Source organism: Rhodamnia argentea, chromosome 9, assembly GCF_020921035.1.
Source record: "Rhodamnia argentea isolate NSW1041297 chromosome 9, ASM2092103v1, whole genome shotgun sequence".
NCBI lineage: Eukaryota > Viridiplantae > Streptophyta > Magnoliopsida > Myrtales > Myrtaceae > Rhodamnia > Rhodamnia argentea.
The window spans coordinates 17,225,874-17,297,135 of record NC_063158.1 but is presented as its reverse complement, the minus strand read 5'-3'; the positions used below and the strand labels follow the sequence as shown (position 1 = coordinate 17,297,135).

General features: G+C 39.1%; 4 protein-coding genes across 8 annotated transcripts; 1 reads left to right on the top strand and 3 right to left on the bottom strand.

Moving 5' to 3' along the window:
• Positions 1-11,165: 11,165 nt before the first annotated feature.
• On the bottom strand, positions 11,166-48,136 carry LOC115755568 (MLO-like protein 1). Of its 4 annotated transcripts, XM_048285397.1 has the most exons (16): positions 48,110-48,136; positions 29,427-29,433; positions 18,624-18,827; positions 18,142-18,389; positions 17,357-17,473; positions 17,223-17,283; positions 16,440-16,531; positions 14,994-15,068; positions 14,795-14,883; positions 14,637-14,686; positions 14,205-14,245; positions 13,580-13,639; positions 12,102-12,311; positions 11,936-12,003; positions 11,770-11,830; positions 11,166-11,680 (listed from the first exon to the last, which is right to left on the bottom strand). In XM_048285397.1, exons 3-16 carry the CDS (start codon positions 18,805-18,807, stop codon positions 11,447-11,449), a joined length of 1,590 nt encoding a protein of 529 aa, XP_048141354.1. In that variant the 5' UTR covers positions 18,808-18,827; positions 29,427-29,433; positions 48,110-48,136; the 3' UTR covers positions 11,166-11,446. The 4 variants fall into 4 exon arrangements, with proteins under 4 accessions (XP_048141354.1, XP_048141353.1, XP_048141352.1 ...); XM_048285396.1 differs by lacking the exons at positions 29,427-29,433; positions 48,110-48,136 and adding an exon at positions 18,953-19,234 and having other exon boundaries at positions 18,624-18,901; XM_048285395.1 differs by lacking the exons at positions 29,427-29,433; positions 48,110-48,136 and having other exon boundaries at positions 18,624-19,234.
• Positions 25,549-47,778, bottom strand: LOC115755567 (TATA-binding protein-associated factor BTAF1). Of its 2 annotated transcripts, XM_030695022.2 has the most exons (28): positions 47,596-47,778; positions 47,403-47,497; positions 46,575-46,789; positions 46,362-46,416; positions 42,816-42,897; positions 41,349-41,680; positions 40,439-40,538; positions 39,746-40,361; positions 38,987-39,119; positions 38,804-38,872; positions 38,301-38,512; positions 36,739-36,979; positions 36,112-36,285; positions 34,505-34,927; positions 33,901-34,344; positions 33,234-33,353; positions 32,680-33,147; positions 31,950-32,488; positions 29,579-30,071; positions 29,424-29,492; positions 28,512-28,616; positions 28,202-28,432; positions 27,850-28,113; positions 27,721-27,770; positions 27,493-27,602; positions 27,259-27,341; positions 26,504-26,716; positions 25,549-26,090 (listed from the first exon to the last, which is right to left on the bottom strand). In XM_030695022.2, the coding sequence occupies exons 1-28, from the start codon at positions 47,642-47,644 to the stop codon at positions 25,920-25,922; spliced, it is 6,156 nt and encodes a 2,051-aa protein (XP_030550882.1). In that variant the 5' UTR covers positions 47,645-47,778; the 3' UTR covers positions 25,549-25,919. The 2 variants fall into 2 exon arrangements, with proteins under 2 accessions (XP_030550882.1, XP_030550883.1); XM_030695023.2 differs by lacking the exons at positions 42,816-42,897; positions 46,362-46,416; positions 46,575-46,789; positions 47,403-47,497; positions 47,596-47,778 and having other exon boundaries at positions 40,439-40,534; positions 41,349-41,486.
• Positions 48,137-55,836: 7,700 nt separating the features above from the next.
• On the top strand, positions 55,837-67,295 carry LOC115755561 (protein transport protein SEC23). The gene is made up of 12 exons (XM_030695016.2): positions 55,837-56,634; positions 56,743-56,916; positions 60,339-60,500; positions 60,923-61,065; positions 62,432-62,507; positions 62,581-62,756; positions 62,834-62,915; positions 63,403-63,480; positions 64,809-64,970; positions 65,066-65,329; positions 66,068-66,172; positions 66,955-67,295. The coding sequence occupies exons 1-12, from the start codon at positions 55,909-55,911 to the stop codon at positions 67,093-67,095; spliced, it is 2,289 nt and encodes a 762-aa protein (XP_030550876.1). The 5' UTR covers positions 55,837-55,908; the 3' UTR covers positions 67,096-67,295.
• A 1,008-nt stretch (positions 67,296-68,303) lies between these two features.
• LOC115755572 lies at positions 68,304-70,724 on the bottom strand. The gene is made up of 3 exons (XM_030695027.2): positions 69,878-70,724; positions 68,996-69,060; positions 68,304-68,360 (listed from the first exon to the last, which is right to left on the bottom strand). The coding sequence occupies exons 1-3, from the start codon at positions 70,719-70,721 to the stop codon at positions 68,304-68,306; spliced, it is 966 nt and encodes a 321-aa protein (XP_030550887.2). The 5' UTR covers positions 70,722-70,724.
• Between the last annotated feature and the right edge of the window lie 538 nt (positions 70,725-71,262).

Sequence of the window (71,262 nt, the reverse complement as noted above, 5' to 3'; positions counted from 1 at the left end):
ATTCTCATTACAATTTGTATTTGATAATTCATTATTTTCTTTTATTTCATAATTTATTATTTGATAATTTGATTACAATTTTATTACAAATTCATTACAATTTAATTTGTAAACTCAAAATCGTAACAGGAACCGGAGGTTCCATGTTCGATTTTGAACCGAAACAGGGCCCGAAATCGGCTCGTAACCGTCGGGTCAAAACCGAAACCGAAACCCGCCACTTAAGGGCTCGATTTCGGTCCCCCCTAAATTGGAACCGGAATCGCCGATTCATGAACCGGAACCGGAGGTTCCCGGCCCGTGGCCATGACTATCTACAATTGCGAGGAACGGAGACCATGTAATTACTTCCAAAGGACAACAATATCGTTTTTTAGAGAAATTATCCTTAGAAAATCTAAATTCAGCCATAAGGTTCTGTTCGTTTCACGAAAAACGAATGCTTTAGAAAGCATTTTCTTGAAAACTATTGCTTTTTGTGAATTAAAATAACTAGTCAATGAATAATATTGTCATTATTGAAAATAATTTATATTTAAACATCTTTGTGGACGATAAAAATTATTTATACTCTATTCATTTTTGTAGAAGATATAAGCTATCCTTTTTAGAAAAATGCTTTCTAAAATATTCATTCTCAATGAAACAAATGGAGCCTAATTTCCTCAAATTTCCCTTCCCTCCCCCTTCCTTTGTGACCACCACGTTTGCTTGCCCTCTTGTCATGGTTCGACGCCACTTGCCCCTGCCTCCACACCTCTCTCTCTCTCTCTCTCTCTCTCTCTCTCTCTCCCTAAATATCGATAAAGGGAGCTCGTGCCCGTGTCGTGACCACCATGATTATAGCCGCTCGGCCTCACGCAACCCCAAATCTATGGTTGCCTGAAGCTAGGAACCTTGAATAAATACAAGGTTGTGACCACCGCGGCCTAGGGGGCACAGGACGAAGGGGTTTACGAGGCCCGGCGACATCCGGTGGGTGAAGGACTCGAATGAAGGTCGAGATTGGTGGGCAAAAACAATTTAAACCATTTAAAATGCATTTGTGTTGATCATGCCCTTGGGGTGAATTTACCCTAAATTTGAACTGTTCCATTCCTTGAATTGTAAACCAATCCCAAATGAGATTTTTAAAGATAAACTAAATCGACATAGAGCCCACTAAAAATAGCGCAACTTGGGCGTGGTGAGGGTTTGGTTAACACATGAGGAAGAAAGACAATGGCGGTTGGCCACAAAGCAAAGTCGCCTTTATTGAGGAACGAGCCACCTGACATTGACCGCAAATGGCGGGTCTCGAATACCTCCCCTCCACGTGCCACCAATACCAACTAATATTGATGAAGATGTTGCATTTTTTTAGAAAAAAAACACTTGAAATGTCAATATTTATGTACGGCACTCACTTTAATATTAATTTTTTTCTTGGATCACTTGACTACCAAATCGGAAAAAAGACAATTACTTAAAGGCCAATTCCGATAAAAAAAAAATTACTTAAGTGACAATTCCGGTGAAACAAGACATGTGGCTTTTTTTTATTAATTTCTTAATATCATGTGAATTTTTTTTTAAAAGTCTGTCCACGTGGCAATTTTTCCTTTTAAATTCAATTCACGTGGACTTTTAAACTAAATATTAAGTTAATTTTTTTAAAAAATTAAAAGTAAATCGAAAAATAACTTAAAAAAATAAAAATAAAAATTAAAAAGAAGAAGAAGCAAACTTGCGGTTGCAACAGCGAGGGTTGTGAGCCCTCGCTGCCATCGCCCACCATCGCCGACTAGTAATGGGTGGAGGAGTGCCCAGGGGGTCACCGAGCCCCAACGACACCCATCAAGGCCTCGCCAAGGGTCGACGGGGCACGGCCATGGCTGGCCGAGGCCTCGCAGATCCCACGGGTGAGGCTCGACCTCGTCTAGATCCGGGCGAGGTCGGGGCCCCGCCATGGTCGTGGCTTGGCGATTCCGGCCTTGTCATGGGATCTGTGAGGCCTCGGCCCGCCACAATTAGGCCTCTCCGACCCCTAGCGAGGCCTCCGTGGCGGTCGCCAAGGCTCGGCGACCGGGCACTCCCCCACCCATCGTCGATCGGCGATGGTCGGGCGACTGCCCTCGCTACCGCAATTGCACTTTTTTTATTTTTTTACTTTTAGCTTATTTTTAGTTTTTTAATATTACGTGGATTTTTATTGGCTTCTCTTTTATTTTTTTATGATTAGGATGCTTCGATGGGCCATGTAGGCGCCAAGTATGATTTCCAACGAAATTCACCGGAGTTGGTACTGAAACACCCATTTTTTTAAAAAAAATTAACACTTAAGTGATAAAAAATATATATTTGTATTAAAGTGAGCGTCGTACACAAATATTGACATTCCTAATATCCTTTTGCCCATTTTTTCATTATTAGTCAAGAATAATAAACTTAAAATAGCGATCGGCAGTGTCGATCCTCCTTTGACTTTATTATCAGATTTTCAAACTCATTAGAGAATGTTCGATTTAATTGGTGCAGAGTCATCGTCCTGCATGCATTGCCTAAATGACAAGCCCAGCATTGCAACCCCATTTGCGGTAACAATGTATACGAAATCATAATCTCATTAGGTGTGAGCAAACTAGACCGGTCGAGTAGGTCCAGTCTTTGAGGGAAGCGATTCGGTCCCCGATCCCAATAAATAGGACAGTTGATCGGGAGATCCGGTCCGATTCCATGGTGGATGGGACCAAACCAGACGGCCCATAATAGACACACACACAATTAGAAAAAAAAATTAGAAAATTTTGAAGAATTAGTTAACATAATTTCCTCATCTTCTTGCTCGACACTTATTCCTCTCCTCTCGCTCGACACTCGCATCTCACCTTCGCAACGCAGCTCTGTTTGGGGCTTGCCTTCGCGTATTCACTCTCTCCTATCGCCTTCCCCATCTTTGTCGATATGCGGTCTACGATCGTATTTTGTATTGACTCAATCTGTGTTTTCTCTTAACTATATTATGTAAACCCATTGTTTTGTTGGTATTTGAATTCAGTGAAATACAAGTATAATCTCACTTTGAGCTTGATTCTTTCCAACTCAAAGAGAATGATGCAGGAGCATAATTCTGTTTTAGTTGTTTTAAGTGTTTTTCTTTCTAATTTAATCTTTTCTCATTATTTTAGGATTATAAGTATTCATATGATGGCTGTACAATGGGCATGTGTATATTTTACTATGTTGGATGATTGATATTGGAAGTTGTTAATTTAGATTCAAATGTTAGATTTCTATAAGCAAATGGTGTTAGCAAACCGGACCGGGACCAAATCGGACCATCGGTCTTGGTCCAAGACGATCCTGAGTCTCGAAATTTTGAGGATCGGGACTATTGATCCGATCCCTGGTTCCATATCGGGATCGGACTGGCCCGGACCATATATGCTCCTAATTCTCATCCAAGCATAAGCATTCCACGGCTGAGTCGAGATTTTCGGAGATCAAGGGGCAACTAGCATTCGAACTCTTCAACATCACTTGGGAATAAATCTCGAATCCGTAGGCTAACCACTGATGATGATTTTCATTTATTTTTTTGGTCGAAAACCACAGGTGATGTTGAAGTTGTAAAAATGAGAAGTCACTATTTATAAGCATTTGTTTCATTCCTAAATTGGAGAAAAAAATTGAAGAAAAATGGTGACGTTTACTTTTCTTTTCAGATGTGAGTAAGACTCAAGAAAAAAAAAATGAGAATAAGACAAACTATAGTCAAGTCAATCCACAAAACTAACTCCTCCTTGAAAATGTATCCAAACCCACGAGAGGGATTTGGATTTACTCTCTCTTTAGTTACGTTAATTTCGCAAAAAATAAATAATTCGAAAAATATTTTTTTAAAAACGATCGCTTGTACCACTTATAAAAATTAACGAATAAAAAATGTTGTTATTGTCCATAAAAATATTAGTCATAAGTTATCAATCATAATAAAAATATTTTTCATCGACTAATTATTTTAAGCGGGTGAGCGTTTTTAGAAAAATATATTTTTTAAATCATTCATGTTTCATGAAATAAACGCACTTAACCGACAATATTTTGCTTGGTAGTTCACGGAATTCCATGGATGAATTTCATCCGCAATGACCGTTAAGTATTTCTTCGTCTTGATCCTATGTTTACTTGCAAATACTCATAATCTACCTAATTGGATGAGCGTCAATAACTTGCATTTCACGCCTTGATGAATTCTTGCGCCACTCAATCTAAGTCAATAGTTATCCACCCAAGAAGTCTATGCTCATTCGTTTAAGATTCATTTTCCAACTACTAATGAGGAATTTTCATTGCCCGATGCCCATCCTATGTCTCGAAATCCCTAAAGTTTATTATTCCATTCGGCCCACATTTTTTTTTTATCTTGACTCAATTTCTTATTAATCAAAATTTCGCAATGTTCGTTAAAATTCAATGTCGATTTAATATTAATTTTTTCACATTTTTCCAGCCTTTAATAAACTACAACTGCTTGTGGACAATTTTTGTTGTGGATTGCAGTGGAAAATGACGGAACTTAATCTTTATAATCCGAAATACGATATTAATTTTTTTTATATAAAGAAACATATATTCCTAATTTTCCTAAATGTGCCAAAAAAATCTCAACCCTCCACACAATCCAATGTTTTTCTCAAATTGCAAGTGCTACGGTGGTCCCAATCGACCTACGCAGGGCACGCTCATCGTTCCAAAAGAATTTATTCAAATAATGCAACGAAAATTGCTTGCTTTTTTGTTATTGTTTTTTATGGTTATCTTAAAGAAGACAAAAGTCATAATCATCCAATCAGGAAGTGATTAAGGACACGAGAAAAAGTGGTTAAACCTAATTAATCGTCTAATCAAATCCGAGGTCCCCACCCACGTTGTGTCTGCACAAATTACCTTGCATGTCAAAGATAATATAATGCTGTGGAATGTAGTGCTGCCAGGATAAGGACAGCCACGTTCCCAAAAAAAAAAAAAAAAAAAAATAAGGACAACCCAATTTAAATAACAGATTTCATCAATCTCATGAATTCTTTTATTATTATTATTATTTTTGTCAGAATGTTGACATGCGAGATCTATGAATCCAATCGAAGAACAATTATGTACATTTCTTGAATTTAAAATTTCAAGTGCATATCGGTTTGGTAGGCGGACATGGTACTGGATAGGTGATATTGATCAAGTTTGAAACTTAACCGGAGTTTTTTAGTATATGTTTGGGACTTAATTGAAGTAATTGAATGGTTCTAAAAGTCGATTGTACTTCTCGGTAAACATTCGAGACTTGATAAGATTCAATTGCAAAATTTAAGATCGGATGTATGCTGTTAATTTTTTTTAATTACTTTTTGAACTGAGATGGTTGTGTTTCAGCTCTGTGTAACATTAAACTTTGTGAGCAATATATTTTTTTATTTTGTCTAGTAATACTTATTATTATTTTGTAAGTGTTTACAATCATATATGGGTATTCATTAGGGGTAACCGGTACTTGGGTCGATTCTCGGCCCAGAATTGGAAATCGACCATGTGACTTTTGATTACAAAAGATTGGATCTAGATATCTAAGCCGTCAAAACTGGAACAACCGATTTGGTTCGGTTCTGGATCCGGGTAGATTGCGAGCCAACCAATTTTATGGTTTGGATAGGAAACCAAAAAGTTGCACTACTTCACTATAAAAACATTTATTTGTCAAATGATTTATGTTGTTGTCTACTCATGTTGAAGGTCACAAGTTCAATTCTTGGTGCAAAAGTATTCTCTTTCCGAGATGACTTAAAACGGTTTAGATCTAGTTCTACTTGGGTAGAATCGGCGATTTTGGCCTCCTTGAAATTTAAAACCCAAACGGTTCTCCCTTGAACCAGCTAATCCCGATCAATTCAATTCGATTCTCAATTGAATTGGACCCAGTCCTCATCCCTACTTTTCATCTTGTGTTCTACGTTTTATCATTATCCGCTGAGTAAAAAATTGACATAATTATTTAGGGAGAAAGAAAAATCTCTGAGGACAATACAAAACCTTTTAGAGAAATATTCTGGAGAAAAAGTCCAATCATGGGCCACGCGAAGAACATCCCAGGTCGAGACGGGCTGCTCTCATCCCAATAAGTTGACCTGAAATGGTTTTCTTGGCGTCCCTACCCACATTAGAAACGCTAAGGCAACGTTTGGCAATCATGATAAAAGTCGGGATATGATAAATTTTATCATAGCATCTGTTTGGTTCTTGCTTGGGATAGGATACAATAGGGTATAAAGGGGATGTAGCCTGTATATAATTATCTCATGGGAGAGGTGGGATAAAGGTGGACAGAATTTCTTTTGTTCATGATACAAAACTATTTTTATGAATAACAAATTTCTTATATAATAAAATTAAAATAATAATTATATTTAAATATATTTGAATTCCAACGTTAAAAAGAAAACTCAAAATAAAAAAAAATCATTTTTATTTCTCACACACATACACACATATATCCTAGTATCTATATCATTACATATTTTAAGTATAATAGTATAGTTTATTATTTAATAAAAAAATTATTAAGAAATGATGGAAGGGAATCAAAATAATGATAAAAAGATATTTATAATTAAAAAAATAAGTAAAAATGAAGTAGAAGAACCCAGATGTTAAGTGAATATATTCAAACTTGAAAATGATTTTTCTAATTCTCGAAGAACGAGGCGCAATGAAATTTCTAAAAAAAAAACTAGCATCTCCATCTCCTTCTCCTCTATATCTTTAGTTCATGTGGAAATTTTATGACTGCTTTGTAAGTTTTAGTTCACGATCAAACTCTATGTAAACAACGAGAGAGCCGAAACTTCTTCTCCTTGTTAGCTTTCCAATTCACATCAAAAGTCCAATAAAAGCAAAAAAAGAGTCAAACCTCCTTCTCCTCCGTAACTTTGTATTCATGTTGAAGTTTAACGAATATAGCGAGAGAGGCAAAACTTTTTATAGTCACAAAGATGAATGGTTAAATTTTCTTTCTCTTACTAGATTTGGCAGTGAATTATGAAATATTCTTACGGTTTTCGTTTGTATATTTTTAGATTCATTTACATAGATGTGTTGTAAATATCAAACAATGAACATGATATGATATGAATATATTTGGCTCTATTGCTGCGATTAACTAAACACTGGATAGGATATGGTAAAATATTTCATATCTAATCCTATCATGATTAGAAATCCGGACGACTAAACGTAGTCTAAGTGAATGAACGTCCAAGTATTCGGGCAATAGCAGCTGCAGCTAAACCATGTTGAAGTTTGTTTATAAAACAAACAAAAAGTTGCATTTTCCAATCTCACATTGAATGGAAAGAAAAGTGCAAATCTCTTTATTAGTTAGAAGGCTAATATGGTCTTTCAAAATAAAGAAATGGGCAAGTGGGCAAGAACCCACTATACCCGTATGCGGGTGCGCGATTATTAGGTGCACTTGGCACGCTTGCGCGGTCGCAAATAGTAATCGGCATTAATCAACAATCATATTCTAAATTTTTATTTTATTTTCAAAATTAAATTCAATAAAATTTAATTGTAATGCCCTGGTGAAATAGTGTGACTATTCACTTAGGAGTTGCGATTATTTTTAATATTAATTTTGAATTTTAATTGCTTAATTATGTCCAATAGTTTTAACTCATCAAACTTCACAGTTTAGACATGAAGAATTGCATCCATTTGAGTTAGAAGTTTTAAACCTTCAAAAAGTTGCAATCTTTCATAGAAAAAATGCTTTCAAAAAATGAAAAGGTGTAATTGAATAAACTGTTTTGGACACGAAGAGTTGCATGGGAATTAAGTACTTTTCTGACGCGAAAAAGTGTGTTAATTTTTTGTTATATATTCAAGTGTTTTGTTCATTTTCATCATTATTCTTCTTCAATTTTCATTCTTTCCCAACAAGAAAAGTACAGTCTTCGTTTTCGCTTGTTTCCTAGAGAGTGTTCATTTCTCTTTCTATATTCAAGTTTTCTATTCATTTTCATCATTATTCTTCTTCAATTTTCGTTATTTCCAAACAAAAGAAGTACAACCTTCATTTTCGCTTGTTTCCTAGAGAGTTCTTCAAGGAATATTAGAATTGCTATCTAATATTATCGCTTGAGACTCTATTGTATCCTAGAGGATTTCTGCCGCTAACCATTAGTAACATTGTGGAGCAAATAATTTCTTAAAGAGAGTGCTATCACGCCTCAAAGTCTGATTCATTTATTTATCCATTCTCGACGAAATTTTCCAACAAACCCCTCTCTCTTCAATTTATGAAACTCTAAGCACAATTATGTCAATCTAATGTGATGCAACTACACATTTGCTATGTATTGTTGGTCTCGTTGTGCAAATGTGTTGCACCATCATAATTGTTTTGAGAACATGTCTTGAATTTAAAGCTGGTTCAAGCAGAGTTCGCAATTTGAGTAGGTTTCCCATTTATGATGGGTGTTAGGTTTTTCCCTCAAAGAGAGCAGTAGAGCTTTCTAATATAACAATCAACTACACGGCGTGCTCGCAAATCACGTCATGAAGAAATTACTAGTGTTTTGAAGCCAATAAATCTTACTACATTATATTATTGGGTCTAGTTGGGGGTAGGAATATGTTGAGAATGTTTGAGTGCCTCTAGTATAGTTATAATCTTCATTTTATTGCTTGTATGGGTGTTACTTTTTGCCCGGCAAAGAAAGCAGCATAATTGCAAGTGTTTTTAATCTAATAAATCTCATTGAAAGATTTTATTGGGTGTAGTTAGGGTAGGAATACAATGAGAGTTTTTAAGCGACTCAAGTATGGTTATAGTTTTCATTATATCATTTGAATTTATATTAGAGTCCTATATTGTTCTTCTCATAGAGTAGGTCATGTCGACCGAACCACTTAAATCTTGTGCGATTTAGTTCCTTGTTCTACTCAGTTTATTTTTGGTATCAAAGACATGGTTGACTGAGTTGAAGCGAATCAATGGCAACAAAAGAAGGAAAAGTGGAAATCGACAGATTTGATAGGAATGAATTTGATTTTTGGAAGGTGCCGCTTGAGGATTGCCATTATAAATGGAACCTATACTTACCATTATATTGGGAGAAGTTAAAGTCAATGAAGCAAGCTTATTGGGATTTGCTGGATATAGATAGGTGTTGGGTGTTATTCGGCCAACATTGACTTGTAATGTCATGTTTAATATCGTAAAGAAAGATAACTAAAGGATTGATGAATGCTTGTCAAACATATATGAGGAGCCTACTGCTGTCACGGGGTCTGCTAGATGCAATGTCTATTTCACTTAAAGATGGGCAAAATGTACGCCAATTGCTGCGTGTATCAAATATGGCTGTTAGTAAATTGAGTTTGGTTGAGATTGACCTTGATGATGGGGTACGTGCTTTAATACTATTATCCTCGTTGCCTAATAATTGGAATGCTAGTGTTGCTTCTAGTAATAATTCTTTCGGGTCAGAAACTTGACGTTTGATGAGATTCACGATTTGATTTTGAGTGAACACATTTGTAGAAGAAAATATGGTTAATTTTGTGAATGTTGCTTTAGTAGTTGAAGGTAGAGGAACCAGTACACGTGCATGAGTAGTGCAAATCGAAACAAAATAGTTAGCACAGAACTGAAGGTGTTGTGTTGGAAAAGGATCACCTTAAGATAAAAGATAAGAGAGGTAAGAGGATTAAAGTCCAATCTATTAATAATGATGTTGCAATAGCTTATAGTAACTCGGATAGAGCTAATTTTATTTTTTCTATCACTAAGGATAGCCGTTTGACGGATGTGTTATAAATTCAGGTGGTTTGTTTCATGCTAAACCAAACAAGAATCGATTTCTCTATTAATCAGTGCACGAATAGTGAGGAATAACACTAAGTGCTATTTTATGGTTTTGATTTCCTTGTGCTGGATGTCAATGTATGGCAGGAGGTGCTATCTCGTCCATTCGACATTCGCGTGATTTTTGTGTCTCGAGACGCTCGTGTCGACAGCATTCCAATAACCACAAATCCGATCATGCATCGAGGGCTAAACTCGGGTCAATGAATGAACCATGCGTCATTTCGTTGACTTACCATTGTCAATAGTGATCGTTTATGTAGCTCAGGGATATGGAAAGTCTAGCTCAACTCCGAGACCACTAGGTAGGTTTTGGGCTCCGAGACCTTTTTCGGGTATTAGTTTGTTTGACCATAGTTTGACGGGCGATTACTTTTCTCATACGACGCCTAATCGACACAAATTTATTGTCTCGCGATCCCTGATTTCTGCACGTGCGATCGAAATCGGGGAAACGGCAAAACTACTCGGATACTTCGAAAATCGAGATGCCAGTGCCGAAAAGTCAAAACCCGACCACAAGATTTGGGTGGTAATATGGGTGTCAAAAAGACCTTTTTGAACAATGGTCCCGATCGCCAATAGGCATGCGACCTTGGACCACCGGTCCTTTTTAAAGGATTAAAAAAAAAAAAACCAAACCTAACGTTTTCTTGTTGTTTATGTTTAGGTCATTTACGGTTCAACTCCGGCACTTGAAGAGCCTTGACTCACTCGTGGACACAACCCTTTTTTCTCGACCTCACGTCTTCTATCAAAGTGTGCATCCACTTTCGAACCGCGGATCGAAACCCTTAGAACAACAGACAAAGCAAAAGTCAAAGAGATTTTTAAGAGTTGAAGATAAGACCTTATAAAGGAAAAAGGGGGCAGTATCGAAATATGACTCGACTCTCCCAAAAGACAAAATAAAAGAAAAAAAAACAAAAAAAAAAATGTCTTTTTGCGGGTCTATTTTGTAGTCAAATTCTTTTCCTCCATCAATCTTCATATTATTTTTTTTACAAAAAATGGGCGTAAAGTTTTAGGTCTCAACAACTTGTGCTCGTCCATCTGGTGGTTGAGATTGGGAGATTCGAATGAATTTCAAGTTCTGTTGAGAGTGGGTGTCTTTTTCCCATCCGCCTCCGATCTATACGTCAGTTGGCTTCCCAAAGGGTCAATAGAGCCTCAAGGGTTCGGACAGCGGTTGAGCCCAAAATTCCAAAGCCCGGGAAATTGTGGGCCCAGAAGAGGAAAGCGGGCCGGGCCAGTCCGGCACATATCTATAACCCGAACCATGTAATTTTCATCCTGTATATCACTATCCGATAGCGAGATAATAAGAATTCCTTCTTCGGGGTACGTACTTTACATCGACATACATTTTAAGGTATACATGACTTAACTGGACCTGAATCTCAAGCAAAAACTATTCCGGAGCAACCCCAACAGCCGCTGAGAAAGCTCGGGCAACATACGACTTGGTATGATCTTCTGAAAGTGCAACTACTCTACAAAATGATAATCCAGTAACTTAACATCTGCAGTATATAGCCAGAGAACTCATGTAGACCCTTCAGGGCCGGGCTGGGTTTGGATGTCCTCGGGCACAGATGCCTTGCGGAACACTCTTCCCAGCTGAACTCCGATGGTAGAACTGCCTTGAGAGCTTGCTTGGCCAGAGCCAGAGCCATCGCCAGCTGCTGCTCTCGTCTTTTTCTTCGCTTTCTGTGCCCAATTGACAAGGTCTACCTGCAAGTGCTCGTTGAATATGGCCGGCTTGAATGAACTTCCCATCTTCATTCCATCAGAGAAAGAAGGTAAGACAGCATTATGTTTGGAGAAAGAACGATAGTAGATCAAGCATTAGCAGCAGGAGGACCCACCTGAGTGACTATGGCATATAGGGGCAGAGTGCTGTAACTGCAGAGTACCTGAACGAACACGCTGAATACGCCCACGAAAAAGTGAGAAAGTGGATAAACATTTTTCTTCTGCAATACCATATAATTACTTGAAGATATAGAAATCAAATCGGATCACGGGTTATACCCAATAATAAGCCTCGGAACAATGTAGAGGACTTGTCCCATTATGCAGGAGTCAAAGCCATATTGAACCTGCAGACACAAGGGACCATGATTTCCCGTAAATCCGCTGGCTAAATTCCTACTTTGCTGCCATCAGCTGCTGACGCAATACCAGTAAAACAGCTTACCCAGATCCAGAAGAAGAATGCAATCTCAAAAGCATTCTGGAAAAGGATAAAATGGATCAAGAAAAGGACTATTCGGGGTTGTCGAAACCAAAAGTGTTTGTCTGATGGCTCAACAACCAGGTCCCCTTCTATTGCAACATGCTTTTCAGCAACTTCATGAGCCAATTGTGTGATAACATGCTCCAGCTTGGTTCCCACAGCCAGCAGAAGCTGGAGATATTATCAAAAGGTGGAAATGCACATGATTTAGTGATTCACAAAAGTCTGATCAATCATGTTTTCAAGATTGCATGCGCTTTCAACCATGACTGAACTTTTGGAAACATGAAACAGCAGGTGCATCCCGACATTTTACCAGCAGATAAGAAACACTAAGGTAGGACATATCGCGAATAGATAGCAAACAGAGCACAGTTAACTTAACAATCAGCAAGCATTCACAAGTGATAGAAGAACACATATAAAGACTCACAAAGACTGAAAATAATGCAAATGAAGTAAACCATCCTAAAAAGGACCTAACATGACCATAGGAGCGCCCTGATCACTTCAGAAAATAGGATGCCGAGGAGCAATTTCCCTATAAGTACTAATGACACAGTCGATTGCATCGCATTCAGGGTGAACTTTTGTCCATGCGTGATCGTTGTTCCAATATTATTAGGTATTTGAAACTTGACCTTTATTGTAATATTCATGCCGCATGGAGAATGTTCTTTCAGCAAAACAAATGGGAAGACTACTATAACGTTCTACAGATTGGAGCTCTTGACTTCTTGGAAATTACAGTCACAAGAGGACTGCCAGCCACTGGCCTACCACAGCCATGAGGGAGATACTAGAATATTGAAACATCACATCTGTGTGCTCTTACAGCCTTTCACTATTACCCAAAAGACTGGCGAAGTACAGGCTTGAAAATGTAAATCTGTCATTCTTAAAAAACTTCCCTCTTGAAGTCAATGAGATCGAGTGATCCACAAAAACTAAACCTTATCATAAGCACAGTGTCCTAGTTGTTCCATGGTTTCAAGCCATGATCCATCATGATTAGTAGCAGCAGATCATTCAACAGCTAAATTGGCTTCTCTTCACCTTGCCAAACACCCATTACTCATTTCTCTGTTGAAAATCCATTGAATCCAAACATATATTTCTGCATCATATTGCTAACCTAAGTCTTGCTTCCTCTTAAACTCATCTATCTTGCAAGTCGGGTGCTGTTTGGAGGAATGATGCACAGAAATGACCAGCTCAAATTACACGGAAATATTCTCAGTTCACACCAATCGTATGTATACAATAGACCCAAAAAGATCCCTAAAAGAGGAGCAAAGCAAGCTAATTTTAGGTCCATAATGCTATTTAAGCACATCCTGTCTATGCCATCAGATTGAAAAGAAAAAAAGTTGGCCACAGGACAGAGGTGAAAATTAAAGATCCAGTCAACGAAAACAAACCAGTCAAGGAAAACAAACTTCAATATTATGCTCAGGATTTATCACAAGATATGAAAAGGATGTAGCAAATCCAGCAGCCTACATGACACACACATCCTTATCAACAAAGAGTAAAAACAGTATCCTTAAAGGCTAAAGCAAAGTTACCACTAAAACCATGCACCTCTCTCAATATTAGTCCAACAATACTCTTCAGGGAAAGTCTCTCACTTTCGTCCAAATGTTTTTTTTTTTTTTGGTCAAACTTTCATCCAAATTAAAAGGCATTTACAGCAGCTGTTGTTATGGGCAAAACCAATAAAACCACTTTCTTAAATACCAACCAAATCTTTGAATATTAAAACATTAAAAACACTGAACATTCCCAACGTGCCTATCATTTTATCCTCACATGAGTTAATCCTAACTATAAGACCTTTAAGTGACAAACTCAGTTAGATCCTCCATCAAATTTCTGTTTAAAATTTTCACCCATACTTGCAGAAAGCACAATTTAGAAAGAGCTTTCAAGCACCTGCTTCATTTTTTCCATTTTCAGTTCATTAACCACTGCCATATGCTCACTTTTACTGAAAATCTTAAATGGCTGCTATAAAGATGGGCATCCACAATAAATTTAAGGGGAACAGAACAGGTAACTCACAATGAATGGAATGAATGCTATCCAGAAGTATGTATGCCAGCCTGCACAGAGAAAAGTAAAAAGCAGAGGTCATGTGATAACAATCACAGCATCGGGCCAAACTCAAATACAGAAACTGCGCAGAAGGCACTGGTGAGAAAATAATGTGCATGTAAAATAATAGATTGGACCCGGCAAGTCTATGGTTTTCGGACATGGCATTTTTTATATACTCAAAGCAGATATACCTCAAAAGCATCACTGAAAGATTGAATAGTGGCATGCAGATCAATAAAGATGGGCATGGAGATAAATAAACAGTATCATTAATGTAGATTGTTATAAAAGGACACAAAGCAGGAACAGGACTTGATGATGCAGAGCATAGTGAAGGCGAAAAGACCGCTTAAAACAGTAAAATCATCAAAGGCATCTGCTAGATGACTGACATACCGTTGACATTCAGCAGCAAGAACACAATCACAAATATCCACAGATACCAACTGCAACCAAGGCAGGCAAACTATTAGCATCGGCAATGCAGTTGGCCATTCCCCGCCCAACACAGCAGTGAGTGATTTACCATCGAAAAATTGTAAGAAATCACATACCTTATCCCCACGACTCTCTTGAAATCATCCTCCAGGGCACGTATCATGTATTTGTGAAAATTAAACTTCGGGTTACTCTTGCAATGCGCCTGTCATATAGAAGAAGAACAAGTAAAGATGCATATCCATGCTCAGTCAAAGTTGGTGATGCGAGACTAGTTATTTCGAGCAGAGAATCAATCTCAAATTTGTAACCTACCGTGATAAAACCCAGGCGCAGTGTGGTGTAATCAGCCTTAGTAACAGCACCATAAAATTGCTTGAAAAATGAATGCTGGAAGAGAGAGTATATAAGCAAATAAAGATAATTATCGCTAAAAAAGACTTTTGCATCAATAATTAAAGGATTATTCCTCATCTCAACATCCATTTGCATATGATACACTAGCAAAAAGCAGTGGCTCCCATCACAAAAAGCGTGATTGCTCCCTAGAGACTTTCGAGGTAAAGGGCCAGATTCCTTCTAGTAAACACATTGCAAACAGTACATTGTCTGTAGATTGATCATTTCCCAACTTTTAACATTCTCATCACCAGCTAAATTACATGTCTAAATTATCTAACCGCTATTTGTTCAAAGATCAAAGAATTATTTTCGTCTGTTTGATCTCCATCACAAACCATAAAGCAGCAAGAAATCCAAATTATCACTGTATTTATGTCCTAACATGAGGAGATGCCATAAAAGGACAGGACAAGGGTGTAGAGAGAGAGAGAGAGAGAGAGGAAAGCGTCATGAACAGAAAAGATGATATTTTTGTTTCCATAGAATGAACAACAGATGACCCAGGACGCAGAAGTGATGACAGTGACGTCTACAATGAAGATATATAGATTGATCATTTCCCAACTTTAACATTCTCATCACTTGCTAAATTACATGTCTAAATTATCTAACCACTATTTGTTCAAAGATTAAAGAATTATTTTCGTCTGTTTGATCTCCATCACAAACCATAAAGAAGCAAGAAATCCAAATTATCACTGTACTTATGTCCAAACATGAGGACATGCCATAAAAGGGCAGGACAAGGGTGTAGAGAGAGAGAGAGAGGGGAGGAAAGCATCATGAACAGAAAAGATGATATTTTTGTTTCCATAGAATGAACAACAGATGACCCAGGACGCAGAAGTGATGACAGTGACGTCTACAATGAAGATATATAGATTGATCATTTCCCAACTTTAACATTCTCATCACTTGCTAAATTACATGTCTAAATTATCTAACCGCTATTTGTTCAAAGATTAAAGAATTATTTTCGTCTGTTTGATCTCCATCACAAACCATAAAGAAGCAAGAAATCCAAATTATCACTGTACTTATGTCCAAACATGAGGACATGCCATAAAAGGGCAGGACAAGGGTGTAGAGAGAGAGAGAGAGAAGGAAAGCGTCATGAACAGAAAAGATGATATTTTTGTTTCCATAGAATGAACAACAGATGACCCAGGACGCAGAAGTGATGACAGTGACGTCTACAATGAAGATTTATAGATGAATTAACAACCCTGATGTAGATCATCAAAGTATGACACTGACAGTCTCATACTATCGACATTGTAGCAATATCAAAAGTAATAGATCCAGTTCATCAAACAAACTATACATTCAGACTATACCACAATGGAGATAGCAACTCACCAACCAACCAAGAAGAGCCAAGTCTTTACCAATACCCAGAAAATGCTCCTTGATAAAGGCATGTTGATGGACATGTGTGACTTTGTTTAAAGCTGCATTATTAAAAGTTTATTATTATCAAGCAAAAAAGACAAAATACCAAGCAGATCATCCGAAACCAGAGGACCTATCGCGTTATTAAAAAGCCTCTTGAACAAAGTACACTGACGTGTGTTTTTCCTTTTCTATAATTTAAATGTATTCCCTCCTTCTCCTTAACAAAACTTTCCAACAACAGAGAGAAATGCATCCCTAACATTCAGGGTTTATAAGTAAATGCACAGAAAAGGAAAAGCAAGACAAAATTTGCAGTAAAACACAAGCTCCGGCATACCAACTTAGACATCCGGCATACCGATGCAGTGTAACTCAAGTGTCCTAACCTAAAGAATTAAAGCCCAAACTGAAAGTGAAGGACCACGGATACTCTACCCAGCATCCATGTCATCACAACATCATATTAGAACTCTAACTGCAGATGCAATAACTGCTGGATGTAAAATAAGTGTCAACAGAAACCATAACATCCCAATATGAATAACAATGCCGAGGGCATCTAGACTGCATCAGAGTGCGAAGATGCTACTAAAAAATAGACTAACATCGTTTTCTTGGCATATTAGCAGATACAGCAACTTTTAGGTTTTAGACGAGCACAAACTGCCAGAGAAGTCTTCTTGTCTGTTTCCCCTTTCTCAGCCTGAGAGACACGTGATACGTGCTTCTCTCGATCTAATAGATTACCTTGCCTACTATCATAATTATCTCTGGCAATAGAATCCTCCCAGTGTTTCCATTGACGTATCTGCATCAAAATAGGCATACAATGTCAGGAAAGTTAATGTAGAATAGAAACAAAAACTCATTAGTGTCTTTACCCTTGCGCCTCCAAACAGAACGGTGAGAGCACAGAAAGTCACATGGACTATTGCTAGGACAAAGATAAAGATGTGAAGATGGTGCAATGCCTCAGTAGACAACAATGGCACCTTATTCTGAAGGAAAGAAAAGGGATATTGTTAGAGAACCATCCAAATGTGAAAAGCGCATCTATGTGAATACGATTGAACTAGAAGTTTGACATGAAATTGTTAAAATGCAATAAAAGCACTCTCATGTTTGACCTTTTAAGTCACTGTAAGCATCATAATGTTGACATCTTTCATGGTAACATCATTCCCAATGACATACACAGGTCCCGCTGCATCATCATATAAACCCACTAGTGATAATTCAGTTCTTCGCAGAATAGTTCAGTTGACTTTTTATTTGGTGGCATCAGGAGTTGCATGATAAGAGCCACTAGTTATTCCGCTAGAGCAGAGACAAAACAAATTTGGTGACAACACACAGAGTCCATTAGTTTAATTAAATTGTGTCGCATTTTATAATACTAGGAGAAAGGCAACATGATCTTAGAAAAGACGTAGACACCGCCAGCAAATTAGAATAGACACTCAGAACAACCTCCGCAGCCAATATAATTAAACACTGAAAGAAGCTCGCAACATGATCTTAGGAGAATATGCACATGGTGAAGAATCCTTCACCGTGTGCATAAGACCAAAGCACATGCCCGAACCAACAACAACAAAACCACTACAATCAGCCAAAAATAATGGCAATAACTAATAATCCATTATATCAAGATCGCAAATCCGACCTTTGCAGCGCAAGTCCCGGTCTCAGATGAAACCGTTGACGTCTCAGCAAGGAGCCTCCTGATTCTCCCCGGAGCAATGGAGAAGGAAAGCTGAAAGTGCGAGGTCGTGGCAGTGTCTCCTTCGGTCGGGGCTTCCCTGAGGCTGCAAGGGAGCATGTGCTTTGTGATGTCCACGGGCACGCACACATGGGATATCGCGTTTTGGAACACCGTCAACAGCAGCGATATGAACCCCAACAACATAAGCTCTGTAAACCCAAAATTTTTGCAGCAAAACCTCAATCATTTGCATAGAAAATGAGACCCATTTCACCCAAAAAGGAAAAGAAAACTTGACAGAAAATGCATAGAAAATGAGACCCATTTCACCAAAAAAACGAAAACTTGATAAAAACATGGATAGAAAGTGAGACCCATTTCACCAAAAACGGGGAAACTTGATAGCCCGCGCGCACAGAGAGAGAGAGAGAGAGAGAGAGGACCTTCTTTAACTTTCTGGAGGGCTTCATAGAGAGGCTTCTGGTCGTTTCTCTTGAGGTACTTGCCAGTGTAGTGCAGGAACCGCTCGACCCCAAGGGAGATGGCGACGATCACCGTGCAGACAAGGGCGACCACCCACGTCGGAGTGTACTCCAACGTCGTCCCTTCTTCTCCTCCTCCGCTCATCTTCTCTCTCTCTCTCTCTCAAAAGTCGAACGATTCGAGAACAAGAAACGAAAAGGCCAGTAAACTGTTAAAGCAAAGGGGGGTTATTTAAAAAGGACAGAGTGACAGACCCAAAGGCCGATTCTTTTCCTGGGTGGGCATTAAATTAACCGTAATGATAAATGGTGAAGGTGAAGGAGGAGGAGGAGGAGGAGGAGGAGTCGAGCTAGATCTCCCAACTTATGCAGTCATAATAGGGAAGAGGGTCGAACACCCACATTACAGATGCACTGAGAGGTGCGTGAAAGCCGAAGGAAAAGAAAGGAAAGGCATGGAATCGGCGTGTTCCGTAAAATGGAAGCCAGCGGCCACCACCGGTTTCAGATGATGAACGAAAAAAGACGACGCAAAAAGGAACAAACTTTGGCCAACAGGCAAAAGGAAAAACAAACGATAGAGAGTGTGGGAGGGGATACACCAGTCCGCAAGCGACGAAGAAAAAGGCAAAATGGGATTATGTGTGCCGTGTGGTGGGGTTGGGGGATGACCGTCATAAACGAAAAGGGGAGGAAAAAGAGCTTTCGTTGGGTCCAGTGAGGAGGCTCTCGTATATACATCGTCAACGTGTCGTGTACTTTATTCGATTTCGAAGCAATTAAATGAAGTCGGGGTCTACTTTCTGGAGAATATTTTGGGCTCTTTTTCTTGAAAACGAGCAGGAAAAAGAGTTTCCTTTTCACTCGATTTGAAGGCGTTGATAGTGGGTTAGAGAGAGAGAGAGAGAAAGTGGGTGGTGATGTTGTTCATGACAGTTGGACAAAAGAAACAAAGGGGAGAGAGAGAGAGAGAGAGAGGAGCAGAGCCGGGTGATGCGACGCGGCCGAGTTGTGATTTCACGTTCCGACCGACTTGCCAACCTCTTTCGGGTTGAATCGATTCTCTGGAGCATCAGCCCGGTTTTTAAAATTGGATTTTCGGTCCGGTTCTCAATTTCAAAAGAAACCAGACCGCCCGAATCAGATCGATTATTTATTTATTTACTTTTACTATTTAAATATAAACATGACAACCCACTGATTATTATTTTCATTTCTTTAATGTAGGCCTAATAATTCACCGATTCTACTAAGCGACTCGAAAATCGAACCGGCCATTGATCCGATCGCTCTTTACTCAAATCACATGCATTTACAAGACTGTAGTATTATGACTTGCGAGGTTTGATGATCTTCCACGAGTCATTGTCGTTGTAAACTTGCAATGTGGTCGTCCTTGCTAAGAAACTAGTGAAAACAGTTGTCCCACTGTCGGTGTTGACGTGGAATTTTATTTGAATTTTCTATTAAATTCTTTCTGTCTTTTTTTTTCTTGTCTTTTTTTATTATTAAAGGCCAGCGGAGGCCAATGACCAATAGGTGAGGGGTTGCGAGCCAATACAGCCTTAATTTTTTTCTTTTTGCAAATTGAGTTCTAAAGCGTTTTAATTTTTTTCAATTGAGTCCATCCCGCTAATTTTATCTAAAAATTGATGAGATGGACGTCGGCCGCACCGCCATCGATGACGAGAATATTTTGAAATTTTTATTATTTCTTTCTAGCTTTTTCTTTTTTTTTATTGTTAGCATCGGCACAGCCACGAACGATGGCCAACGAACGGGCAACGTCCAGTGTCATCAATTTCCGGCCAAAATTAGCCGAATAGACTCATTAAAAAAAATCGAAAAATATTTAGAACTCAAATTGCAAAAAAAAAAAATTAAGATTGAATTGGTATAATTATAACAAAATTAAAACTTTTTTTTGGGTGATTTTCTCGCGAAATCACCAGTCCTTTGTTGGCAGGGGCGAGTTGAAGTTCCTTTCTTTTCATGAAAACATTGACTGAGGCAATTAAGGACCAATTATTTAACCCCACTTCGTCACTTTTTTTTGTTGGGTTTTCCACCGAAAGAACTGACCACAAACATTAATTCAAAGATCCGAAAGCACTGACAAAAAGAAATTCAACAAGCATATGTTAGGAAAAAGCTTAAGACCAGTTAGAGCTTCAAAAGCTAGAGATTGAGCATGGTTTTAGACCCTCTAGCTATCGATGTTTCCTGCGACTTGGTACGAGGTTCGAATGCTCTGACAAATTCCTTCTGCATTTATCTAATTAATACTCCCCTAAACTAGTAAGTAAGACATTTTCATGCTTGTTTCTGGAGATTCATTGACCCGACACTTTTCCGGCGGTCCGCCCATCGACTCTTTAGCTTGTCATTTTTGGAAAACGATCTCGAACAGACTTTAAGAACGACGTTGGATATCATTTCTATCATCAATAACTAATATAGGCTTAAGCCCTAGACGTAAATCCAAAAAAAAGAAGAGTGATTTCGCAGAAGGAAGGCAACAAAAAAAAAAAAAAAAAAGCCCTCCTTTTTTAAGGCACTTTTCAACTGAAGCTGGTCTTTTAAAGTCAAATCTTTCCCTCATGCTCTTAGCCACTCAGCTATCAGCGAGAGTATAAATTAAGGATGATCGGTTTCCGGTTCGGTTCAGTTCCTCTCAAGAACCGGGAACTGGACCGGTGGTCCCGGTTCCCAATTTTGGAACCGGGGACCGGACTAACGATCTCGGGAACCAGACCGACCGATCCGGTCCGATCCGGCTCCCGGACGGTCCAATGGAACCGGTAACATTGTGCTTTGCGTTCCTAGTTGATGCTTCGCTTTCTTAAAACTGTTTTCGGTAATTCCCCTGAATTCCTATTTGGCTTGAACCCCAAATTGACAGCTAAGCGTTAACCTTTCTCCATATGGTTCATTATTTCTTATCAACTTGAATCATCAAGAAACCAATGTCACTGTGCTTTTGATGATGTATAGTTTTCACAACTTGCTTCCTCCCATCACATGAACAAGAAATTAGATTTCCCAACCTCTCCACTGATAATAACGACTTGGTGCCCTGGGTGAATAGCATGTTCAGTTGATGTTTGATTTGTAGACTAAAAGTGAGAAACCGCACGGGCCCAATCCTCGGTCAGAATAGTAACGACTTGGTGCTACCAAAACACCAGCAAAATCCAAGCATGCCTTTTCTGCCAAATAAGATCGATTATACTGCATGGAAGACAAGTCAACAATCTCATACGCTCCGAGACATGTCAAAAACATTTGACCGGTCCGGTCCGGTCCGGGCGGTTCGATCTTATGCCCCTGGAACTAGGAACCAGACCGCCAGGCCATCGGTCTCAATTTTAAGAATCGGAAACCGGACCGCCACTCTCTAGAACCGGGAACCGAACCATTAGACGGGGTGGTTCTCGGTCCAGTCGGTTCAATTTGCTCACTCATAGTATATACCCTTCTTACTCAACTCATCTATTAGAATATTTAAAGATTAGATGACACCTTCACTTTACATAACTTAAGCTTTTCAAAAGGTTAAAGTGATCCCACAAAATCTTACATGATATCAAGATCCTAAATTTACGTCTTTTCGGACTCTTTATTTGCCTCCCCATTATATGTTTTCACGCTTTAGTCCTAGGCCAAAATTCAACATACTTGTGAGAGGGAGTGTTAAACATTGAACCAAGCTTTCATCAATAAGTTTTAGTTTTTTGAAAAACTGGCAGTGTGTCTTACAAAATTTTACATCATTAGTTTGCTTTATTTATAGTGCCCTCGAAAAGCACTCATTGTTAAATGAGGCCACATATGAAGAAGCACTTGATCGTTGTTCATCGGGAAAATTACCCAAAAAGTCTTTATTCTATTATACATATATCCATTAAGTCTTGAATTTTTCATTTTTGTCAATATAATCCTTTCAACCAATTTTGGTTAGAAATTGTTGACGTAGAAACTAACTTGGCACAATTGACTTTAATGTGGACTATTTTTGCATTCACTTAAATTTTATCTCTTGAAAATAAGGAATGGAAAAAAATTATAAAAATTTCCAAATCGGTGCCAGCCAATCGTGCCACGTAGGACGACTAGCATCTAGATCAGTGATTTCCCGCCAAAATTGATTGGCATAGGGATGCCAAAACATAGCAATATACCCGAGCCCACCTGAATTTTGGGTATTTTCGATTCGGGGTGTTTGGGAATAATATTTTGGGTCAAGTCTTGTTTCGGGTTGGGTCTCGTTTCTGGTCAAGTATATTATCTGCTTTGATTAACTCGCTAGTCGATCACGGCCACACCAACTTCGCATGTAAACGCCGGTTTACACAGGAGGATGAGTGTTAATAAGTATGTTATAAGCACATTATTGGTTATTCTCCGATTGCGGTGACACGCTTAGTAATTGAATTAGAGAAAATTTCCTTCTTTATCGGTTGTATGTCAATTGCAATTCCGATATAGAGTCACTGCTATTATCAATACCTTCTCTGACCTATCCACCCCAATTGCATCGTTTTGTCTTCATGGGATTGAAGCATATGTTGCGTAGACCATTTGCATGTGACATCTCACCCACTTTTGTCTACCTTAATCGGACCCAACTCTGGAGTTCGATTCCCTACCTTCTCAAGAGGTTGGGGATGGAGATAAGTGAATGAGGAAGTAAGGTTTCGCAACCTGCACATGAAGTGACTTATATAATAGAATAGGATATGATAGAACTAGATAAAAAAAAAAAATAGAACTCAACTCTAGCAATATATATATATATATATTACAACAATATTAGGGCCACTCTCTAATTCGCGAACAGGAGCAGGCATGATAAATTACTTGTTTAAGAAGCATTTTATGCTAGTAGTGTATCTTACAGAACCCTTTATTTTAAGCGTATGTGTCAGGCGATAGGAGCAGAATTATACAAGAAAAGGCAATTGGCATTGGTAAAACACTCGATAGGTCAAGTGAGTTGGACGCGAATGAAGAGAAGCTCTCGGTCGAAGAATTGATGATTGGGTACCTAAAAGAACAATGACCCGAATCGAAACACAATCCGACCCGACTGCTTCGGGTTATTTTATAATGTTTCGGATCGGGTCAGGCCAAGCACATTCCTCTAGTGTTTCGGTTACTTTGGAAGCCCAACACAACCCGACCCGTTATTTTATAATGTTTCGGATCAGGTCAGGCCAAGCACATTCCTCTAGTGTTTCGATTACTTTGGAAGCCCAACGCGACCCGACCCACTAACACCTCTCGTTGAAAGGATTATTGAAAAATCTTCAAAAGATTCTGGCCAAATTAAAAAATTTGATTCACTCCATTGACACTCGTATAATCGATTTGATATTTTTTTTTTTTTGGTAATTATCCCATTGTATATGCTATTGCTATTTCTTTTCTAAATAATTGCCCTTCGTGAACCTACTTATTTCCCCGGTTGGTATATTGACCAACAAATGGAAGACATTTTTTCCAGTTATTGAATTCGAATTGCCATTGTTACTGCATTCATTTAACGCAAGATAGCATACTGCTTCATGCGTCAAGAATGTGGATTGTACGCATCATTTGGAAAACACATTCGGTCAACCAACACGTAAAAGTCATTTGAAAATGTTTAGTGGTCAACGAATAGTCAAATGTAGTTTTGCCTACAAAAAATGATAAAGAAGCATAGCGTTCAACAAGTGCCGCTCCCGACCAAAAAAAAAAAAAAACAAGTGCCGCTCAAGTTCAGAAAAAAAAAAAAAAAAACCTAGTGCCACCGATTGATTTATTGTTTAAAGGTCAATGAGGAGCTAAATTACATATTGACATCTGAATCAAGGGGTGAATGTTCATTTTAGTTCCAAATGACATTTCAATGCAGCAGTCGAAGACCGAACCTCCAAGGCCATAATGAGATTCAACCGACAGTAACCACTAGCCGCTAGACCGGCCACTCTAGACAGTTAGATATCATTTTGTCTTTAGTTGGGAATAAAATGGGTACCAAGACACCTGTCCATAGATTTATGTATACCATCCGCCTGATATAATTAGATATCAAACTCCAGTATCTAGTGAGATCGTGATACACCATAAGTTGCCTAACTTATTGGAGACGATACATGCACCAGAACCACCATATGCGATCTCACCTCCTGTATAATATACTCTCCATAACATGTTAATGAAGAACTAGTAAATGACAAACAATTGACATGATTGTGTTAGCACTGTCGCAAAGACTGACATTGACCTGTTCAACCAACATGATTTCATTAAATAAGCTTATTTACAGCAAAGACCAAGGAGGACCTGTTCATCCAGCAAGCATCGGAAGAAGAGAGCTCTGGTTGAAGATCCATTCTGCAGTTAAGCCATCAGGGCATCAACCGGCATCTTGAGCGAGCTGCAAATGCCTACAAGTACATCTAAAGATGTCAGTATGCTCTCGCACTTGCCAGAGTTTTTCCACTGAAAAATCTCTGCTGGAATGGAACCTGTAAACTTTTAAGTATGCTTGTTCTAGTGGCAAGATAATGGCAAGTTCTCTACTGAAAAATAAGATAACTATATGTAAAGCAGAAGATCAAACATGCTTTTCGTAAATGTAGCGGGCATACCTGGACGAAGAGCAAACAAATCAAAAATGCCTCTGTTTACCAAGTAACAGTAAACCTCAACCCAAAAGCAACTTGGCATAAGCAAGTGTCACGGTCCAGAGGGAGCTCGGTCCGGGACACAAGGCTATAAGATATCATGTCTCAGCACTGTTAAATTGTTTGAAGTACATTATCAAGATTAAGTATAAAGTAAGAGCACGTTATCAAGATATCATTAAGGGTGTATTCTTGTGTCCAAAATATCCTCATTGGACCAAAAGTAATAACTCTTATTAAGTCAATGAAGCCGAATGTCTATACATCTGTCTACAATTTACACTTCTGTCCCCTTCCAACACCAACTCACTCAATATTCTTAACTTTTCCACATGCCGGACTCCTGCACTAACGACCCCAATCCATCTTCTCTGCACAACCCCCCACAGAAGACAAAAAAGCACATATGGGAGGAAAAAGAAATGGAGGAAGCAAACATGGCAGGACTCATTAGAAAGGAGGGCCATTTAAAAAAGGTAATAAAAAAGTAAAGATGGAAAAAAGAACCTACAACTATAACGCCAAAATTTTGATCCTATTTCATCCTGAGATATATAACCTGTACATCGCTTCAAGCTTGGACTCAGCCATTCAGCCTTGCCAAAAACTGGTTCAAGTTATATTCTTCAGCATATTGGGATTGATCCCACAGCTCACCCAATCCACCAAGGATGGCTTTCAAACCTTTCCCAGCACCCATCAACTTAGGGTCAACATCAAAGTTGCCATCTGCACGTCTTGATACAATAGCTCCCTGAAAAATAAATTTTTAATAATATTTAACCACATCGATAAGAAGTATTAAGGTGAAGGATGCCGAAATCACACTAACCATTCAATCCTAACCCCTTTCCCTATCCTCGAAAAAGGATGAAATTATAAGAAATAACAGAAGTAATTTGAAATAAAAAGAAACTTGCAAAGCTCGATTTGACTAAATACTTATAAAATATTAAGGATGGCAGATAAGGAGGGAAAAAAATTCTACATGCATATCAAATATTCTCTAATTACAAGCAAGCACTAGAAGTCCAGACTCCAACACCCTCAACAGTCGACAGAGACTCGTCGGTAGCACGAGCAGTAAAGTATCACTAATAATAAGACTGCCACCAAAGAACTTGACACACCAAATGATAAGAATTGAAAAGGAACAGATATCACTACCTTTCTGCCAGATTCTGCTGAGGAAAATAGATCAAGCAGTTGATCAGTATTCATTGTTTTCAGACTAGCATTATCCGCATTGATAACAGCATTTGCAACCGACACTTTGAATCTCTGGAGGCTCATGACTTTCTCCTCCAAGGTGCCTCGCATAATGAGGCGGTGCACATTGACAACTTTCCGCTGGCCTAGTCTGTGTGCTCGATCCATAGCCTGAAAACAATTTGTGCACAAACATAATGAGAGCTTGCTGGAAGAGGCAAAAGCTTTTAGTTGTCGTTTATGCCTTTGTATTTAACAAGAACTTTTGACTTTTGAAGTAACTGGAGTTTTTTGTTAGATTTAGTGTTTGAAGAGCAATTTCTCACATAGTTATGCGGATTCAATTGAAATATGATTTGCATATAGACCAGAGTATCCTATAAATCTACAATGTGAAATACTCTTTCTTCCTAATAAATTTCCACTTAAAAGACAGACCATAAGCTAGGAGATGGGGGAGAACGATTTCTTCTTCCAACATCTGCTACTCGCTTTTTTATAGGTTGATTTTGAATAAATGATGCCCAGTTAATAAGCTTAACTTAAAAGCTAGAAGTGAATTGTAAAGGCTGGGAGGAACAATTATCATGAACGGTTTCTTCTTCCAACATCTGCTACTGGCCTTTATAGGTTGATTTTGAATAAATGATGCCCAATTAATAAGTTTAACTAAAAGCCAGAAGCGAATCATAAAAGCTGGGAGGAACAATTACCTGATGATCTCGCATAGGATTCCAGTCATGCTCCATAAAAATGAGTGTATCGGCGGAGGTCAGATTCAAGCCAAGCCCACCAACTGCAACACGAACTCTGGAGTTAGCATATGTGAAGCATTTTTTAAAACAAATAGTTTCAGGTTTAAAGGAAAGCCCACAGCTTTCCCCCATGAGCTACAAATCTATTATTATTCATTGGTAAAATCAAGTAAAGAGGGACAAATGACGTACCATGTGTTGTGAGTAACAGGGCATCTATAGTAGGGTCTGAATTGAAAGCCTTCACAATGTCAAAACGTTTCTCAGGTTCTACTGATCCATCCAGCCTCAAGTATGTAACACTGTTTTACCACAAGATATCATACAATATAGGATGTAAGAGCATAGATCTAGAGGAAGATAAAATGAGTGCACACTTCACACATGCACGCGCGCTCATGCGCACACACAGAGACTCACTTCTTCATGTGGTTCTGGAACAGATCTCTTTCAATGATGTCCAATAAGGCCTACACAAGGTACCTCTGTCAAACAGACATAACAGAAAAAGGTGAGATTTTTAGAATAACCAGTTGAACAGGAGATTACCTTATGTTGAGCAAATATTAGAACCCTATGTTGCCCAACAGGAAGAGAACCCTCAGAAGATGAAGTGTCCAGGCCTATTCCACACTCTTCAAGAATCTCCTGAAGAGCAACTAATTTGGGAGAATGATGCAAGTTATGAAGTTCTGAAATAATGTTTGAGATTCCGGGAAACAGTTCTGACAAACAGCATTCGAGCGAGGCAGGAATCTTTTCCCCAATGACAAGCAATGGATGACTACAGAGTTTAAGCAAGTATTGAAGTGCCTGAGATAGAAAAAATAGGGGAAATATGAGGTTATAGAAGCTTATTGAAAGAAGTAGTGAGGATCAAACGAGAATTTCACTTTGTCACCTGGAAAACATGTGTGGATGTTTTAGACGAAGAAGTTTTTACATCTTTCGCATCTTCAGCGTCATTTACTTTCACCATGCTTGAAATTTCTTGTCTAACATGAGAACCAGAAAACTGCTCGTAGAGTTTTAACTGAACTAGGCTAAGGTCACAATATCTGTCCTGAATAATTTTCTCTGGTAAGTCAGACAATACTTCATCCTTGGTCCGACGAAGCAGAAAAGGCATGACCTATGAGAAAGAACTTCAAACTTGAGAATGGAATATTGATTTAAAAGGAATCACCTAGAAAGAACAGAAGAATAGTGACCTGCTTGTGCAAGGCTTCCATAGCAAGTACTCCAGCTTCAGCATCCTTTGCTGAGCATTTTGAATCTCTAGCCACCAACAATGGTTTGCCATAGGTAGATTGAAACTGTTCAAGTCACAGTACACTATTATATTGGCGGTAGAAATGGAAGCAAAAAACATCTTTACTCATCAAACCACATCCAAGGTTAGTTTCAGCCAAGAGAAAGCATGGCAGACAAAGAAATTTACTATGCACCAAAATATCTTGATTATACTCATACAATATATAGAAAAGAGACTTGTCCTCTTATACAGGAAAATCTTTAGGGTGACCATCGTGCTGCTCATTTCGACCATACAAAAAAGAAAAAGCAGGTCCTCATTGTCTCCTCACAAACAGATAAAAGTCTACAACAAGGAGCAGCACCAGCTAGCAGCAAAACTGAACCGCAAGACAAAGTTATTACGCATAGCTTCCCAAAACATAACAACTTTTATCTCTTCACAAACAGATAAAAGTCTACAACAAGGAGCAGCACCAGCTAGTAGCAAAACTGAACCGCAAGACAAAGTAAATCATGGTAACAACAATATTTCAGCAATTTTTAGCACACTCATGCTTGTTATCCACATCCAGAATCAATAAGCTTTTGAGCGTGTTTGATGGGGCTTAAATCTGCTCATTTGAGATGGAGGTGAATATTGGTTGGGGCTGTTCTGCCAAAAATTGAGTGTTCCTATGATTTGTCAAATTGAGTATTCATATAATTTCTTATTCATTTTTGTCTTCACTACTTACAGCTCCAAGCAGACAGCATAATGATTTTGGATAAGCAAGCCAGAAAAGCATGATGCTAACAAAAAAATTCCATTTAAGAACTGAGCCGATGAGGTATAATGCGTAACAGTTCAGCATAACTAGTATACATACTTGTCTCTCTGTTCCGAGAAACCCTGGCATCAAGAAGTCAAAAAGGGACCAAAGATCCATTATGTTATTCTGCATGAAAAGAAATAAAACCAAATATTTGTCAGGATACAAGAAGTTCAAATTCTTCTTTCAGGAACATTGCAATAATAATCTACCTGAATTGGTGTTCCACTAAGAATAAGCCGATGCTGGGCTTTCAACTGTTTCACTGCAGTTGTAATTTTAGACTTTGAGTTCTTGATAATGTGTCCTTCATCTAATATGCAATAGTTCCACATTAATTGTCCAAGGAAATCAATATCTTTGCGGACAACATCATAGGATGTTATGACGACATTGTGTTTATTGAAATCTTCACGCAGGGAAATGCGATCTGGAGCAGAGCCCACATATTGGAGAGTTGATACTAAAGATGGATCGATATACTTTTCTATTTCAAAAGCCCAGTGTCCTACAAGAGTTGACGGGCAAATTATTAATGACGAAGGAAGACCCTCGCCATGGCTAATAGCATGGTGCTCAGCTATGTCTGAGGCCACAATAGCTGATGCTTGAAGCGTCTTGCCAAGACCCATATCATCACACAATATCCCATGAAGCTTGAACCTTTTCAGAAATCCAAGCCAGTTTATACCCTCTTGTTGATACCTATAAGTAAAGACATGGTTTGAACTTTAGAATGTCAAAGCGCATATTATACTTTGAACCTATCCTTTGCTGCAAATCCTTTTAGTGAAATTAAGATCAAAAGAATAAAAGGAACATAAATCCGCGAGAAAGATCACAAATTTAGACAAAATACAACAGATCCATACTTTACATGGTATTTAACAATTAATTAATCTGCATCCAGAGTGTTGACCAAGTTCCAGGGGATTCAGAGTTTCAAGGAGTAGCAAAAGAGATCTCCTGTCACACTATAGTATCATCAGGAAAGAACTGTAGAAAGGACAAAACCTAAGTAAAGCCAGCAACAGGATTTTGATAAATCTGTTAGCCGGCAGATGATTAGATTGGGTGGAGACAAATGTTGCTAATCGATCTATTCATCCATCAAACTCCTAATTCACAATTTGGAATTTTATCAAGAAGCATAAGTTGATTACCGCAGATGAATATGATATGTAATGCAAAAAGCATTAGAAAATTTGCCAAGAATAATAACAAGGTAATGTAGAAACTAAGAAGACAAAGCAACAGGTATTGATCCATCCAAAACTAATGGGTTTTAACTGTGCTTCTTCTTTTTTTTTTGGTTGGGTTTGGTTTTTTTTAGGGAGGGGTGGTGTGTGTTGGTAGTAAGTTTATTGTGAGTTCTAGTCGTAGCTCTTGGCTTTTCCCTTGTTGAGTTTGAAATCACACGTTTCTTCAGTATCACCTCAAATCCTACAAATAACAATATCAGTTCACCAGACTTTTTTTATGGTTTTTTAAAATTCAAAGTACATTTAATTGGCTTAAGGAAAACAAAATGCCACCTAAGAATTTGTCAGTTCTCTGATTAACAGTGATTAAAGACAGTTAACAGTTAAAACAGCAAATAAAGCACTCACGGTAACACCACTACTCCGTGACATTTGAACATCTGTTAAATCTTAAAGTATCAATAAATTCGTGGAAGTCAACTTTTCTCTATATGGTACTATCATTAAACAAATTGCATATGAAAATCGAAAACCTTCAAGCAATTCTTGGAAGTTTGTGTGAGAAAGCTGCACTTATCATAAGTAATAGTCCATCAGTCATCCTCCTATTGAGATTTCTAAGACACCCCCATCTGACTGTTTCAAAGATATCCCATCATGGCATCACCGATCACATGAAAAATCCTAGTGAAAGGCAAAAGGCAAGTCTATTTTACCAATATTAGAAGTACATGGAATAATAATGCCAAAACAGGGGGCAAAAAAATACTAGGGCTCACTTGCAAATCACCCTTGGAGCAAGGAGTACAGTAATCCATAAATATTCATCATGATTTAACTGCATTTTAATAACTAAACACACAATGAGGTTCGTCTGCATTAATTAACAGCACAGGTACATCTTTGAACGTATGAAGCAAGGTTAAAATGAACTTATCTCAGGTCAAATTGCCAGATGGCAACAACATTCATTTTTGTCATGAAGTACAGAATCCAAATCATTTAGAAATCCTCATCCTAGAGTCAGTCACATTCATAGGTAAAACTGCAAGTAGTGACCACTGGACCAAAATGAATCGCTGGCATTTGTTCCAACTCCTAGATGGAAGTTTCTAACAACTCATATCAATCTCCTTCCTAAATGTCATCTCACGAATAACACTTCATTAGATGGAAACGGAACCATTCTAGTTACCTGTAGTGCTTTAGAAGCGAAAACTACGACACAAAAGATGAACATCTTTTCACACTAGACGAATAACTAGTAACCTTCCAGTTCTTCTAGTTTTTCAAACTAGTACCATTCCATTTGTCATTAAAAAAAAAAAGATGCACATGCACTAAAACATTAAACAAGAAACACACAGAATTTAATTCATACCTCCTCAAGGTTACTTTTAATTCAGTGCACAGCTTGTAGTCATCGATGTGTGAGTTGTCAAGCAACTGTTCCAAAAATTGCGCATCTTCAGCATTTCCAGACAAGGCTTCATTCACTCCAACTGGCCGAGGAAGGCCCCTAGCTAATGGAAGAAGAGGCACAAGGGTAGCAAAACTGTGCGTGACACTATGTCTCACAGAAGCATCGCAATCACTCATACATTTGAGCAGGGGAACAACCAACAATGGAGCATACGGAACCAGCTCCACACCGAGTCCTTGGACTAGCAAACTAATAAGCATACCAGCACCTTGTCTGGCATGAATAGATGTCATATCTCCCAACATCGGGATGGCATTTCCAACAACAGCTGCCATCACTTCTAATGTCATTGACTTTGCCATTGAAGTGATGCACCTAGAAGCTGCCAATCTTACCGCCACATGGGCATGACGTACACATTCAAAGATGCAGGGAAGAAGTGTTAGCAATTTGGGTTTCAACATCTCATGGAGCATTGGAGCCACTGACCGAACCAACTGCACATCAGATGCAGCAAAGTCACAAGATGATAGACAAACTATAGCTAAATCAGAGTGGATTAAACTATCCAAATACTAAGAGTAAAGGCAAATGATCAGGTTAGTTCCAAACAAAGATGCCCAATTAGATGATTTTTACCCGTCCAATGCTTAATGTGAGAAAATTATTCAATGGTACCAGTGTCAACCTGGATATTATTTATCAACATTTGGGGATCCTTAATGCAATTAATCGCCATCATAATTTCTTTCTCGTCCACATCACTGGCAGGCTTTAAGACTTCAGTAAGGCAATCCCATAGTCTCGGCAGCATGTCAAATAATGAAGCACCAAACTTCTCACATAAATGCCTCAATGCGAGTTCAGACCCTCTTCTGCTAATAAATCCTTCAATTTTCGACCGATCTTCACCCCCAGCAAGCATGTGAACCTTCGACTTCTGCCTACCAGAACTGCTCCTGAAGGAAAGCAGATCCTGATCATCAATTACTTCCATAGAATTGATGATTGCAGCTTGAGGTGTCTCTCGAGGATCCACACATGTTAAACTACAAATATTCTTGATCAACTTGTCATTTGGGCCTGGCTTTCGTGAAATACAGTGAGAAATGAGCTCGGCAAGTGCCTCGGCTGCCATATGCTGCAATATTTCCTCCTAGAGAGAGAGAGATCCAGCTAAGTCAAAGTTCATCACAGCATATAAATCTGTGTGATTGACATAGGAACAGATTAAAATGCTACCTGCTCTCTTTTGACTGATGCCATCAGAGGAAGGATTATAGGATTCAATCTGGCTGGAAGTTCTGACATCCAGACAACAGCAGCAGCTACTGAAGCAGACACGGTGACATGCAAATTACTCTGCAAATTGTTGGAAAAGATGTGGATAATCACAAATAACTACCATGCAAACTTAAAGAAAATTCAGATAAGATGAAGTACACAGCCACGAAGTTTTAAATGCAAAGTGCAAAGTGAACATGACAACAATACTATTCGCCTGTTGGCAGTAGGTAAATGTAGTGCATTAGCCCAGAGAAGACCATTATCATCTTAGGTAGACTGTGCATAAGTGCATCTTTAATATTCTCCACATCAGAGGAGGGTTTCCATACAGAGAGGATGTCAACCAAAATGCACATTACCAGAAACCTAAGGCTGAAGCACTAAATCATGACAAGAGAAAGAAGGTAGTAATGTAAATGCATGAAATAAAATGCACAGTGATGTCAAACAGGAAAAAACTATGACTCAAAAAAATGGACACTTAATCCGGTATGGAAAATCACAACTTGGCAAGATAAAGACATGTATGTGCTCACTGAAAGGAAATACAAATTATAAAACATGACTTGATCAACAATCTGATGCAGCATACTGAAAATGGTCAGTTGCATCTCAGACTTACCTGAACACATTTTAGGTAGCCTGAAGTAGTCAAAAGCCGTTGCCTGGCTGATTCAATATCATCAAGGATGTGCTTAGCCACAGATTCATTGCTGGATGCATCATCGGAAAACATTGGCAGTCTCGAAGCAAAATTAATTGCATCATCAGTACTCAAGCCTTCTACATCAATTTTCATTGTAGATAATGTATCTATAAATTTGCCTGATGACTCCACAGCGCGCAACAACTGAGTGGCCTCATTCCTCATTTTAGCATATGTCCTTGAGAGCTCACAGTAGGGCAGAGGTGACTCTCTTGTAGGGAGTGCCGGGTCTACGCATGCTAATAATTCCAATAACCATTTTGTCAAATTTTCGGGAATTGCAGGATTAATGTACTTATCCTGAGAAAGGAGCCCCCTTTTAATCTCTTTGAACCAGGAAATGAGAATCATGGATGCCACCTGACAAGAATAAAAAATTAGTCAATGAAGGCCAGCCAGACATGTCCAAACAAAAGGTACAGGTGTAAAACTAACAGACAATGCATTCACAGAAACATGGATACGCATACATAAATGTCTATAGAGAGAGATCCTGTAGACGTCAAATTAGCAGTAGTACCTGTCGCTGCACCCCAGAGAAAGAGGTCAGGGCACTCCATAAAGGATCAACAATGCATTGAAGAGATTCTTTTCGCAAATTAGCAGCCAAGATTCCCAAAGCCGAAGCACAAAGAACTCTGGTATGAGTCACTGACATCTCCGCATCAGCACCCACAACAATTTTTACCAAGTTTCCAGAAGCATCCCCATTTCTTTCCTGTGGAACAACTCCTCCCCCAGAATCCAAGCAACTGTTTCGGTAATGGTCATTTTCAAGTTTCACGGCTCTCACTTTAGCAGCTCTAAACTGGCTCCTTCGAGGAGGAGCTACAGGCCAAAACATCTTTGCAGAATCCAGTTGGGAACCATAAGGAGTAGATGCAAGTTCTATCAAAGAAGACATATAAGACTTCGCAACAGCTTCCAAGTCTTCAACTGGGCACTAGCAATGATCCCCACAAAAAATGGACATTCGTGTCAAAAAACCAAAAAAAAAACATCAATGCAGACAAAATAAAGATGATGCATAAAATTAAGAAGCAAGAACTAGCAAAGTAGACAAATATTATGTTCAAGTTAACACTAGCCAGCTATTTTTTGAAAAAATAATCTGAAAAACCAATTTAAACTTCCACTTGACAACCCTAGTTGAAGGACTCAGATCCAGACAGAGCCCCCTATTTAAAGAACTCTTGTTAGTCACATGTTGAGCCCCAGTGTGATAAGCACAAATAATGCAGTAAGACCAGACTTTCTGACAATTAGAGCTAGCTTATACACAAATTCTCACTTCAAAACATCCTATTTTGACATAAATGTCCAAGCAGTTCTTTAATTCTTTTATTCACTTTAAACTTTTTCACGGCGCTGATGACTCCTGTGTACACTCAAAAAATTTGCTTCACCATTCCAAACAACATGAGCAGGAACTACAACGAGGAGCAGCATCAACCCTATTTCCAGGGCATTTATGGCATGTCATCCACACTTCCCCTCCTAAAGTTGAAAGCATATATGAGTTGAATTTGGCGATGACACACTGCTTGAAATACATAAGTCCTATCATGTCTCTTCCTAAGTCAAGGTAACGACACATTTTGGTTGACGAACGGCAACACATGATCACAAGAAGAAGGACAAAGTACACCATGCTAAGGAAATCTGAGGATCAGAAGATGTCACTTCAGGTAAACATGCAGCCCACCCTTACAGGGCCCACTCTCAGGAAACCAGCAGTAGATAATAGCAGTTACCTATTTATTGGCTAACTCTAGAAATTCAGGTTCAGAATATTCTTTCCTCATTATTTTGAAGAGCTTGATATAGTTGACTCTACATTGCATTGGACAATCCATAACATATAAACAGGCAAGCATCCTATATGAAAGGCCTTAACGTGATTGCATGGTTCACTAACATGTCAAGGAGGTAAATCATTATTGGGCAGCTTAAATTTGGATACCGAAGTAACTTTGCAGAAATAAATGGAAAAAGCAACACTTTTATATAGAAACTGCAGATTCAGAGACTAATTAGGATTCTAGATATCGCCCATTATCCCCAAGTAGATAAACCAAAGAGAAAAAGATTTTCTAAGAATGTCCTGCATCTCATCAAATTCAAAACCTGAGCAAGAAGCCTCCAAACCCTCTCGGAGCTCTCCAAAATCGCATCATTTGTTTCCAGCAGCAGATTCTGGAAAACTATCCTTATTGTATCCCCCAAAATAAATGAAGGCCAAAACGAACATCTGGAGTTCTGCGAGATGCTTCTTTTAAAACCAGCATCAAGTAGCCGCTCCTAAAAACGAAGTCCAATAAGTCACCACTGGGAAAAAATTTATCAAGAGGAAGCAATCATAATAACAAGAATCTGCAACTCTGTCTTCAACAAAAATCAATGACACGAAAGCCTAAATGGAAAACCTAAATTGGCTTACTGTTGTACAATTTTGGAATACTATGGATCTACTCTTGGATGTAATGAATCAGATTGATATGGTAGATTCCTCGGTTTATAAATAAGCTCATTTTGGTGTATCATACTGAAGTTCTCTCTACTTATCAGGGAAAAACAACATGCATGCACAAAGCTGAATAACACAAAGCTTATAACTACCAGATTGCAGATCAAATCTTTCCAAGGGAACATGTTCATTAATACATATGTTATTGATTCTTAAGCTGGATTTTGCCAAAGAGATATCAACCCCAATTAAAACACAGTGCCCCTAAAAGAAATCCTTGAGCTTACCAAAGTGCGAATAGCAGAGAGACGGACTGATGTAATAGTATGCCTCATAAATGGCCAAAGCCGCGGTGCCAAAGTAGATAACATGTAAGGATTTTCCTGTGTATCTTTTCCTTCTCCAAAATTATCCGCATTAACCATATCATTTAGGTCCATGTCCTGTTTTTCTTTCAATACCAAAGTCCCGAGCATTTTGGGAATCATACTTTCCTGGGAGTAGATCTCTGCCAACAGATTCATCACACTGCAGTGGAACAATGGGAAAAAATGACAAATCTGAATAAAAGGGAAATTAAGAGAAGTAATACCCATTACTCCAATCTAAACAATGAATCTGAATAAAATGACTCTACATACAGACCCGTACAACCTGAAATTGATCTGACCAGAGAACTAATTGTCTGAATAAAGTCTGAACAACATGGGGGGTTGCTATATTAGAATGATCATTCAAATTCACAAATAAACAAAAACCACTGAATGACTCAAAATATTCCAAACACAGTGTAACTCAATAGACAAATCTACAATGTGAATAGTTACAATGCACAAAAGTAGCAGCCAGCAATGTGTGAATCTAGCAATAGGAACCCAAAAAAATATAACAATGCTGAGAGGTGGTCGCACGTAGTTGTGAAGCGGTTTCAGTTGAATAAACCTTTCGAGCGAGTACTTTCAAGCATGGTAGTCAAACTTGTAAACTCGTGAGATTTTATGAGTAGAAGAGGGAAATCATGCTAACTTGATTCAAGATCATTAGATGGTTTGTTTCACTTATACAAATGAAACAAAAAGTTAGAAGGAAAAGGAAGATGCCTTAGTGTCTCTGCAAAATGGAGCAAATGACCATACTTACATGCCTACACAAGTGATGACTAGAGCACTCTATCAATTGCCATTTCTTGTTTCTTCTTGTGTTCATCATCTACTGACTTTAGGATGAAGTACTAGCTTATGGAAGTGGTGATTTCCTTTTAAGAGATCCGTCTTCCTTCCTATATTCCGACAAATTTTTATCTACTTCTCATTTATTAGTGTCATAAACAACTTTGACGATATAAATATCCCGTTAATTCCATTAAATTATTAGAAGATCTGGTTAATTTGTTCTAAATTAGTATATCAAAATGGACAATCTGTTGGTAATACGGAAAATATGTAAATTTAAATAAGAGATAAAAAGGGAATTAAACTAAATATATTGCAGCTTTTTTACCAAGATACTGGTCTTAATAACTACTTGCCAAACAGGCAACTGTGTAGCTTCTCTATCAATGATTATCAAACTACTTCTTGCCTTGTTTCATGCAATTTGTAAAATTTGAAACCTTACGATTCAGTTCCACAATGGCCCAAAGAATCTTAGGGAAATTAACTGATTTCGACTAGCTTGCTTCAAACAATACATTTCCTTTCCAGAATAATAGCTCAGTAGACACAGAGAGTACATACTATCCAAGTGAGCACTACAATAGGACCTAAGACTGGCCAACGAAATAAACACAAAAGGGGTTACTATTAGATGGGCCAAACAGCCGAAAGAGCAACTCAAATGGCTGTACTACCTGCTAGTTGAGGGACTTAAGTCGTCCAGATCAAGCAAGATATCCCAAAGCAGCATGACAATCTCATGCAAGGTTGGACCATTGAGATCAACAATAGCAGCAGCAGCAGGTATTAAAGCGTCAGCAGCTACAGCTCGTACGTCATCATCAGGGTCCTCCAGCCCAGCTTTACATGCAGGGAGGACAGCACCAAGGAGACCATGCAGCATATCCTAAATGCAGCAAACGAGTATGTGCAGCTGATAAAGAAAGACCCAACGCAAACTAGGCGACATTTATTTGCAATAACAGCATAAGCAAACAGTTACATGGATTTACTGTATCTTATGTATATTTGTTCATATAAAAAAAAGCGACAGCCCATATTTTCTTTGGAATTTGTACTTCTTATTGCTGAAGAAGCCTTGCAATACAGAGAACCTCATGAACCATGACAAGAGGTGACCATTTCATATGAGACATCTAATACTAGTATATTTCAGGAAGATATACAAGTGTCTTACCTGTCTCACAGCAATCAGATACTTAATACCTAACAAACTTCCATGGCGAATTTCCCACTCTGCTCTATGCTGAAAAGTTAAGCAGATGATGTCAGAGAGAGAGCCAATACATAACAAGAAAGAAGAAATTCAATTCTAGGTTTGCATCAGTAAGGCTTGGAAGATTCATTCCATTGACGTTACCTGCATCTGAAGCAGAATATGCAATGTGTCATTAACTAATAAGGGATGCATATACTTAAATGCAGCACCTAATGCTTGCGCACAAGTCTCCCGAACTGGAGCAACAACCTGATCAGATACGTAGTCCCCAAATCTGCCAAAAACAAAAAAAAAGGCCCAAAACTTTTAAAGTCAGAGCAAGTATTTCGTGTATATTTGGAGTAACTTTTGCTTCTAACTTTTGATTCCTTTTCTTGCAAGGAGGGAAACTCGATTTTTGTTTTATGCCAAACACCCAAAACCTTTCAAAACACGTAAATATTGACACATACTGTTGTCTCATACTTTTTCATAATTTTCCAAAACTTAGAACTCTAGTTCTAAAAAATTTGGATGGAAGCACCAGCCAGAATGATCAGATAGTAATCCAATTTATATTCCGGAAATTTCAGGTAAAATGGGAAAAGTACGTCTTCTGATCAAATTTCCCCAATAATATTAAAGTTTACATAAGGCATCTAGAAGTTTTGTAAAGGCAGGATGCACTTGGTGCCCATCAAGAAATTCCTTTGCAGGGCACTGACAAGAAGATGAAAAGGTAGTAACAAATAAAAATCCTATCGCGCTTTCAAAGGGCTGAAACAGATAGTCAATACCCAAATTCACCGTCTCTTTTCAATCGAGCGACTGATGCCACTCACTAGTCCCCCTACCTACACGCGTGAGAGCTAAAAGCGGATATTGCTTGTGGAAAAATGAATATAAGATTGTGCAACATACCTGTCAAGGGACAGCACACACAGAAAACGAATTGCACAATCTTGAAGAAATTCACAATTTCTAAGCCAGGAATGCCTAGCCACTTCAACCAAGTTCACTAGCTCAGAGCCTTCTGGGAGATGTTTCAATATATCTGGATCCATTAGCGGACACTTCGCATTAGAGAAACCCCTCAAATCTGCTGCACCAGCTTCTTCTTTATGAGAGCAAGATTCATCATCAAGATAAGACTCAGCATCCACCTTAATCGTCCCACCATCTGGTTGAACATCATGCAAATTGCATTTAACATCTTCGACCCCGACGATGATATCCATGTTCTCAGCAGTGCTAGCCACTGCATTTTGAGATGGAGAAGCTGCACCTTCAGTCTTGGGCCTCTTAATTTCTGGCTCAGAATCATCAGCAGAAACATGCATGTTGAGATCTATGGATCTGTCTCTCTTCAATGTAGTTGTATGATTTTTGTCTTCAGATGAACATACGGAGCCATCATCTCTTAAGTCACAAGGCATAACAGCAGAGCTGGAGTTGGGCAGCAAGACACCAGCTGAGGCACCATGATGAGTTAAAATTTCTCTTAAAGCCATAACACTTCCATGCCGAATCTCCCAAACTGACCATCCAAAGCCAGAGTAATGGTCACTCACACATAATACATTATGTAAACTCAGTTTAATGTACAAAACGCACCTGCATCAAACATATCAAGAATAAGCTGCTCAACAAAATTACGGAAAGGCCATAGTCCTTCACCATCGTGGTCAGCGTCGTCATCAAGGGAACAATCTACCTACACATTAAGAACAAAAAGTGAACCATATCTGTGATCATCGAACCCATACACTAAAGAACCACAACCTCAACATTTAATAGTTTGACCATGCTCTATCAGAATTCTGTAAACCTCAAAGCCCTAATGTCAAACCTAAGTTACAAGAAAAGGACAGCCAATACACAAAGCTCCTGCTGTGCGCAGGGTCTGGGGAAGGGTTGGATCATTTTGGGTCTAATGTACGCAGCCTTACATTGTACTTGATGCAAGATGCTGTTTCTGTGACTTAAACCCATGACCTCCAGGTCACGTGGGAACAACTTTATCGTTGAGCTAAGGCTACCCTTCAAGGTCAAACCTAAGTCATTCTTCTGAAGAATTGAATTACTGCAAAAGATGCAATGCTAGCAAACACGTAAAACCTTGCATTTTGCCTTTTCAATTTGACCTTAAGTGCAGAAAACTAACATGAATGAAGTTTTAGAATTTTTTCCAGGTTTCAACACAAGAGAGAAAAACAAACACTTGCAAAAGTCTGAATAAGATTGCTGCGCTTTCACGAATGACAAATATTTCCATAAATACCATTGGAGATAAGAAAACATGCTTGCAAAAGAAAATCACTAGGACCAAGGGGTCATAACTTGGAAATAATGAGGGAAGTAAACCAATTCGACCAACAAAAACACATACTGTCCTTCCTCCCTCTCTTGCACACAACCGCAGATGAACACACATACGTGCACAAACAAGGGCATCAAGAAGTTAAACGTCTAAACATGGCATCCAAAGAAAGATGAGGAAAAGATGATGTGAAACCTCCAATACCTTATTAATAACAGTTAACTCTGGACCAGCGCCCTTTGGGGCAGTTGTGTCATGTGCATTTGATACCTCTGTATTGCTATCTTCAGACCAAACTTTGCCTTGGTCTTTTGAAGTACTTTTTGCTTTCCTTTTCAACAGATTCAATTCCCTAGCGCTTGGCCTCTTAACACAGGGAACCATCTTTGCAACTAGTCTCTGAATATTATGTACAGAAGCTGACGCATAAATTTTATGGTCCAAACCATTTCCATAAGGATGCAATTTCTGCACAATAAGGTCCTCATCTTTTATCATATCATTGACATCCATGAACTGCTCACAGACATCCAGACCTGTTTTCATTAACTTAGCATTAGGAGACAGGTGCAGATTGATGCAAAATACAAAACCTATGAAGCAGAAAATTCAACAAATTGGGGAGAAGGTACATCAAACCAGGCTCCCTTGAGCCAAAACAAATGAAAGATTTTTATTCTTTCAAAATACGTAAATAATCAACCAGCAGAGTTAACAAAACAATCGTTCAAAATGTACTAGCGCATGCTCCATTAAAAACTTAATATGATCACACCCTCATCCGAAAAACGAATAATTAAGCCGTTGCCTACTTCACTTTAAGCATGTGCTACCATAAAAGAGTTCAACATCCAGCTCATTTGCCCCCATTGCACATAACTAGCACTTATTTGTATTAAGTTCTAAAAACACATAAAGAACACTTCACGCACATCTTCATCTGACCTAAAAGAGATAAGTAGCACTAACTCCTCAGCATAGCAGAACATTCAGGACTTGGAATGTCTCACATTCATCTGAAAGTTCTATTGTCAGGCAAATAGGAAATTGTGGTGAAAATATGAGAACAAAATTAATTACTTCCAACATGTATTGCAGAGAACATCATGAAAAATTCACATATAAAATTTTGAAGGAGAGTACAACTCACATGCTTTTAATTGAATGAGGCATCAAGCATGTAAAAAGTGATAAACCAGAAACAATTTATTCAGAAGCTGCTTTTGTTAGCAAAAATTTGTTAGATACTCATTGTCACTTTGCTAGAAGTCAAAAACAAGGATACTCCCCGTACTCACTATAATATAGACGAATCATCGCACAGCAGCATTGCTATCCCCAATTACAGCTGATTTACTTCCGTCCACAACAATGTTACCAAATCATAAATCTGAATGTTTAATTTTCGTTTTTACAGAACAAATTTTTCTCGACACTTATTCACAAATATAATAGTTGTCTTTACCATTTATTAACATAATTTTGATCATGTCATAGTCGTTAAATCTTTGTTATGCGGACCATATTCAATATCAGCCATTGATGTAGAAAACCAGAATGATCAATCTAAAACACACGCAAAACTGGATGTGACTGATAATTCATACCCAAATGAGTACAATATAGTCAACTTCATTAATTATGAATAACAGAAGGGAGAAAAGACCAAACCCAAACGGCGTCGAAGGCTTTGCTTTTGATGGGCCAGACGCTCCCGAGGACTCTTTAAATTATCAGTTGAAACATCATACTCCTGCACACCAATGGATTAAAAGGGAGCTATAATACACGAATGGAAAAGATATAAAAAAAAAGGAAAAAGAACCATGAATCTGCTTCTAGGGAAGACTATATAGTGATTGAGATTCTTTAAATTAAAAAGAAAAAAAATCCAAGAAAGAGAACATTACAGTAAACAAGTTCATCACCGACATTAAACAGAATAAATGTTGAAATAGATCATAACAATGAAACATCTTCCGTCTACAGAAGGAGAGCCAAAGAACAACCCCTTGAAACCAAAGAAGTTCTATCAACTTAGAGTGAGTACTTGAAGCTCGGTTCCATGTAAAAACCGAAAAAATCCAAATGCTGTAACTAAAAAATAATTTAAGTGTATTAATACTAATTAAACCAATTGTAAGGAGCTTTCCCCGATGAAAGCCATCATATACCAAGCAAAACCCTTGAAGTGAAGTATCATTTTGCTCGAAAGCAAACCTAATCTAAACAAAAATGTCCTAATCATACATAAGATACTACTGCACTTAACAAGTCAGCTTCCCCACTTCAGAAACTTCCAACTTTTCACTTCCTTCTTCACATTCCATGTCCATGCCTAAAAAATAGGAGAAGTTCGAACCTTTATGCATGATGACCAGCCCCTAGGTCGGAATTCCTTTTATCTCCATCTTTTCTCCACATTTTAGAAATGTATCTACTCAGGAAAAAGTAGGTATCACCTCAATTGAGGATAATAGTAGAAGAGGTCGGTCAATATAGTTTGGCCATTTTCAAAACAAGACCTTCGAATGTTCAGTAAAGAGATGTTTAGGAAGGGATTTGAGACGCTAGTTAAAAGCGGCTGGAAATACATAGAAGGACAGGGAAGGACACAATAAGAAAAGCCATGAAGCATTTGAAGGTTCCAGAATCTAATTAAGGATCGAGTTCAATAATATAATAGGATTCATATAGCCGAACCGCTTAGTGGGATAAGGCTTGCTTTATTGTTGTGGTTGATGTTATTTTACTAATCTAGAAAAAAAAATACTGCACTTTTCTGCACATGCGTCACCCGTGACTGCCAGCTATTAAAAAAAAAGAAGGATTACATTTCATATTCCTTACATTATGAATTCATCAAGATGTGTATCTCATACGATATGGTCACAATAACAATCATATGACTTTATGAGCCAAATCAAGGTGATCTTGTTAAATCTCAATCAAATGTCTATTGGGTAAGATTGACCTTATTGCGAGTTGACATAAAATGACCAGCTGGAAACAGACTTAAATCGCAGGTTGAGCTTTTGGGTTTTCCTTGAACGATACCAGGTGCAATTGGTCAGGTATCTAGGCTTCATGAAGCCTAAAAGCGGAAAAGTAAACCTCTAAATGAAGTTCCACTAATTCCTATTGGGGAAAAAAATGTATAAGAAAATCTCTCACAATCAGATCAGCGTTGTAAACTTTAAGTAAACAAAAATAAGTCTCCTTCTCCTCCTCCTCCACCCAAGTTTAAAAATAGCTGCCACCATTTTCATAGAGCTCCAGAAATGACCATGACACACCCCAATGAAAATAGGTAGTTGACTTTCCTTCTTGACAATGACTCCAGTGGCTAGGAATTTAAGTCTTTGGGGAGACTTCCACTCCAGAGTCATGGAATGCCAATTACACGTGGCAAATGAATATTCACAATTTTATTCCTATTTAAGTTTTTGCCGTTTCTTCTCGTTTATTATGCTGCTGTAACTTGGCTCCTTCTCTCGAGGCATGGGAGAGAAAAAAATTGATTGGAAACAGTATGATTAGTTGATGATGGTTCAGAAATATCCTTGAAATTTAGTATAACCATGTCTGATCAATAATATGGAACAAGTCTTCAAACACTTGACGTTCACACTAGAATCTCAAAGATCAATGCTTATAGTGGTCAATTGCCCACACAACACCTGTACTTTTAATGTTCCTGTAATGACCTTACGCACTTTGCTTTTGGTGATATGTGTCCCTTTGATGATCACCTCCTCTCAAGGAGTCATGAAGTTTATAAAGGGTCAAATCTTTCACAATGTTTTCAATACAAGGTTCAACCTATACATATACCAAAGTTTTGTTTTTCTCCACCAAATTGACAGAATATGACTACCTTGGAAAATTAACTTCTGGGTCTTCCCCCACCCTTTTTACCAATGTTTCCATCTGTTGCACGCATCTACTCACTGGGGCATCCCAAGGTCTCCGTTCATCATGACCAAACCATCTCAAATTATGCACTACACAGCTACTTATCATCACTAGAAAGGAAAATGACAAAAATGGTCCTTGAACTTTGGCTCAATGTGCAATGTGGTCCTAAACTTTTAATTTGTTCAATGTGATTCCTAAACTTCAGCCACATGTGCAATGTCATTTTTTAAGTTTTAATTTGTTCAATGTGATCCTTACACTTTTGGTATATGTTCAATTTAGTGCATCGACTAGATAATCCAACAACTAGATGGACTCGAGAGATATAATAATTTGGGGACTACATTGAACATTTACTGAAAGTTCAAAGACCATATTGAACAAATTGAAAGTGCGGGGAAGACATTGCGCATTGGGCTAAAGTTCAAAGACCACATTAAAAAGAAATATTGGACTAAAGTTCATGGACCATTTATGCAACTATCCCACAATAGAATGGCACCTCAAAACTCTTACATAATTCATTCAAAGAAACAAAAAGGAGAGAGCTACCTAGAATCATTATTTAACGACAAGAAAAAATTATCCTTTATTAGAAAATTTCAGAAAAAGAAAAATAAATGGGGAACTTTACTGAACCAATCATCTTCCTATTTCCTTCTCAAGCGCAACACAAAAACACAGTGAAAAAATAAAAGTACTACCACTTTTCTGTCTATGCAACTGAAATTTCTAGGCGGCATAACAAGCAAGCTCTCCACTCACACATATAAGGAACATCTGCTAATGCTTATTCTCCACTTTTCTGAGGTTCCAAATCCTCCATCAAATGGCTTTCTAGACCGAACAAGCAGACATATAGGGGAAAATGTATGGGATACTTAATCCCATGGTATTAGTTGCTCTCTCTCCTCCCGTGAGCATGCGAGAGACTGAATATAGACAAATAGTAGATGTCAGCACTAAGAAGGAAGAGAGTGCATCAAAGTAAGGCCAGCAGGCATTCACAAGATTCAGATTGCATGTAGGAGAAGAGTGCCAATTTTCCTCACAAACTTCTCTCTTCTCACATGATGCTAATCAAAATATTTATAGTCAACCACACTAGAGGTAAAATGCTGTTTTTGGCGCTCGTACTATAAGTTGTTCATTAAATTGTACACAATGAGAAAAGTTCTCCATTTGTCTAGGCAGCAAAAACCCAGAAACCGAAAATGATAAGCCGGCACTCAATATTATTCAAAAAGGTTCTCAAAGAAGTATTAAACACTAGTTTAAAAGTCCGAGAGAGCAGCTCACCTGACCCCTTGATGCCAATAAAGCTCCAAAGTCCAAAACCTTGTTGAGATCAAAGCTGTTACAGTAAGGTAAAAGAAAAATCAGAAAATATCAGTCCAGAAAATGCCTACACATGTATTTGGTTCTGGCACTTTCCCAGTTTATCACCACTCTCAACACAGACATAACAATCACTCAAGGCAAACCAGAAATAGAATATGAAACACATGCAACCTTCGAAATGAAATGCTTGACACAAATTTAGACTGATAAGGCCATGCCAGGATGTTTTCGAGAGTGCCATCTATCCCAGCCTCGGACGTCTTCATCTCAACGGCAGCGAATAAGTCATTCACAGACGTGTGCTTAACATTCTGAGCAATGGCACCTATTGCATGAGCTGCAGCAACCCTCGTATCCCAATTCTTACTACGAAGGTATTGAGCAACCTAATAAAATAATTAAACTCACATAAGCAAGTGAGAATCATAAGGTGCAAATAACGTTAGCACTTCCAGAAAAACTAATATCGCGGATGTAAGAAATAATTTTTTTTATTATCATTTTATGGACATATCATACTTGAAGGATCTTATTTAACAACTTGCCAAACCTTCACCTAGCCTAGCACTTCCTGAATTCCTCAGCAATACAGAACATGTAAATATCATCTGTCAAGCACCAATTATGGCCAAAACTCTAGCACAGGGCAGCCTCAGACACTGCAGCATCAAAAGCTAATAATACCAAACAAACATTGGGTTTCTGCATCAAAGAGAACCCCTATCAGGACATCTTCTCTCTTGTTTACAATGAAATTTACGTATCAGAGGTCTCATCATCTTACTTTCAAGTACAGCGATATTCATGCATATTATCCCTACGGTGCATATTAGCCTAGGCACTACCTCAAAGAGTAATATTGAACAGCACGATTTAAAGGAACAATTCCCAAAAATTGTGCCCGTATGAGATTTCTAATGCAGAATGCTAGCCAACAGCAGCGAGACATGTCATCCTTAGATTAGAGGAGTCATCCCAGTGACATTGGAAAAAAAATACCTTCTTTAAGAGAAAGGTTAAGTCCCGGGGATGCGACTTGGCAATATCTCCAATCTGGCGAGCCGCGGCAAACCTCGTAGACTGAGTCGAACCAGCTAAAACACAATTCGTTAAGAGAAAAAACGCAATTCACCCAATTGACAGTACCAAACTGAGCAACACCAGATCCAACAAGCACAAGACGAAAGGATACTGTCGAGAAGAGTGAGCAGCCGATTGAGACGCGACGATTGCTGAGCCATAGCACCATACACCAACGCAACAATGCCTTCTTCAGAGGTAATCCGAAAACCGGGGCTGCATCCTCAATCATCCAACCACCCCCCCGATCCGCGGAATCTCAACGGCAACAGCGCTTGATAAAACAGCAACCCTGCATCGCCACACGCTGCTCAGATTGCAAAAATTAGCATCCACACTAGCATTTCGCATTGGCCACTGCGGCCCGAATGATTCGGAGGGATTTTCCAGGCCAAAGCGCAACTGGGGTCTCCGAAGGGGAGGCAATTCGGTTGGAAATTCGGCGAGGGGGGAAGTGAAGTGAAGCGGCTGGGTGGGTGGGATCTTCAATGGAGGGAAGCGGAAGGAGAAAGGGAATTACGGATCCGCGAGCACCTACCTTTGAGACTGAAAATGGCGACGGTTAGGGCAAAGGATGAAGGCACCTTCTCTCCTCTGTCTCTTCTTCGTCGTCGTCGTCGTCGAAGCTCTCTCTCCCTCTCTCCGCACCTGATAATATAAGCTCCCAAATTAAATTTTTCTTTTGCGTGTATTTTTCAAACCAAAAAGGGCAAATTCGACCCAAAAAAAAAATAGAAAAAGACAATAAATGCAATTGTTCTTTTTTTTTTAATTAACCCTGAAATTATCCGAGCAAATATTTTCATGGCACAAAATTTCTTTGCATCAGAACATGATCTTTTTCATAGGGCTCGTACTTATATGTTCCCTCGTACTTGGTAATAATTTACTATACAACTGGGATTAATGGTGTGAATATTTCACTCAAAATTTTTTTAAAATGACATCAAATTCTTCTTCGATCCCAGATGGCTTTTTTTTTAATTAAATATTCCGAACACGGGTTATTTATAAAGAAAGAATAGAAAAAACGACATAAATGATTCTTAAACTTTGACTCGATGTATAATGTGATCCCCGAACTTTAATCCAATACGTAATAATGTCCATATCATTGAACTTTTGATACATGTTTAAAGAAATGTTCGATTTGTCCCTCAATTTAAATTAATGGAATGGTGACATTTTATAGTTTTATATGGTCCAATGACTAGTTTCAACATTTACCAAAAGTTCAGATATCGTATTGAACAAATAAAAGGCCGTAACGATATTGCACATTGGGCTAAAATTCCCGGATCACATTAGACGAATTAAAAGTTAAGGGATTACATTGCACATTATATCAAAGTTCGTAGACCATTTGTGTCATTATCTAAAAAAAAGAAAATAAGCTTATATAAGAAGTAGAAAATTGATCAATCGTATATAAGATGTTTGCCGATAACTAACTTGCCATTATAAAGTCTAATAGAATATCTTTGTACATCGTGAACTAAGTGTCGCCTAGAAATTCTTGAAAGAGAATTAGGCTTGTTTATTCTATATATGTTAAAATGAGTGGATTGGGAATAGCATAGGGTGATCCGGGATCTTGGATGAATTTTTTAGGATATCCATTTATTCCTTTGTATAACTTGTTTACCTAATCTAAAATGCTACTCTTTTGCCCGGAAGATTTGTTGAACAAGAACTTTTAACTTTAATAACTACATTTTCTCTCTTTTTAATACATATCATTAGGTATTTTGCGATATATATTACTCCATTAGCATTTATAATTTAGCTTAGTATATTTTAAACACCAACGCAACAATGCCTTCTTCAGAGGTAACTTTGACATTTTGTAATCCTAAGGTTTCGTTTGGTTCCGCTTTGGAAATAAGCTTTAGAAAAATGTAAATACATTTAGCCTAAGGGGCTTTGGGAAATATACACGGCATTTGGTAACAAGTCCTTTGAAAAATAACTTTGAGTTAAGAAGTGTTTGGCCCAAAGAAAAAAAATAGAGAGAGGGCTTTGAGTGCATTATTTCTTATTCCGAACTTTTTATTAAAAAAAATCAAACCCTTCATCGGCTCCATCGAAAGGCTCAAGCCGCCCGCGAGCTTGATCTAGCGCCGATAGCCATTGACCAAGGCCACCCGGGGTCGTGTGAACCCCCGCGAGGGTCACGCGACCCTAAGCAACGAGGCCTGAGATCGCGCAACCACATGACGGTCGCCTTGGTCGCGCGACCTGGCCAACAAAATCTAGCCTCGTCGACCACCCTCGCTCAAGAAGATGAACAATAGATTAGGGTTCACTTTTTTAAAAGGAGTAAAATTGATTTTTAGTAAGGTTTTGAGGGCAAAATAAGCAATTAATTAATTTCCATTGGAGCCTTCAATATTTCGAAAATACTAAAAGTACAATGGTAGTCCCTATCAACATTGAGCTTTCAGTCTTCCTAAGGCCAATTGTAATCCCAAAGCTCCTTGGAAATAGTTGCCAAACACCTTCAATTTTCCCAAGGGGCTTTGGGGCCCTACAATGAAATCAACAACGTAAATTTCAGTAGATTTATACAGATACAAACCGACTTGGAATTTAATCGACGATAAGGCCTGAAAAATAACAACTTCACAGCAAAATTGACGTAAAACAAATTATGCTGGAATTTAATTAACAACAAAGCCTAAAAACGGTAAGATATTGCCCCAGAATCTAATCGACGACATAACATCTAGAATAAATACGTACTGGAATTTAATCAGCGACATGGATTTGGAAGCTATAGCTAAGAAACACGTCACAATTTAAGAGACAACACAGTACGTGTTAAAAATAAAAGCACAATGCATGAGTGGTTTCCAACGGTTGAAACCGTGTTTCTCCTTCTCCAAAAATCGAGTGCTCATGTTGTCACGATGCCATGATCTTGTTCCTAAGTGGCTGCTTCTCCAAAAAGTCTCTTTGTGCCCCACGATGTAATCACTTTGTCCCTTAGTAACCGTATATGATCGTGTCTACTTTCTTCTAAATAATATGTTGACTTACTGATTATCTTTGATCATCCATTGTCGTTATTGACAGTAGGTCGACAATTGATTATCGATTAGCGTAAGCACCGATATCACCTTCATTATCAACGATTAGTCACATGCCTAGCGATACTCGCTGTCACGACCATGTATCGATGACTTGGTAAATTTTTTGTGTAAACACAACCATCTCTTTAGCCGATGCCTGTCTTCCATGTCCCAAATTGCACTAAATTAGTACATTGTCGGTATGGTTAGAGCTCTAGAAGCATTTATATCATTAGCGAAAGCAACTTCAGCTTCACTCAGCTCTTCCCTCTCCAGCAGGAACTCCACCCAATGCATTTCTAGCTTCTTCATATCAGCTTAAAGCAGTTGAAGAGTGCGGTCTATATCTCCAGCTGCAGCACCCACAATACATCTGAGGTACTTCTTTTCAAGATGAACCTTTTTCAAAAGCCGCTTCAGATGCAACTGTTAGTTTTGGAGAAATAGATAATGGAATGGATACATTTATCATTAGGCACAAGACCAATATAAACATAAATACAAGGAATGGTGTAAGCGTAAATACCTATAATAAAGGAAAAAATCCTAACCCTAACATATACAATATATCTAACACCCCTTCAAACTCAAGGTGGGTCAACCAACGAGAGCTTGGAAAGAAGAGCAGCAAATCGTTATGATGTAAGAGATTTGGTGAAGAAGTCGACAAACAGGGCTGCAAAAGGCCACAAAAGGAAGAGAAATGATGCGTGCTTGGAGCCGATGACGTGTGATGTGATAATCGATGTCGATGTGCATGGTACGCTCATAAAAGACCGGATTTGTAGCAATGTGAATATCACTCTTGTTGTTAGAATGAAGAGGAATAGGAGAAGGGGAGGCAACACCCGGATTAGCAAGGAGACAGTGAAGCCAAATAATCTCAATTGTAGTGTCGGCCATAATACAATACTCGGACTTAGTAGATGAGCAAAACACGACATGATGCTTCTTGGTACACCAAGAAATTGATAGAATCACCTAAAAAGACACAAAATCCCGTGATGGACTTGTGGTCAATAACATCCGCCGCCCATCCAGCATCATAGTAAGCATGAAGAACAAGTGAGGAAGTCGATGGGAGAAAAACAAAACGTGTTAGAGTACCACGAAGATATCCCAAAATTTGGAGCATGGTAGCATAATGAACTGTGTGGCAAGTCGCTACAAACCGACTAACAAGATGAACAGCATAGGTGATATCAAGACGAGTGATCGTAAGATAGACAAGGCTGCCAACAAAAGCTCGATAGCGAGTGATATCAGATAAATGTTCACCATCATCCATACAAAGTTGGAAATGAAGTTCAACGAGAGTAGCCGTAGTACAAGTGTTAGACCACTCGGCATGAGCGAGAATGTTGGCGATGCACTTCTACTGGGAGAGAAAAATACCACGTCGATCGTGAGCAACCTCAATACCAAGAAAATAGTATAAGAAACCCAAGTCCTTCATATCAAACTTACGGTGAAGATGTTACTTAATATAAACAAATAAGCAGAGTCATCCCCAAAAATAGTCATATCATCAATATAGAGTAGTAAAATAGTACAATCAGCAGGAGAAGTGTGACTAAACATAGCATGATCATTTTCACTCTAAACAAAATCATTTGATCGAACAACATTTGCAAAATGCTCAAATCAAGCTCGAGGAGCTTGTTTGAGACCATAAAGGGCCCAATGAAGACGGCAACCCCGACCGGGAGAATGAGCAAGACTAGGAGATGGCTGCATATAAAATTCCTCCTAAAGGGCCCCATGAAGAAAATCATTTTTCACATCAAGCTAAAAGAGAGGCCAATTACGAACATAGGCTATGCAAGAAGAGTGCACACGAAAGCCATGGCAATAGGAGCAAAGGTCTCCTCATAATCAATCCCATACTCCTATTCAAAATCACATGCAACGGGATGCGCTTTATAGCGCTCAATATTACCATCGTAGCGAGTCTTGATTTTGTAGATCCAATGACAAGAGATTAAGGATTTACCTAGTGGAAGAGGCATAAGATCCGACGTACCAATGCACTCAAGAGCAAACAACTCTTTAGACATAGTGTCACTCCATTCGATATGACGTACGGCCATACGATAATATGATGGTTCCCGCAAAATGTGGACAACAATAATTAAGGAACCGAACTCATCATAATAACTCGTAGCTGCTACATACTTGTGGACTACGATCCCACGGGAGGATACATGAAGGAAGACCACATGAATACAAAGAGCATATAGGCCCCATAGTTAAGAAATGTGGAACAACAACTTTAACATACTCTCTCACGTGCAAGCCGGATTACGTGCGAGCACGATGGAATTTGACTAATGAGGGGTGGATGCATATTCACGAAAAGGGATAACACTGACTTTGATACCATGTTAAATTTAGCAGAAATGAATAATGGAATGGATACATTTATCCTTAGGCACAAGGATACAATGTTTTTCCTTTCCGCCTACCCTTGTCCACTTTCTGGAGAATGCTCTTTATCTACGGCGTTCACGAAATTTGACAAAGAACTTTGCCTACCGTGTAGATTTTCTACCCTGTCTTCAGTAATGAGCAATCATATGTGAATGCCAGTGCTACTACTCGAGTGTTTGCAAAATTCGACAAAGAGCTTCACCTCCTATGGGACTTTCTACCCTATGTTGCCACGAATGTGTATCTCTAGTGCTACTGCATACGCTACTGCCCCTGCTCGCTGTATTTCTTTGAGAAAAAAATGAAATTTGGAAGTTGAATTTCCAAGAATGATGAACAAAATATACTATATAAATGAGCAAAGAGAACACAATTCTTCGGTCCGAAAAACTATAATATTCGAACATAATTCTTCAATTCGACATTCGGTTAATTTGTAAATTCGAACACACTTTTTTGGAGGTTATTGTTGATTAGTGCCAAATATTATTCGCAATTATTAGCGCATCGGCTGGTGGGTTGTAAGCCCACTTGCTTATTTCCTATGTGAGATGAAGTAAAGGTACTTTATTATTTGTTTTGCAAACAAACTTCAACAATTCTCTGCTCTTTCACCGTTTCTCAGCTGTTTGAATTGGTACTCTCTTTTGGAAACTCCCCCATAAAAATCACCAACCGGAGTCCAGGACTTGGCTCCGAAGAAGTCAATTGAAGGAGAATTGCTCCGAAGTAAAATGACCATTGTCTGTGGTGGATGTAATATCTTCACAGACATCAGAAACTTTGATTTTGTCCTTCAATTTTATAACATCTGAGGAAATAAATCGTGTATCTTTAAAGGGTGCACGTGATAACACTTTTGGAGTAGAAATCTATTTGGTAATGCAACATATGAAGTAGAAATCATCATAAACTTTGATTTTGTCCTTCAATTTTATGTCATCGAGCAATGACAAGGACGTCGAATGGCTAAACATTGAGGAAATAAATCGTGTATCTTTAAAAGGGTGCACGTGACAACACTTTTGGAGTAGAAATTTGTTTGGTAATGCAATTTATGAAGTAGAAATCCGTTTGTTTACACAATTTCATTTTTTTTACTTTTGCTCCAAAAGTAGTTTTGGAGTCACTTGAGGAAGTAAAAAAATTTACTTCTCTTCAGAGTTAGAAAAATTAACTTTTGACTAGAAATTAATTTCTAGTGCATAAATGTTGCCATGCGCCCTAGAATGTTGGGGGCACTAATCCATAGACAACACAAGCTAATTCTACAACCTTCAATGTTTGTGCGAGTGCCAGGTACGATCCTCCGAGCAACAAAATGAGTTTTCCACAGCTTATGACTCAACTTTGATGTTCAGTGGTGATTTTGAGGGAGGATTGCAAATGAGCGAGGGCCCAATTCCGCGGTGGCAAGTGGTGGCGCTGCCACTCCCACGGGGGCCGGCAAACCTCGTTTTGGCCGAGCACCTTCCAATCTCTCCCCACTTCTATTTTTTGTGTTTATCTTTCTTTTCCCTTTTCGGATTTTGGTTTATTTTGATTTCTTTTGTAGCGTCACATGTGTGTGCAAATTATCGAAAAATATATTAAGTCAATATCTTTTGTCGTTCAAATCTGAATTTAATAATCACACTTTTATATTGCAACTCTACCACAAATTAGGGAAATTCCAAATTAGGGGTTGAAGTACTTTCATTTTTTCAAATAAATATTTGAAATGAATATTATTTCAAATAAAGGCTTAAAATTCTCTCATTGTTTCAAAGATGGGCCCGATCAAAAGCATTTTGTCATTTACATTTTTTATTTTTATTTTTATTTTTTCTTTCCTTCTTCTCTTTTGATTTTTCCGTTCTTTTTCCCATGGTTTTGTCGGCCGGCTAGGCCACCATTGAGGGCTGGGCGACATTGCTTGGGACCGTCGAGGCGGCCTCACCTCGACGGTCGCGAGAGACGGCCTCGCCCTGCTCAAGCGCTGTGGGCGAGGTGAGCCCTCGCCGCCTTCAAGGGTGGCCTCGTCTCCACGGTCCTAAGGTGCGACGACCTTGTCTGGACAGCACGAGGCGGTCCTTGCGGCCATCGGAGGGGGCCTTGCCTCGATGGCTGGAGGATTCTACAAGGAGCGGTCAGATTTCCCTTCTATTGCTTCGGCGTCGAAAAAATTGTGAACTGATAATGTTAAGTCTTAAGAATTGCAGATGCTCGAAAAAAATGCCCGAGCATCAACAAATCCTCGCAATTCACAGAGGAAGGGCGGCTTCAATCTTTCCCCCTGGACTCCCAAGGAGTTCCTTTTAAGCATGCTCTTCATCTTCTCCACAGTGTCTTTATTTTCATCGCCTTCCGACATCTTCAGCATCCAGTCAACACCCTGCATCACCTCGGAGGGAGGAACTCAACCTCTCTTGACAATGGCATGAGGCCCCCCAAGGCCCGGCCTCGACTGGCCCCCGCCATCGATGGTGGCCTCGCCTCGAGGGCCTCAAGTAAGGCCGTCAAGCCCACGCCGATGGCCTCAGCCGGCCATCGAAATGAAGGGAAAAAACCAAAGTAAAAAAGAGAAAGATGAAAAGAAAAATTAAAAAAATAAATGATGAAAATGCCCTTGTTTGGCTATTTTTTAAAGTAAAAAATAGCACTTCAAATTTTATTTAAAATAAAATTTATTTTAGGCGATTATTAAATAAATGCATGAGGTGCCCCTCATTTGGAAAATTTTCCGACAAATTATAGAAAATCTGGTTTGCTCACATGAGAAAAAGAAGAGATTACCGGGTTGCAGTTTTTTTTGATCAAAATCAGTTTATGCCAGAGCGTTCCCTTCAAAACCAGGAAGCAAGGTCGGCGCTAGTCGTCTTCTCCTCCCTTCACTCGCGCCCTCACTCTCCAACCGAAAACCGCCGCCGCGACCACCGTCCCAGATGACGGAGTTCCTGGATTTGGAGGCCCAAGACGGCGTCCGCATGCCGTGGAACGTCGTGCCCGGCACGAGGCAGGAGGCCACCGGCTGCGTCGTCCCCGTCTCCGCCATTTACACCCCGCTCAAGCCCTTCCCCTCCATGCCCGTCCTCCCCTACTCCCCCCTCCGCTGCCGCAACTGCCGGTCGGTCCTCAACCCCTTCTCGATCGTCGACTTCGCCGCCAAGATCTGGATCTGCCCCTTTTGCTTCCAGCGCAACCACTTCCCTCCCCACTACGCCTCCATCTCCGAGGACAACCTCCCCGCCGAGCTCTTCCCCCAGTACACCACCATCGAGTACGCCTCGCCCGACGACCGCCCCTCCTCGGTGCCCCCCGTGTTCATGTTCGTGGTCGACACGTGCCTGATTGAGGAGGAGTTGGGGTTCTTGAAGTCCGCGCTGCTGAGGGCTTTGGAGCTCCTGCCGGATAATTCACTCGTCGGGCTGATCACCTTTGGGACTCTCGTGCACGTCCACGAATTGGGGTTCGGCCAGATCCCCAAGACCTACGTGTTTAAGGGGTCCAAGGAGGTGAATAAGGAGCAGTTGCTCGAGCAGATGAGCTTCTTCTTGAAGAAGCCAAAGCCGACCACAGGCGTGATTGCAGGCGTTAGGGACGGCCTGGATGCCGAGAGCATTGCCCGGTTTTTGGTGCCTGCGTCTGAGTTTGAGTTTGCACTCAATTCGGTAATAAAATCTTGGAATTGGCATACTTTACATTGGTGTGGTTTTAGTGTTCAGTTGATGATGATGGTGCTGAATTGCTATGTTGTCATTTTATTGGATTGGTGGTAGGTATTAGACGAGTTGCAGAAGGATCCTTGGCCGGTGGCTTCGGATCAACGGGCCACGAGGTGCACTAGCACAGCTTTGAGTGTGGCTGCAGGTCTGTTGGGAGCTTGTGTGCCTGGTTCTGGGGCCAGAATTATGGCATTTATCGGTGGACCATCAACGGAAGGACAGGGTGCTGTAAGTGCTTTGGCTAGTAGCTCTTTGATAATCGTGATTGGCCTTTTGTTGCAGCGTTGTGTGACTCTTGATTACTATTGAGATAGTGTGTTATAGTTAGTTTGGCGAGTCTAGACTATTTCTGCCTAAAAGGAGAACTACCTTCTTTCCGTAGGTTCAGATGGTTAGTTTGATGCTGTAATCTCAAAGAACTTGTATACTATGGGCATAACCTTGGATCTTGCATAAAAATGGCTGCTAACTTTGAAGAAATCAAGTTACTGAGTTGAGAGTATCTTGGTGTAGTTTACATCACATTGTGGTGGCTTCATATGCTCTCTCAGCCCAATGGAAGGATTTTGATGAGATGCTTTATCTCAGTCTTCCTGATGTATCCTACTGTTAAAGAATGAGGGATGAATATGCATATTTTGGAAGAAGGATAGAAGATAGACTAGGGAGAAAAGAACTGAAGGGTGAGGATTATAAAAGTACACAGAAGTAGCTTTTTGGAGCAGTTTACAGAAAGAACAAAATGCGTAAGCCATGGACAATGGTAAATTGGGGATGACAATGCTTAAGCGGGTGCTCTAGATGCCCTAAAGAGTTACTGATTGGTAAAGCTTTTTATGGTAGATGAATGTAAAAGAACTTCCAATGGTTCCTTTTCCAGACATCACCTTTGTCGAAATTTTCTCGGCACATTATTTTGATATGTAATGCTCAAATGCTGAATTAGTATTTCAGTATCTGTAAAGAGAAGTTGTGAATTCAGGGGGAGCAGAGAAAGAAAGGGATCTATTGAAGTTCGAAGCCAGTGATTAATGGAATTTATTTAATTTTTTTTGTACAGTAAAGTTAATGCATAAGGAGGTACCAAAGGGATGCTAATCAATGTAAGAATTCATTCACAAGATAAGGAGTGTACTAGCTGAAGAATGGCGTTTACATCAACGCTAGTACTATGAGTGTACCAAAACTCCAAAGTATAAAGTTAAGAATTCGTAAGTTTTTTGGAATGGCTGTCAGGATCATCAGATTTTCTGATGGTGTTCTGAAGTGGTCATCTACCAGTAGTTGCTTTCCACGGAAAGCTATGAAATTTTAAATTTCTTTGTGACCCCTCTATGCTCCATAAGTTTTGTGTCTACTTCTACAGACTCTCTTTTAGCAGAATACTTGTTAGTTTTCTAGCCAAAGTAAAAAAAAAAAATAATGCCAGCTTAAAAGATTATGAAAGAGAATTGACCACGACTGCAAGTGACCTTTAGTATGCATTTGTATAGGTTTCTAAATGCAGGTTGTTGAGAATTAAAGGTTAAGTCAAACCTCAAATGTTAAAATGAAAAAAAGTTGAAATCGAAAGTAACTTCAAACTGAGCCTTTAATGCGAACATTATTCTATGAAGAGATACTGCTCAATTTGCTGCATGAGAGAGAGAGAGATTGATAGAGATGACTATAGGGGAGGAAGCTATGAGGCTTTGAAATTTAAACTTCACTTTGAGGGGAGATTATCGATGATGATATAGTAGTTAATTCACTTCTAAAGCTCTAATTCATCAGCACTTATATTAGGGTGGAATGATTGGAGGGATTTGAGAGGAAGAGGGAAGATTAAAAAAAGTATCTCTTGTTGGGTAGGGGAGATTGAGTTCACCGGATTTGGAGAGGATGAAGTCCCATATTTCCTTACTTTTTCTAATCCCCTCAAATCTCCCCAAATCTAGAGGGATATGGAGGGATTGTGGGAGATGCATAAATATTTGTTTTCACTCTTCCTTGTATGCCCTCTATCGTGTCTGTTTAAGAAAAAAAAAAAAAAAAAAACTTGTCATGCGAACATCTATTCCCTTTTAACGAGTAAAAAGCACCTTTTTCAGTTGGTTTTCATTTTTTTTAATGTATTTCTTCTTTTAACTTGCCATGTCATAATCACATATTATCTGTCATGTACAATACATCTCCCACAAACTTCGTCCAAATTTTTAAAGCAATTTCCAGATGAGTCACGATACACTCCTCCTTTCCATTTGTTTGTTTTTTTAAGTATTTATAAGTAAATTTTTGGGTCATTAACAGGACATGCTTTTCTAAACTTGTTTTCATTATATGCTTTTTTTTTTCTCAAGAGAAGATCAGGTGAAAGTAATCGGTTCTTTGATCATTCAAAGTGCATGATTTTGTTGGTTCACTACTTTAACATTACTAACATTGACTCTGCACTTTGTTGCAAACAAATTAAAACTTTTCTGTAATACAAGTTTTAGATGAAATAATATTGATCTTTATTGATACCGTGGAGGGTTCTTGTTAGAATTTTCTCAATAGTTAAGGTGAGAAAATTTAAAAATATTGGTTATGTTGTTTAATTTGTGTTGTGTTGTTAATATCAATGCATGTTCTTATTTGTTGTCTTTTTTCATTTGAATAAAGTGAACTTTTTATGCTACTATATCAGTTTTGATTAGTAACTATGACATTAGTAAATTTAGTAAAGTTATTTTCATTTGTTTTACCTATGAAGTACGAGGACAATAGTCATACAGTTGTAATTAGATTCCTTTCCACTCTTTCTTCTACTTCAACCACACATGAAATAACTAAATTCTCTTCGTTTCCCTTCTCTTTTCATAAACATCGAAAAAAAAATAAAACAGATCTTTTCCTTTCCTTTCCTTTCTTTTCTCTCCTGAGGTCATTAACTGAATCCTTTCTACTGGCTCCTAATCACGAAAATCCAAATTGAGTGAGAACTAAGACTGCGGTGATAATTTGTTGCTTCATGTTGATTGACAAGCAAGTTCTGGAAGCTGATTTTGTTTAATTATGGAGCTAAACTGGACGATAGGGAAGAATATAATTATAGAGAAATTCAGATAGAAAGGCATGCATATTTACGAGGTTGGAAGAAGCTTGTTCATGTAATTGCTGTAGCTTCATTTGGTTAACCTCTTGAAGATTGGAAGTGACAGAGGAGTCATCAATTACTCTTTGTTTCTACTGTTAAGGCTCTTGGTTTAAAAACCACACGAGCTTGACGTGTTTTGAAAATAGTGAAGTTGTAAATTCTGTCTATAACTCAATATGTGTGGTGCAACCCCTTGTTGCCTTTACAGTGAAATTCTCTCACTGCAGGTAAGAAAGAGATCTTCATTATTTACTGGTGGAAAATGGAAGTGACGCAACATAGTCTCTGTTTTTTTTTTTGTTGAGCTAGAGCACAGTCTCTGTCATTAAGATCCACGTAGATGTGAAATGATCTCTTGGTCATTTCTTCTTCTTCATGTATTTGCATAATGCTTGTGAGAGTTAGCTCTGTAAATGCAGTTGCCTCTGGGATGGAAGATATGGTGAAGAGGATAGTGTAAACATGCAGTTGATTTGGTGCATGAGGTATTTGCAATAGTTGCTTTGCTTACTTCTTTTTATTTACTCTACAGATTGTATCGAAAATTTTATCGGAGCCAATTCGATCACACAAAGATCTGGATAAGGATTCTGTTCCCCATTATCATAAAGCTGTGAAGTTCTATGAAGGACTTTCGAAGCAGCTTGTAAACCAGGGGCATGTTCTTGATCTGTTTGCTTGTGCTCTTGATCAGGTGCTAATTGATTTTGTTGTCTTTTGTGCTCGTCCTGCATTACCTTTGACCTTTTTCATCTTACATTTATATTCAACAGGCTTTCACTTCAAGATTTTTGAGATGTTCACTTTCAAGTTAATTGTCTGAATGTGACAGGACTAATTAATCGTCACAGGTTTTGACATCTCCTGTTTTTCCAGCTCCATGAATTTATAGTTAAGAAACATGTCTTTGATCTGTTTGTTACGCAGACAATGATTTTGCAATGATGATTGGGCAACGTGACTTTTATCCAAACCAGAGTTCTACCATACAGTCTGCCTTTTCCGTTTCCAGTCATAACTTTAACTTGTTGATCTAGCTGCTGGCTTTTTCTTTCAGTTTGTTTCCAGCGAGTAGTCATCTGAAATGTTGTTTTTGTTCTGGTATCTTTTCTCCAGGTAGGAGTTGCAGAGCTTAAAGTAGCAGTAGAAAGAACTGGGGGGCTTGTTGTTCTTGCAGAAAGTTTTGGTCATTCAGTATTCAAGGACTCCCTTAGACGTGTTTTTCAGTCGGGTGAATATGATCTTGGCCTATCATCAAAGTATTGCTCATTGATCTCATTTGTGTCACTCTTTTGGTCTATCTTTGATGATAATCTGCTGTTGGTTGTTCTTTTGCAATGTAAAATTTGCGAACTTCTTCACATTTAGGATTTTGTCTCTCATTGAAGTATGATATGAGTTTCTATCATGCTGGTGTTGAGCTATTGTGTGAGTTTTAATTAGCTAGGATGGTGTGGTAATTTCTTTAAGAAGATCAAAATCGTCATGTTTCCTTTCTATGGTGGATGAACTTGGGAACACTCTTTATTGTTGCATCTTTTCTTTAATTGTATTCTTTTCATCGATGAGACCAACGTAAAAGTGAGTTTCAAACTGTTGAATAGAGGACATCCACATAAGTAGGTTGCAAAAGGTGTAAAAAGACAGAGGTATGAATTATAGCTTACGAAGAATTGTTAATGAAGCATCTACACGAATCTGGGATGCGTGTAAAAATCTAAGAATTCAATAGTACACGTTTCAATGTTTGGGGATTATGAACCTAAGATGCATGCCATGGAGAAATCATAGTGTATCAGCAGAAGTACAAGAAATTGTTGACAACGTGGATTTTACCAACCTATATTGTTGGTTGATGTAATACCACTTTGTGCCTTTTCTCTTAATAACCAAGGGGGGAAAATCATAAACAAGGAAATGTGAGCGTGCCGTAGGGAATGTGTTAATTCCTGACTTAGGGGAGAAAGTTGACAATTCCTGGATAAAGTTAACGATGTTCCCTGGACTGCAGGTGTAGCTTCCTAATTAAGTGTGATTTTCATCTTCTCAATGGTTTTTGGTAGTTCCTTTTGATAATAGGATTAAATCTCCTTTTGAGTAATTCAGTCTAGCCTCTTGTTATCTTTTGCTATGAGTATTTTACTCTTGTTTTTTAACAGGAAATATTGAGATATTGCTTGCGCTTTCTTGGTGTTTCTTTCCACTGCATGGCACAGCTTAATAACATAGGGTGAACTGGCTTAAGTTTCTTCTTTAACAATCTTTTTGAGGAAAAAGAAAATATGATCTTGAGAGACTTAGTTGTTACTGGGAAGGACCATTGATCTTTCTGTTTGTGTCATCCCCTTTGGTCGGTATCTGTGTGTTATTTATTTATTTAAAAAAGCAAGGATAGATCCCTAGAAGAATGCAGGGGTTACTTTGGGGTTGGTTGCTTTCTCTCTCTTTAGTTGTGAGACTAAAGGAAGGGACTGTCTTTCAGGGCGCTCGTGATTTGAATAGCTCTTTGCTATTTTCTCCCTTTGACTATGGTTATCCTGAATCATCACTTATCATTCCTACTATGCAATCAACTAGTAAAGAAATTGATGCTGAGTCTGTTTGCCTGTGGCTGATTATCTGCAGTGGTATTTTTGAAATAAATTGCTCTAAGGATATTAAAGTTCAAGGCATTATGGGTCCTTGTGCTTCTCTTGAGAAGGTACTACAGATATTTCAGCTATCTAATTTTTGTTGTAATAGTCGAACACTTACTGTTTCTAACTTTTGTGCAGAAAGGTCCTTTGTGCTCAGACACTGTTGTTGGGCAGGGAAATACTTCCGCGTGGAAGTTGTGTGGCCTCGATAAAGCTACATCATTGTGCTTGATATTTGATATTGTTAAGAAAGAAAGCCCAGATGCTACCATGCAATCAACAAGCAATCAATTTTACTTCCAGTTTTTAACTTAGTATGTACTCTAATCTTTCTCTCTGTGAGAACTAATTACTAATTGTTATTTCACTTAGTGTAAATACTTTACTGCAGCTATCAACATAATAATGGTCAGATGAGACTTCGAGTCACGACACTGTCTAGGAGATGGGTTGCTGGACCAGGCAGCGTTCAGGCAAGTTCTGTTTTATTATTCTATTGGTTTTCTTCCTATTATACAGAGAAGTGTGTTATCCTCTTATTTGGTCATCTTCTACGTTATTGGTTTCATTGAATAAAGAATGTTTGTATTCATTCGTCTTTTTATAGATAAGAACACCAAATAAAACTATATTATGGTTTAACACTGGTGCTTTCTCATGTGTTTGGTTTGTTTGCTGTAGCTTCATTTGTTCATTTGTTACCTCAAGTAAATTCTGTAATGTAGATTTAATTATTTAATTTAGTTGTGTGAGATATACGCTTTTGTTAGAAAACAGTGCCGTGTCAAGAAGTAAGTGTACACTTTCTCGTTTCTTAACAATTGCAAAGTCCCCCTTTTTTTTTCAACTAGTCTTCTGCCAAAATGGTTGTAGGTGGGAGGATTATTCATATATTTGCTATTTGAGTTTTCATTTAGTTTTTGTTTCTTTCCCTCATTGAGTATGGCAATAATTTTGTAGGATTTGATTGCTGGGTTTGACCAAGAAGCAGCGGCTGTAGTTATGGCACGCCAAGTATCCTTCAAGATGGAAAGTGAGGTAATTAAACATGAAATTTTCACAATTCGGACATCCATAGTTTGCTGTACTCTTATGTTATTGGACTCATCTGCACGAGCATTAGTCGCTTTCCACATTTGCTCTCTTATCTTTGACTTTCAAAATAGTTCAGAACCTGAATGAATGAAATATATATTCATAACAAGAGGGTTTCAAAATCTGTGAATGATAGCTCTTAGGATTGCTTAATTGTACTTTTTCATAGTTTTGTTGGTTAATTGGGTACCCACCAAGTCTTAACTAATGAGAAGCAGTCATTGTAAAATAAAAGAGTGCAATTCTATCAACAGCAGGAGGTGAGTGCTATGCTGAGTTCGAGATTAGCAAGAAATTAATTAAGTGATGAAAGAGCACATTCCTGTTGTCAGCGTGTGTACAAAAGTTAGCCTTGAGGCAAGGAAAACAGATGTTAGAATGTAATTTGCAACTTCAAGTAGATGTGTTCAATTTAAAATTCGCTTCTTAGTTTGACTAATACTTGCTGTTAAGAAGTAAGTTACAGTGCGCAGCTCTAGTTACTTAATCGAACATTTCTTATGCTAGCAAAGCAGCAGCTTAGGACTAGGAGGGAGCAAATCAATCTGCCAAATTTATATGTAGGCTTCCTACTTATTAGATGTGTGCAATTATTCCATGCGATAACAAGGCTTCTAATGCAACCATAGCCTCCCATTTGACATGCATCTTCATTTGTTCTTTTTAATTAGCCACCCACCTTGCAATATTCACTTGCCACAAAAAAAAAAAAAAAATCTGGCAATTAAAGCAGAAAGGACACATTCATAAATTAAGCTCTGTTCCAGTATAGATAATCTTATAAAGTACTCTTTGAAATCTGCATTTTTTTGTCCCTTGGTATATTTGGTCTCTTACAATGTAAATTTCCAGTTGCATTTAATGGTAAAGCTCTGGCCAGAAAGCCCACTTAAGTAAATGTTCCTGTTCTGTCTGTGTGGCACAGAGAAGCAAGATTATCATAAAACATTAATTTTGTGTTTCATGACACAAAGAAGCAAGGTTGTCATAAAACATTTTGTAAAGCATCCACAGCTACCTATCTGTCTGTGTGGCACAGAGAAACATCCTTATCTGAGAAGATCATTTCGTTCACTACTTTTAGTGCATTTGCCTTGTTGAGAGAGGGTCGAGTGATGTGACTTTTGCTTAATTTGTCAGAGTCTCCTGTTGTATATTATCAGCTGAGAAGTGTGTTAGCTTTCTTGATACATTCTGTTCTATTTCGAACTTAATGAGTTTTAATATGACAAAACCCTAACACTTCCCAAATCTATGTCATTGTTGTCAAGGCTGACTTTGATCCTATAAGGTGGTTGGATAGAGCACTGATACAACTGTGCACACGGTTTGGAGACTACCAGAAGGATAGCCCTTCTACCTTCAGCCTCTCTCCACGACTCTCTATCTTCCCTCAATTTATATTTCATTTGCGTCGTTCCCAATTTGTGCAGGTTGGATGTAGCATTTGTCTTTTGTCTACATTTAGCTGGGGTTTTTATTTTTTACTGGCGAAATTACTTGATTGAAGTGGTTATAATGCTTTCAGGTCTTCAATAATAGTCCTGATGAAACTGCGTACTTTAGAATGATCTTGAACCGGGAAAATGTTGTCAACTCAGTTGTAATGATACAACCTTCCCTTATTTCGTACTCATTCCACTCTGGCCCGGAACCAGCTCTTCTTGATGTGGCTGCCATAGCAGCTGACAGGATACTTCTTCTGGACTCATATTTCACTGTCGTGATTTTTCATGGTGCCACAATTGCTCAATGGCGAAAAGCTGGTTACCACAAGCAGCCTGAGCATCAAGTAAGTACATTCAAAGTGTAATTTTGATTTTCAAGTAGACCAATGCGCTTCTTTCTTTCCTTTCATCAAGTTGGACATTGACTTAGCTCTTTGCCTATCCAAAGTTGGATCTTTTTTACATTTTAAGATTCCACTGACCCTTTTATGGATTTTTTTTTGGGGTAAATTTCATAATATTGCAGACTTCATATGAATTTGCTGATCCAACAATTTGGTGATGTTATTGTATGTTCTGAAAGATATCTTCAATGATTGGGCTTCGCATGACCATGAAGTGTTGGAAAGTTCATGGTTTTGAATGGTCCACTTAAAAATGAATCACAGTGGTAGAAGGAGATGTTGGACAAAAGTCAAGACTAAGAAAAATTATCTTGAAGCCTTGTATTTGGGTGGAAATGTGGAAAAACTGAGATTTAATTGAGGAAACAACTGAATGTGCTATTTTTAAGTAATTATGTCTCCCGGAGGATTCAACAACCTTGTGATTCCATAGTATTGGCTGCGAGTTCATGTCGTGGTCCGGCTTCTTCATGTGTTGAACTTAAATACAGTGGTTTTCTGAGTACATACTTCTGTTTTCTTCTTTCAATGATGTTCTGGTTTGGCCAGTCAAGTCTACATGATAGATTTTTATTTGATGTAACTACAAGAAGTGTGTAACTCGATTGTATCTTGAAAAGGAAGAATCTGACTAATTTGTCGGTAGCTGATCACTGGAATTGCTTGTTGCCATTGTAGGCATTTGCTCAATTGCTACAAGCTCCTTGTGATGATGCAGACACAATAATCAAGGAAAGGTTTCCAGTACCTCGTCTGGTCGTCTGCGATCAGCATGGCTCTCAGGTCTTTAAATTTCTATGCCATATTTGAATAAATGGTCTGCTATTATTTGATTTAGCTAAACCTTTTTACACCTGATTCTGCCTTGTTTCCCCATAGAAGATCATGCCGTATATTTAGCCCTAGATGCTCCATTATGTTCGTTTACACTATTATGCCAAGGTTCACTGGTCACCAGGGAAGTGGCTCGTAGTGGTAGGAAAATAGGAATGGCTGCCTGATCAATGGGGGGACAGAAGGTGGCATCTGTGGTGTTTGTGGACGGGGAACCAGTGGGGGGATTTGTCATGGGGTAGGCAGCGGTTGGTCTAGGTTGATGACGATTCCTACTGTTGCTTGTAGTCTATATTTAGTGATGAACTGACATTGCTGATCCGCAGATAGTGGGGTTTCTCAAATGTTTGCAATTAGCTAGGGAAGCCAAGTGACTGACATGCATGGTTCGGTTTCCTGAATTGATTTTAAGATTGACGAGTAGGAAATCGTCCTTCCACATTGAATTATATTCTCTATTCTTGGGAGGAGTTGTGATTTACAGTTAGATCCCTTTACTGCTCTAAACACGGGAAAATGCACTATGTAAATGAATGTGACCAAGCGGGTTTATGTAGTAGCCCTTTAATACGACGATGTTCGCAAAGCACGTGATACTTTTTCCACCGTTGGGGCCATTTTCTCTTCACCTGTTTAGTTGAGCTCATATAGATCATTATCTGACCATGGCCGTTGATTGTTCTGTGTGGAATATACTATGCAAACGTTATCTCTATTTTATTTCCATGCAGGCTCGTTTTCTTCTGGCCAAATTGAATCCTTCTGCAACTTACAATTCTGAAGCTCCTGTGCCAGGAGGAGATGTTATATTTACGGATGATGTTAGCTTTGAAGTCTTCTTGGATCATCTACAGAGACTAGCGGTTCAATGATGTACATAAAATATGCAAGTTTTGTCGGGTTGGAAATTTTTTTAAATTGCAAATCTTGTGCAGCTACCCCTAGGAAACGACATGCCTGTCCTTGTTAAAGAGGTCTGAAGCACTTCCTTAAAACTTGAACGCATGGAGAATCAATTGAATGAAATTTCCACGTATAGAATAGCTCGGATACTCATGTCGAGCCTTGATTCTTCGGCACTATTGCTTGTTTTGCAAACGTAAATACATGAATCTCGCTTGCGCGCATTCAACTTAAGGGTGATTGGAGTTTGGAGTGCAATGGCCAATATTTGTACATTTGAATATAGGGATGGCCACTATTGGGTGTAACGGTCGAGGACTTTGGAGGGAAGCGAGTTGACGTGGGGAATTGAAAACAGTACCCCAGGTCAGCCAGTCATCTTCATTTAACCTTCTGGATATGAATATCTTCTGCAATACTCCCAATTTTCTTGACCTAATTTCTTCAAAAAGCACAAACTTTAACTTGGTTCTCGATTCTGGTTCAAACTCGTTTTGTCTTGTATAGCTTAGGTCTCAATTATGACCCAAGCTTGTTTGGTCTCGTAAAAGATCACTAACGTTCGTAAAAAATCGCCTACATTCAGTTTCTTTCTTTTCGGGCCAAAACCAACATTCAGTTAATACCCATATTTGAAGTTTCTGTCCAATGATGCCATTAAAATTCGTGGTGTCGTTTCACATGTACTCAGTGACACATGGTTATTGTCACCGAGGCTGCCTCGGAAAGCTGAATAGTTTCGAAACAAGTAGGAGGAGGAAACTTGAGCATTCGGATTTTTTATTTTGTCCTCAAAAATAGAAATGGTCTGAAAAAATGATTTGCCTTGGACAGATGAGGCACGAACGTGCCATTCGTCATATCCAGGCATATACAAAAACCGAGAAAAACAGAATCTAGAACTCGCGATTGGCAGTGTCCGAAGACCGGGAAGTTCTCGGATTGTGTCCGATCCTTTCCCTTCAAAAGCCTTGAGTCGTCAAGAACACATGGAATAACAAGTCGCATCTTTAACGACATCATTGGACGAAAACTCGATAGGTGTCAGTGGGGTACCGATTGATAGTAGTTGGCTTTGTGTGAGACCAAAAAACAAAAGTATAGAAGCAAAAAATGAGACTCAGAACTAAAGTTGGAGTTCGTTAAGGGGAATTAGCCCTAGTTTTCACCATCACAATCATTGTTCATCCAAGTGGGAAGGAGACTCAGGAGAGTGAAGATTGGAAAGAGTTTGCTACAGATAGATTTAAAATGAATCCAAAAGAGTCGGTGACCGTTAGATCATAGGGTCAAATCACTTGCTTCTTGCCTTCTCCTTTAATCCTTTCCTCCAAGCATACAGGAAGGATAGCCAAAGTAATTGTTTGGCTATACGTGGTGCACAAGTTAAAATTTGCTCTTTAATAGTCGGCCCCGACTAACGGAAATGCGCAAAGAGATGCATCTCCACGTACACTAAAGCCAACCACGAACCCCCTAGATGAATTAGAGACTGGTATTAAGATCGAAAAGGGTGGTAAAAAAAAACACAGAGATGCTCTGAGCCGGCGCCTCGCCAACCACATCGGCGGCGTCACCATCGAATCAAATCCGGTTAGGAAACAGGGCAAGAGCAACAGACGCATAAATACATAAAACGGACTGGAGGGATTGCACGAGCTGTTGTTCTTGTTCTGGTAAAAAAGTTGTAGAGAGAGAGAGATTTCAACGTGTGGAGACGGTGGGAAATACACACGTGAACACTAGAAACGGTACAAAACAAAGAAAAATAGTTAAAAGAAAATTAATAATAATAATAACAAAATGATAAAAAGGAACAAATCGTCACGCCACATTTGTGTAAAAAATGGAGGTTAAAATGAAAAATACTAGGCTTGTATGGAATGGTAGCGTCGGAGCAAGCCTTTCTCCGGAGCCGATCCCAGCCCCTGCAGCTGAATCCAACACAAGGCTTTTAATTTTTTTTATTATCATCGAGACTAGTGGAAACACAAAATTTAAAAAAATAAAAGCAAGACAAACGCGAGTCAAGCAATCAACTTAGAATCCGAATTCAAATTTTGCATAGTTCAATCACGGTAGTGTCTTTCAACTTTAAATCTTGTGTTGTAATTGAGGTGATTAGCCCTCCTCGATTGGTTGGGTTTGGATCGAATGAATGCATTTAACCCATAGTGATTGGTTTTCGTCCCATTCAATTCAAACGATTCATAATAATATGCAAAAATCAACTGAGACAGATGATCGAGATGATTTATCACAAAGTTTAATATCACCACATATCCCAAATCGATATGCCCATACCACATCTACCCCAATTTGTGTCACGGATGCCTTACGAATTAGTATGCCCATGCCACATTTGCCACATTCATCCCGAACTAATTTTCGGGTCATAAAAAAATTACTCGAACTGGTATTTCCGTGCAACATTTAACCCAAAGGTGTAATAGTTTGAGGTTTTTGCCATGTTAACCCTTAATTACAGTGTCTAACTATTTTTTTTAAAAAAAAATCTATAAGCAAAAGTCAGTATTTGTCTATTAATATCAAGCTCATGGTGCTTTAAATCTCTATTTAATTAATAAGTAAAAAATACTTATAAAAAGTTGATTATTCTTCTGTCATATATGATCATTACTTTAAAATTGAATAAATTTATCAAAGGACAATTATAAAAATGTAGTTTTTTTTTTAAAGGAGAAGAACAGTGAAAAAGCCAATAACTATATTTATGCTTGTCCCACTTACCACATTCTACAGTAGCGTTGAGGGTTGGGGAGCAGAGGCAGAGCATCGCCTCCGACTCGGTGTCGAACCCGCACGCGCCGCCCGACCGCTTGCACCGGTCGCACGCGGTGCTCTCCGGCACGGCGTACGTCAGCTCGATCCCGTACGTCCAGTCCAACGGCCCAGTCTTCTCCAGACCCCCCGAGTCGATCACCGTCGTGTAGTGCGTGCAGTCCAGCATGTTCATGCTCATGAACCTCACCGTCGCGTACCTCGTGAAGCAGCACGGCGGCGACGTCGGCGACGACGTAGGCGACGACTGGTTGGCCCCCTGCGGTGTCGCCGACCGGAAGATCCGGAACGAGGCGCAGGCGCCGTACATCTCGCCGCAGGAGTGGCCGCCGACGTCGGGGGAGCAGAGGTACTTGAAGTGGTTGGCGACGGGGGAGTCGACGGAGCAGTTGAGGACGGCGAAGATGGTGTCGTCGGAGGGGGGGATGAGGGCGGCCTGCACGTCGGTGAGGGCGAAGTCGTGGTGGGGCTGGAGGATGGAGCAGGTGGACATGGCGGGGTCGAAGACGACGACCTTGCGCTTGGCGTAGTCGATGGACTGGACCTTGTAGGCGCCGGAGGGGGTGACGAAGAAGAGGTCGGAGGCGTTGCAGGAGAGCATGCGGCGGAAGCTGGGGGAGCCGCAGCCGTCGTCGACGGCGAAGGGGTAGGCGACGGGGATGGGGCCGCAGGAGGTGCGGCAGAGGGAGAGGGGGAGGGAAGGGAGGGGGAGGAGGAGGAGGGAGAGGGATAGGGTTAGGAGGTGGAAGACGGTGGTGGTGGTGGGAACACGGGAAAGCACCGAAGACTGCATTTAGAGAGAGAGAGAGAGAGAGAGAGAGAGAACTCTCTGCAGCTGAGGAGGGAAACCAAGAAGGTAGAAAGAGAGAGATGAATGGTGTCACTTTGTTGACCATTGGTCACTCCTTTTCGTGGCGAGAAAACCAAGACATTGCTCTGTTCTAAAATTTGCTTCCAGTTGTCTTCCATTAAAACTTTGAAAAACTCCCCCCCCCTCTCTCTCTCTCTCTCTCCTCCACTGCGGCTACTGCCCAATCCGCGTTGTCACCACGACCTTCGTACTGCCATCTCAGCTGCGGCCGTCGCACCGCCGCCCCCATCACCGCCGGGCCGTGGCCTCATCGTCTTCTTGTCCGCATCAAACTCCAGAGTGGCCACGGCCTCATCCTTGCTACCGCCTCAATATAGTCTCGTTTCCCATGTTAAAGTTGCAGCTGGCCCTGTCTCCTCCGTGCTACGGTGTAATCACGTCGAGCTAAGCCGATACAATGCCGAGTTATGATGTGTAGGGCCCTTCTCGTGGGGCCCAAAGCGCCATGTTTGAACACAGAATA

Coding starts and splice junctions, on each gene's coding strand:
- LOC115755568 (XM_048285397.1), bottom strand. CDS start 18,807: ATGAGCGGAGGAGGAGAAGAAGGGACGACGTTGGAGTACACTCCGACG. Junction 17,284..17,356: donor TTCTGTTTGGAGGCGCAAGG/GTAAAGACACTA, acceptor ATTTTGATGCAG/ATACGTCAATGGAAACACTG. Junction 16,532..17,222: donor TAATTATGATAGTAGGCAAG/GTAATCTATTAG, acceptor TTAATAATGCAG/CTTTAAACAAAGTCACACAT.
- LOC115755567 (XM_030695022.2), bottom strand. CDS start 47,644: ATGGCTCAGCAATCGTCGCGTCTCAATCGGCTGCTCACTCTTCTCGAC. Junction 29,493..29,578: donor TTAGTGGAACACCAATTCAG/GTAGATTATTAT, acceptor CTTTTCATGCAG/AATAACATAATGGATCTTTG. Junction 28,617..29,423: donor TTCTCGGAACAGAGAGACAA/GTATGTATACTA, acceptor TGACTTGAACAG/TTTCAATCTACCTATGGCAA.
- LOC115755561 (XM_030695016.2), top strand. CDS start 55,909: ATGACGGAGTTCCTGGATTTGGAGGCCCAAGACGGCGTCCGCATGCCG. Junction 63,481..64,808: donor CCTTCAAGATGGAAAGTGAG/GTAATTAAACAT, acceptor ATTGTTGTCAAG/GCTGACTTTGATCCTATAAG. Junction 66,173..66,954: donor GCGATCAGCATGGCTCTCAG/GTCTTTAAATTT, acceptor ATTTCCATGCAG/GCTCGTTTTCTTCTGGCCAA.
- LOC115755572 (XM_030695027.2), bottom strand. CDS start 70,721: ATGCAGTCTTCGGTGCTTTCCCGTGTTCCCACCACCACCACCGTCTTC. Junction 69,061..69,877: donor CAACGCTACTGTAGAATGTG/GTAAGTGGGACA, acceptor TGTTGGATTCAG/CTGCAGGGGCTGGGATCGGC. Junction 68,361..68,995: donor TACCATTCCATACAAGCCTA/GTATTTTTCATT, acceptor ATCTATCTGTAG/CAAACTCTTTCCAATCTTCA.